General features: G+C 38.3%; 4 protein-coding genes across 4 annotated transcripts; 1 reads left to right on the top strand and 3 right to left on the bottom strand.

Moving 5' to 3' along the window:
• Window positions 1-6916: 6916 nt before the first annotated feature.
• drd2l (dopamine receptor D2 like) lies at window positions 6917-15488 on the bottom strand. Its single transcript, XM_053326696.1, has 7 exons — window positions 15108-15488; window positions 14345-14454; window positions 13184-13320; window positions 9900-10117; window positions 8580-8663; window positions 7954-8308; window positions 6917-7113 (listed from the first exon to the last, which is right to left on the bottom strand). The coding sequence occupies exons 1-7, from the start codon at window positions 15486-15488 to the stop codon at window positions 6917-6919; spliced, it is 1482 nt and encodes a 493-aa protein (XP_053182671.1).
• Window positions 15489-28801: 13313 nt separating this feature from the next.
• On the bottom strand, window positions 28802-49435 carry xrcc1 (X-ray repair complementing defective repair in Chinese hamster cells 1). The gene is made up of 17 exons (XM_053326691.1): window positions 48982-49435; window positions 48105-48197; window positions 46284-46391; window positions 46016-46174; window positions 45585-45662; window positions 44350-44473; window positions 43983-44086; window positions 42478-42640; window positions 42131-42374; window positions 41157-41273; window positions 37120-37201; window positions 36855-36954; window positions 33696-33744; window positions 31550-31689; window positions 31144-31234; window positions 30931-31006; window positions 28802-29875 (listed from the first exon to the last, which is right to left on the bottom strand). The coding sequence occupies exons 1-17, from the start codon at window positions 49030-49032 to the stop codon at window positions 29768-29770; spliced, it is 1887 nt and encodes a 628-aa protein (XP_053182666.1). The 5' UTR covers window positions 49033-49435; the 3' UTR covers window positions 28802-29767.
• Window positions 49436-51206: 1771 nt separating this feature from the next.
• On the bottom strand, window positions 51207-52485 carry LOC128366058 (uncharacterized). Its single transcript, XM_053326709.1, has 4 exons — window positions 52347-52485; window positions 51852-51954; window positions 51592-51754; window positions 51207-51467 (listed from the first exon to the last, which is right to left on the bottom strand). Exons 1-4 carry the CDS (start codon window positions 52453-52455, stop codon window positions 51297-51299), a joined length of 546 nt encoding a protein of 181 aa, XP_053182684.1. The 5' UTR covers window positions 52456-52485; the 3' UTR covers window positions 51207-51296.
• Window positions 52486-66455: 13970 nt separating this feature from the next.
• Window positions 66456-68958, top strand: LOC128366206 (uncharacterized). Its single transcript, XM_053326889.1, has 4 exons — window positions 66456-66609; window positions 67780-67870; window positions 68397-68475; window positions 68560-68958. Exons 1-4 carry the CDS (start codon window positions 66456-66458, stop codon window positions 68956-68958), a joined length of 723 nt encoding a protein of 240 aa, XP_053182864.1.
• The last annotated feature ends 3131 nt before the right edge of the window (window positions 68959-72089 follow it).

Below are 72089 nucleotides of genomic sequence, written 5' to 3' on the forward strand. Positions count from 1 at the left end.
TTTATAAATCATGAGTAGATCAACAGATCAGATTAGGGCAGAGTCTTAATCTATAGAAGAAAAGAGGAGAACAGCTGCTCAATATTTTGCATGATACTTTGTTTTACTAAATGGTGTGGGCCAGTTTCATTTTAAAAGTGAAACTCATCTACCTAAATCATTAGTTATCATTAGATAGATCAAACTGACCACATGGCTGCTATTGGTAAAAAGGATGACAGAAGTGACAGATGATGTACCTGAGGGGGATAGTTCATACATCAGGTCCAAGAAGAGATCTCTAGGCAATGATGAAACACTTTCACTGGTAGAAAATTTGCCCTTCTATTTGTTAGATGTGATGCAATCCAATCTAAGGTGGTGCAAGAAATCCATGACCACAGCCTGAGCCCTTTAAAACATACTATGACTAATAATATAAAAGGACACAAAGTTGGATTACAATAAGATAGATTGCACAGCAGCACTATCCCACATGATGTCATTACTATGGCTGTAAACAGCTACTTCAGTACTCTGTGTTTTAGGGAAAAGTACGAAATGTTATTCTGTTCATCACGTCCACGAGCTGATAGGAAATCATTCTGTGCAGGACATTGGATGTAAAAGTGAAAGCTGGAGTCAGGAACATGTGGATGACTTATTATTTTGTGAAATAAAGCTGAAAAAATTGCATGCATTAAGAAATCACAGACACCTCTGAAAGTGTGTGATGGATATCATCCTTTAGGGAAGATACCAATGACTTCTCTTTAATGAAAATGTCTGACAAGATGCCTAGTTTGTGAAATGAAGCTTGTATATCCATGGGACACACTATCAATACAATGTTGCAGAAGTGTCTCTTACACCTCAAGAAGAGCTTGACAGACAAATAATCACTCCATTGGTGAAATCTTGGACCTAATCTTTTTTCATTATAGTGACTATAAAAGAAAAAAACAACACATATGCCATTTCTTGGAAAGAGAAGAATAGCCAGGGGAACAGGATGTACAGGACTGTCTGTGCAGGAGAAGAACCTGTGATTGTGCGTAGTGGAATTGTTACCTCATATATTTTAGTTTCTGATTTAAAAAAAATATTTACTCTTACAGCCTGTTGGTTATGTGATTTTATGTCAAGATACAGACTGAATAATTCAACCACAGGGATGAATTATCTGCAGGCACTGATCAAACTTTCAGTGGTGCAGGACAAATTAGCTCATTAATGTAGCTGCTGCCTGTAAACTCTGCAAAGACGACTGTACCAGCTGAATGAGTATTAGAGATGTACATCATAATTTTACTTTAAAAGAAACATTAAAACTGATAATCAGATGTGTTATGCTTCAAAAATAAAGCTTTGTGTCGAGCATAAATAAGGTCTACCTGAAACTTGTGTTTTCTTATTTCAGTTTGAGGCAAACATGGAATAAACCATTTTTTGGATTAGAATTACAGCTTTGATTCTCAGTCTGGAATCAATAATGTTAATTTTCTCTGCCTTGATCCAAAAGCAAGGCTCAATTAACTTTCATTAACTTTTGTAATGAGAGCACGTGGAACGATGCATTGTGTTCATAAGTGCACATCAGCTCTGATAGCACGTCCTGTGACATTTAGCAGCCTGTCAGCTTGCCTTAGATTATGAATATTAATGCAGCAAATACATTATAATAACTGACATTATTGTCAGCAGTGTTAATATTCTGTGTCTTTTGTTGATGTTAATACAGCAAAAATGTGCTTATGTTTGAGTCTGTATGAGCATGCACTGTATGTCTAAGTATGTGGGCACACCTTTCTGTGCTTTTGGTTGTCATGGTTTGAGCTGGGCCCGTTATTTACTATTAAACTTATATTTAAAAAAAACAACAACTGTGAAAACTGTTTCTACATGACAATACTCTTATTTAAAAAGCCAAGTCAATAAAGACAGGCTTCTCTGAGTTGGGAGCAGGAAATGTTGACTGGCCTTCACAAAGCCCTGATGTCAACTCTATCCAACAACTTGGGGATGAACTGGAAGATCAGCTGTTAACAAGGTCTTATGTCTCAATATCAGTGGCCAACCTCACTAAAGCACTAGTAGCTGAAGCGAAGGTTTCAAGGGATTTGGGATGAGATTTAAGAGTAATGGGTGGGTTATTGGGTCCACACAAACCTTTGGTCTCATAGTGGTGTCACTCAAATGTTAAGTGTGTTTTGATCACGTTTGGGTTGAATGATGCAGTTGTTTGGGCCAAAGCTGGTTTAACCATGTTCGGCCTGATTTTTTTCGGGCTACATCAAAATTCCACATTGAACCAAAACCGTTATCTATTTCCATACCTGGCTCCTGTTCAGGGAGGTCTTTGGGCAACATGAGACCTACTGATCCCTCTTCTAGTGGGCCTCCATCTGATGGCTTCCTCTGCTGAACATCTTGAGTATTATCACCAAAAGGAAGAGGTGAAGTCAGAGCTTTTTGATCTTGCGCCTCTGAAGAACCAGAGGGAGGAGCTGAAGTTTCTGGGAGTTGAGGCTGAGATGTTACTTGAGAAAAAGATTGGAGCTCTGGGTAAAAGTTTCCATTAGCAGCAGGTTGATAGAGTGGCATGAGTGTGATGACTGTAGAAGGGACAAGAGAGGATATGCTCAGTACTTCATGACTGATTGGACTTTGAAAAGATGTAGATGTCCAGTGCTCAAGGGACGGATAGATGGAAGCAACGACTGGTAACTGTGCATCATAAGTGCTGGTCCTGCCGGTCTGGACATGCAAATCCATGCTTGCAAAGTCGCTGGTAGCTGCCATGAAATGCAGAGTATGTTTACAGCTTGGGTTGATGGTGTGTAACTTGTGGATTGTGACTAGCAATATACATGTGTTGTTCTGGAGCAGATGTGCTGGATTTCAGACATGGCTGAGCTGAAAGGAAGGACGGAGAGATGGAAAGAAATTCCGAGACCTGCGAAAGAAACAAAGGCAACAAAACATGAGCTTGGAAAAAGCCTCTGTGAGTAACCTTGAAATAGTGCTTTATGAGTGCTGATACCTTCAAATACAATAGGTCAAAGTTAATATGGCTCATTTCAACCACAATTTATCATCTAGCATTGCTCAAAGAAGTGTTTTTTGAATACTTTCTTTTTAAGTGATTAAGCAATTAAGTGGTTTGAATTATAAGAAGGAATTAAACAGATTTTCCCAAGAGAAATTAAAAGATGACTTTAATAATATCCAAATTCAAGTTTGCTCTGAGGAAAGCTAAACTAAAATTAAGGAAACCATCATTACTCGCATAATAGTTATGAATTATTATTTTATCACTTAGTGTAATTAAGTTATTTGAGCCTTTATTGATAACTAATAACACTGTGGAAAAGGCCTGTTATTAAACTCTCTTTTTGTTCAGCATACAGCATCATATACTTTTCCAATAAATATTTTTCAAGATCCCTCACCTGAACGTCAGCCGAACAGATTTTCATGTGTTGGCGTCATTTGTATGCGCAGGATTATTCATCTGGAGCACATCTCATCTACTCATTAAAGCAGCTTGAACCACAGCGAGGAAAATAAATGCATCACTGTTGCTCCATCAGTGACACGACTCAGAAGACGCCTGCTTGCTCTGGTGCATCTTTAATCCAAAGATATCTGCTCCGTTACTGTGAATCCATCATGTTCACCTTCCACAGGTTTTAGCAGTTTGTCACCTCTTCTCATGCAATTTTGCCGCTCTCCTCCTCTCCTCAGTTACTACTTAATCCTATCATTGTGTCATCCCCTTCATTACCCTCCTTTTCCTTCCAGTCTACTCTTCTTCTGGTCAGAGCAGGTGAGCCTCAGGCAGTCAGGTCAGTAACGGATATGTGCACTCTTGTCATTGGGCGTCTATGAAATATGCATGGGGATAATTGTGAGCTTGGGTCAGAATTTAACAACAGAGGGTAATGTATACCACACCACTGAGTCGCTCCCACTCACAGATACTCATGGGCTACATAATGGCAGCACAGACAGACACACATACACAGAGTGAAAGAGTTGAATTTCAGATAGATGAAAGAAATGTATCCAATAATCAAACTATTATTAAGGATTTGAAGAGACATAATTGTGCAAATGACTCTGTGGGTGTGTGTCCAGTCTTCACAGGAGTATTTTGTTCATCCTATCACTTTACTGTAACAGAGTGAGGGGCCGGCAGCGACGAGGAACCTCAGAGGTGGTATTACTCAGCAACTTCTAGGTTACACTGCTGAGTTCACTTCAAAGATCAAACAGAGTGAGACATGACTGCCTCACTTGCAGGTGGATTAGTCAGTAAGTCTAAAATACGATAAATGTGGTAGCTGTGAAATGCAAAAAACACATCAGGTGAAATAAAAATACACATTTTTACAACATAGTTTGCATAAAATAATATTTAAAAAATGAAATTAGATAAAATACAAACACAATATTTTATAAAACAAAGGAATAAAGAGAAACACCACACATACAAATACATTTTACACAAAAACATAAACAGAAGAAAAACAGAAACTATTTACTTCCCAAAAACAACAAAACAATGTGACATGTAAAAAATTACTTCAAAAACATGAGACAGAAAAGACAAGTGATGCTTCATAAAACAAAAAGAGAAAATGAAACAAAGATTTGAGTCTACAGGCCTGCTGATACTCTTTGATGCTTTTGTCAATAAACATGACGTTCAGCTGAGGCTGATGGAAGGTTTTGCAGGTATTTGGTCTTAAACAGTAGTACTGCTGCAACACTAACTTTTTGACCTGATTAAGGCACTAGGTGAAAAGTTAAGGGACCACCAATTTTATAACAATTCATTCTATGAGGGAAAATCAATGTCTGAACCAAACTTAATGGCAAGCCATCTAATAGAAAATGTTAGAAGGATTCATTCTCAGGGAAGCATAAATGTCTGTCCCACTATTTATGTCATTACATCTTTTAGTTGTTGAGATATTTCAGTTTGGACATGCATGGTGGACCGACCAACCAAGCAGGAGACATTTCACTACCTGAAAAAAGGCTTCCACAAACTACCACCTTCTGTTCTTTCATATCTGTTTTTCGAAATGATTTTGATTTTATTTACTTATGTAAAATTCACTGTTTCTAATTCACTGTTGCTAAAAAAATGACTGAGCTGCTACTGAATTGATTTTGTTTACTTTGCCAGACATTTGTTTTGTGCACTTAAGTGTGACCTCAGATAAATGATCTAATCTAAACGATCTAATAAAACTACACAAATATCCATGCTGAGGTTGTGCAAATGTCTGAGTGTTGCTTGCTTGTTGTTTATAACATGAGAACATAGTTGCTTCTTCCCTACCCGCTCATGACATTGACTGAATGAATGAATAAATAAAGCACCCAGGCTTCATTTGCTCTGGTATTGGTGTTCGAGTTCTTGTTTACTCCAATCATGCTGACTGACAGCTTGCACCAGTCTGAACTCCATAGATACACTAAGCTCTGTGAGTTTCTCCTCCCTGTGGCATCAGTCACGGGAGGAGAGAGGGACCTTGGGTTCAGCCTCTCCACAGCATCCCTCAAGGAGAAGCTGCATTTGCAACTTAATAACATTTGTTTTATCCTGCACAGTGAAGCACATTGGTGTAGTTTACTGACAGAACAGCAGAGTTACTGTCAAAAAGCTACCAGTCCCAGACAGTAAACCAAGCTTTTTTATCCTTTTGTGTGATAGTCAAACTTTCAGGCACTTGAGAGCTTGAATCAAATGCAGTAATTCAGGTTATAGGTTTCCCTCTCTACTTTCCAAATCAGGTACCCAGAAATAGATCTACATTTAAAGTCTGTAGACTGCGTTTTGACAGTTTAAAATCTATTAATGATATTGAATATTTTATTTTAATTTTATTTCCCCTCTAACAACACACTGATTAGTTGAAGATTATGTAGGATTTCAACTGACCCAGGTTTTCTTTGGTTGACTATAACATCAGTTATATGTACTTTGTAGATATGTTTTTCTCAATCATACTTTTTCCTTTTTCCTAAAAATACTACATATCTTTGAAACTTTGAAATGAATAAAGTTGTATCTTATCTCATATTTTAATTATGATGGTTATTATTTAAAAACAAAACAAGTAATGACAGAAAATGTTTATTATTATCATTATCCATTGACCACTAAGATTATTATTTACAACACCAAATTTTACATGTATTCACACTATTTAAAGCAAAACAAGTAATTAAAATAAAATACACATTTCATTGGATGAAAGCTCTCTTCAGTGTCTACTGATTTTGAATAGGCCATCAATCACCAAATCAATAACTACCTTGATGTAACTGGTTGTCAAAAAGTTTGAAAAATGATCGGAGCCTTGGGCGTGAGAATAAAAGTTTTGCGCTGGATCCTCATGTCAACTTATTCCATTCCTCTGAAAATGATGAGCACAAACAAAGAAATGACAAGATCATTCTTGTCTAGATTACAAGAAAACACAACAGCCAGAGTCCAACACAAAACAAGTCTTCAAATAAATTGGAAAAGCAGTCGTGTCTCGATGAGTCTCCCAAACATGCAGCAGTTATATTCCCCTTTTCAGGCTGTATGTAGACAACACAGTGCATGTCTACTTTTTCATAAATATCTCCAGCTTGTTTGTGTTTCTTGTTGCTATCTTTAGCCTCTCTTACATTCAGGACTCCTTTCTTTGTTATCATCTACTTATCTGTTTTCATTCCTCATGTATTGCATGTTTTGTCTTTCTTCAGCCCTATCTGAGCTTCTGGTAACATTTCACTTACTGTATCTCTAATTTTCACCCAGCTGGCTCGAATCACTTTGACTCAAATATTTCATGTGTAGTGTCTCCTCTTCTTCTTTCTGTTTATCAAAACAGTTTTTCTTAACAGTTGACGCTTCTCATCACTCCAATTCTCAGCAGTGCAGGATCTTGATGAAGGCTTTGCGAAACTCAATGTTGAAAGTGGTGTAGATGACAGGGTTGACGGCACTGTTAAGGTATCCCAGCCATGTGACCGCGCTGTACAGAGAGGGTGAGATACAGCAGCTCCTGCAGTGAGCTTTCAGCACGTGGGTCAGGAAGAAGGGCAGCCAGCAGATGATAAATACACCTTGGAAACAGGGACAGAATGTGGATTAACACAAAGCTGCTCTGAGAAGACATTCACCACCAGAGTTTAATGCAAGAAATAGACAGGTTAACTGGTAATAGAAGGTAGATCATGCAGCAGTCCCTCAAAGTAAGAACAAAAAAACAAACAATGAAGCATAAAGGTTCAACCAAGTGTTTTGCACTAAAAGGGTATTTTACAATCCTAATTTACTCTTTTTTCAAAAGGAGATATTTGCACATCCAATTATCTCATAATCAGGTGCATTGGAAAGTATCACTTCAGTTTTGAGAAAAGAAGATCTGGCACTCTGCTCTTTCTCAGCTTCATATTATTGATCATACTATCATCCCATAGGTTATGATTAATAAACTTCTTTTCTCAAGACAATCCTACTTTATCAAAGACTTTTGTGTTATTGAGTTATGAATATATAAATTCCTGGTTTTATGAAAAATAAACATCTAAATAATTAATTGTACATCTAGATGAGAAAGAAATGACTTATTTGAAGAGAATATGGAAAGTTCTTTGAGGTGGAATTTCACAAATTAAATGATGTCACATTTGCATGGGGTTATTCATCATAGCCGCTGCAACATAATTGCACCGAATAATGTGTGTCTTGTGTGACTAAAGTGCATAAAAGTTCAATGTCTCTGTCTCATTTGAAGATATATGGAACTATTTTAGTATGCTTACTTAATCATGAGTTTGTTTGTACACACTCACACACACACACACACACACACACAGTGATAGGCTAGAAGTGTACTGAGTATGTCTACATGTTACAATGATGAACACCTCATAAATGAGTCTGCACTTCCATCCACTCACCAAGCACAATAGCGAGCATCTGCGTAGCCTTTCTCTCCTTCTGCTGTGACAGCCTCCCTCTCACCCTCTCCTTGGTGATCCCCCATTTATCTCTACCTCCGCTGTGCTCCCTCCATCCTTCACGTCCCCTCATGCCGTCATCGAGGGTCGGGGGGCGAGGCATCAAGGCAGATCGTGTCACAGTTGAGGGAAGAACCGGGGCGGGTCCGACAGAGATGGACAGAGAAATCTTGGCACGTCCAGAGTGGGAAGAGGTTTGGGGAACAGGTGGAGGGGCAAGGCTTTGCTCGGTCTGCGGCAGGAACTGACCCGGCTCCACCTCGAGCGGGTGAACTACTGCCTCCTTCACCAGCGTCTGACACACAGAAAGAGAGGAAGATGGGTGAGGGAGGTAGGAATGAGGGGCCAAACATAGTTGTGGATGCTTGGTTGTAAATGTGAAATGAGAAGGAGGAAATGTAACTCAGAGTGACATTTATGGATGTAAGAGGGAGAATAAATAACAAGAAGCAAGCAGAGCATCAGTGCAGATGCAGCAGATTGTATATAAAAAAGACAGAGAAGTGACAGTAAAGAAAAGAGGACCCCTTTGTGTGCTGCTGAATCGATTTGATTAAAAGACTCACAACTTTCTTGCGCTGGGGTGCAGCGGTGGGGGGTCTCAGGATCAGGGCGCACAACTTCACATCCTCTGGTTGTGTACACTTATTCTGAGAGCAAAGGAGGCAGTACATAGAAAAAAGATAAATTATATTGGCAAATATCCCAACTATTTGAGGCTGATGCTTTTAGCGTAAGTATTTTTGATTAGGAACATATACATTTAGTTTGATTTTCTGTTACATATTAGCAAAAATATACTAAGATGCAGATTTATGATATATATGTATGTATATGACCACACCAGTGTATAGATTGGGCTCAGTTTTTAAGTACATACTTTAAATAGCACATACTGTATACTGCAGAGAAAGACAGCAGTTAAAATACAGCAGTTAAAAAAAGTCAAGAAATCCCAGTGAAGTACTCTTCCTGCTTTTACTGGCCAAATGAACAGTGGCCTTGGTTTGCCCTCTAGTCAGAACTGAACAATCATTTCTGATTTTCTTTTGTAATTTAATTTCAGCTTCTTTAAATATAAAATTGAAAAATGTCTCTTGCCATAGGAAAAAATGACCTGATACTGTTGTTTTAGCCTTCAACCTGACTTACTCAATACAAACTACAAACAGGCTCTGCAGACCGGTTATTACAAACTCAATTTGTGCAGCCAGACATTGTTTAAAACAACAAGATCTTTATTTAAATTTATAGTGTAAATCCCAAAGTTTCCAAAGATACCAAGTATGTCAGACTGAGATAGAGGAAAATGTTTTCAAAATTGTATGCATGAGTTTTAAGTATATTTCTATTTAATGGACTGGTGAATGGATGGATGGATGGATGGATGGATGGATGGATGGATGGATGGATGGATGGATGGATGGATGGATGACTGGATGGATGGATGGATGGATGGATGGATGGATGGATGGATTGGTTTGGTTTGGTTTATTTCTTTGAGTGTAAACATCATGCAGTTTCAATGAAGAGCTGGAACCGGCTGATACAGAGTATTTGATTCAGTGTGTCAGAGGTAGCCAAATTCAACATAGATTTTTAAAATATTATATTACAGCAAAGCAACCATTAACTTAAAAACAGATTTAGAAACATCAGAACTGATATAAGAAATTATTTAGCTCCCTTTTTTTCAAACTCCCTTCATGTCAACTTTTCTAATGGCACAATCAGAGTTGATGGAGGCCAGTAGAATCATGTATTAAAATGATTACTGGACAAAAGAAGGGAGAACGCATGCAGTCTGAAAAGGTTTGTGGAGTGAAGGGCTTAAAAATAATTCAAACAGAGTTGTTCTCAATTGACATCCTGATTTACCACTCTACCTTCCTGTGTCGATGACCTTCTCCCGCTTCAACTCCGCCTTGAGCATGGAGGCCATGTCTGCGCGGTGGTGCGGTGCGCCTGCCTCGTTTGCGCAGCACCACGCAGATCTGCGCATACACCAGCAATGTTACAATGAAGGGAACGTAGAAGGAGGCCACAGATGAGTACACGACGAAGGCTGGGTCTGCAAAGGAGCACGTGGTGCCTTCCCGGTTAGCTGGAGGAGAGAAAGAAAAGAGAAAAATGAAGAAAAAATGCACAGAAATAATATTAGACTGAGGATTTCACAGAATCTTACAAGAATTCAGTGTTTTTTATTGCCCAAGATCATGTTTTATTCAGAAACTTGTCAAATTATAAAAGCAAAACAACAGAAATGCTGAAGTTTAAAGTCCATTATTGACCTTGGAAACATCAGCTGGTAAACTAATTCACCACATGGTCCATTTAGTAGCTGTTCTAGAGCTTTTGATCCATTTGATCATATCACATGATCTTCTGCAACAGATGCCCAGTTATCATGTAATTGTAGACGTTCATGTTCCCATTTTTTGGTGGCACATGTGGCTGTAGGCAGAAATTGCAGGTATGTTTTTGGATCTCGCTTCCCAGAGATACGAACAGTGTCGCCTGTATGACATCAGTCAGTTGGCAGGTGGCAACGCTAGTAGAGACCATAAAAAAACAGTATGCCATTGCATTATGCACGCGTTAGCCAAACCTACCGAGGAATGTCACCAACACTTTCATACTGTTTACATACTGTTCAAGTCCTATTTAACCCAGAATATACAATAATCCAAATATCTTAAATTTTGTTTTAATTTGTTTGTACAATTTTGTACATAGAGTGTCTTCCAGGTTAAATTTGAGTGACACTTATTAAAAAATGTAAAAATCTCAATTCAAAAACTTCTGCATTTTTCACATTCAATAAATATCCACTGAAATCATGATGGCTGTTCTGTTGTCCTGTTTTAGGTAACTTAGGACCATAATATTGTGTTTTTCTCCATACACAGATCTCTCTCTGTTCTCTGAAAGCCTCATTAAAGATTAGTAACACATTTATTAATGACTGATATGGTAATTATGAATGAAAAAAGTATCCACACACAATGCCACAATGGGAACAGTATGTTCAGGTTAAGTACACTGACACAGGAATTAGTTACAAATGTACACAAGCACATGTGTGTTCTAATTTATGAGAAACACAATATTTTTCACTTGGAGAAACAGTTTGATCTGACATCATACAGTATGTTGCTGTGTTTGGACCCATAAGTGAGACTACCGGATGTCAACTCTCACATTCGCTCTTGTTTCTAACTCAAGTGGTTTCCTTTGAGTTTAATCTGAGCACATTCCAAGCTTAAGTCCCTGCTCAAAGCAGCCTTCATTAAAGCAGAGGTTAGCTGAGCATCTTCACTCTTGCTCCTCTTGTGAAGCAACACACAAATTGAGGATTATGTGTGCCCACTTGTTTGCCAGGCAGACGCTGGCTGTCACTGCCTCAAGGAGTACAACATATGGAAATGTTACTGATTGGTCTGTGTGTCTGTGCTAGTGGATATTTTTAGTAAAAAGCGTGCTAATTTGCTGCATGATGAGGTTTGTTGGCTGAGCAAACATATGGGGTTTCTTTACACTCTCATTAAGGACTGACGATCAAATTCAGGGACAGATGAACCAGCATATTGCAGAGGTTTTGTGTGCGCATGATGCTCTATTAGTGACTTGAGTCTTTCCTTTTTCTAAATGACACCTCACAGGAAAACCCCTTAGCAGCTGTGGACTAAACTAACTATGAATGACCCCATTTTCACTTTCTATATGAGCCTAAATTAAAAGAGGAGACATTTGTTAACCTGCACTGGTATACAACAGGCCATGTATGACTAAGCAGCAATCACTTCATCTGCATTTATTCCAGTTGCCTCTACAGTAGATGCTGGACTTGCAACCAGTAATACAGACAATCTCCCACCCCCTGAAGAAGTTAGTTGAAATCACTTTTCTTGATGTGTAGCTCAGTGGCAACCATGAGCAGTGTTGGTCCTTAAAAAGATATTAAGCCTTAATGGTTGTGATTATGTACCTTGATCACAGATGTAGCATGTTTTTCTACAGCAGTCTGAGAACTTGTCTTGTCCACCTACTCTTCTCTGTTAAATGTGAGTGTTTTTTTAAATCACCATGTACTGTGACAAACAGAAAAACAGTTACGGTCTTGACAGTGAAGCTGTATTTTCACATATAGACTTGAAGGTTCAGTGTTGAATTTTAGGAGATTTCATTCCCATCTTGCAACCCTCTGTAGTAGATGGATTTTGTCATGGAGTCATCACTCAAGTATGACATTTATATAACGATCAAACTGGAAAGGTGTCAAACTTGTTAACCAGGACAAAAACAAGATGTGGCTAAAAGCTCTGGAGTATTGGACCTTGTCCTAAAAAAATGTTTCCAATCCACATTTTATTCCTGTCACAGACCTCCAGACTAACAAATCCTCTCTCTGACATTTTCCTGAACAATTTGTTGCTAGCAAACACTCATTTGTTCCACTACTTAAAGGATAGGCTCACAAGTTTTATCAACTTAAAACAACAGTCAGGTGCCCATATGAACACTGACAGAGTTTTTAGAAGATCCCCTTCAAATGTGATTTCAATGTAAATGATGGGGACTAAAATCCAAACCAAAAATGCATTTATTAGTGAAGCTTCAGGAGAGTTAGTCATATGAAGTGGATATCTGCCACATTTACAATCTTTTTAGCATCAAATTTCCTCTTCGTGTTTCCTTGGACAGTGTTTCCCTTTTGAGCTGCAGTGGAAGTAAATCGTGACTTTAGCACTAAAAAGACTGTAATACTGAAAGATATCTACTCGATTTGACTCAGTTGGATGAATATTCATATTAGCTTCAGATTCATTTTAAATACATTTTTGCACAGGACTGTGGATTTTGGCTGTTTAGTGTTAGTTGTAGTGTAGTGAAACATTTGAGAGTGCTATAACCACATATATAACATGAACTAGGGGTCCTAGCTTCGAGGGCCCTGCTCTCACACAACAGGCATTCGCAACAGGCATTCACACACAAAAAATTTGGAGGGTAACCACCGCTATGCTTCCAGTAGCACTTATTTTGTAGAAATGCATGACTGAATTTCACTGTATCACTTTCTTGACTGTACTGACCTGGATTTTTCTGACAACACCTAAACTGGTAAGTGTGGAGTAACTTGAGAAGAGGGATCAGGTGATGCTCTTACCAGTGTTGTTGAGTCCAAACAGTAATGGGCAGGAGATGGTAAAAGACAGGAACCACACCACAGCAATCATCACTGCCACCCTCCTCCTGGAACTGTATCTAGTGTTGTAGAGCATCGGCATGGCCACTGCTGTGTATCTGCAATAGTACACACACAGACATATAAACAGATAAGACATTGATATATCTCTCACACACTCATGCAGTTGGACACCTTCCTCAATACAAAGTAAACACATATTATTGCATCTTCTGACCATTGTCATTTTCACTCATACTGTACTTTAAAGTAAACTCAGGCTCTTGATACAGAGAACAGACAACCAAACTCCCAGTTTCCCCTGAAACAGACAGACTGTCATTGTCTATTTCATAGCCACAAGGACACAAAACACAACTGCCAACATGTCAAAACCAATTAACTGTCATCTGCTGTAAGCGCAGGTGTGAGCAGTCATCTTCAACAAGCTGCTGTAATCCAGACCGTGGGCGGAGGGTCACGGACACAAACACAGAGCTAAAGTTACTAAAGACTGTACACATGAAACTCAGTTTTCAGTAGAGTCCATTTCATAATGTCTTTGTTGTTTTAGGTGTTAAAATCTGCAATATATGGGTATATGCTAATTTTGTAATGATTTGATATCTACCAATATTGCAGTACTATGCATACATGGCTACGTTTCCTTGATTCTTTATGTGAAACAGATATAAGCACCTTCAGATTACACTTGTCAGAATTGTATCCTTCAGCTCACTGTTGCATAAAGTCCAGACAGCTTTCTGCCTGCAGTATATATTTAATCGTCTACAGCTTTGACAAAGCAATTACACTCTATCCTTAGATATTGAAACAAATTTAACAAGTCTAAACTGCTGCAGCCTCAATGTGTCACTTTGTCAGAGGAATTAGGACGCAGCTGCAGACGACCTGCCCGCTGGGTGTCTGGTCCTGTGAAGAGGGCATTAAGTGGGACACCAAATCATTGAACAAAGTCCCCTTGATTCAAGATAAAACAGAACACTAACTGCAGAGGACATTGTTAAAGTTACAGTGCATTCCTGTCATCACCTGCTGGAAGAAAAACTGATGACTACACTACACAGGTCCTGATCTGTCCTGCTTGATGAAAATCAGAGGGAAGTTAAGGGAAGAATGCACCTGTCTATGCTGATGGCACAGAGGTTGAGGATACTGGCAGTGCACATCATGACGTCCAGGGTGAGCAGGATGTCACAGTGGATGAGACTGAAGCGCCACTCCCCCACCACCTTCAAGCAAGACAAATAAACTGGATCATTTTAAAAGTTCTGCACGTTTCATGATTTGAATTTCTTCACTCATTTTGTACATTTTGTTCAGTGTTCAATAAAATATGTTGGAGCATTTGCACTTCTGAAACATAAAAGCTTAACTCTAATCTAGAGCTCAAGGTTTTGCTGGTAAAAAATGATTTAGAGTGAGTTAAACCTATATTGGCTGATTTGTTGGCAGCAGAAAACACAACATTGACATTTTATTTCATTAATTTGTCTTTTTCTGTGCACTTGGTGAATATAAGTCCATTATTCACTCTCTTTTACCTCTGTTGTTTATCTTTACTAACTCCTAAGGGGAAACATTTTTATCCACTTTTTGCATCAAACAGAAACAATAAGTACAGAAAAAAATAAATGTACAATCAATTCATATATAATCTGACTGACTACTATGAATTATTACCAATTTTGTATTTTAATCATATAAAGTCTGTGTATATTGTACTTGTGGTTTAAATTTCTATAGTGTTATAGTTAATTCTCAAGTGTTTGGTTATCTTTAATGGCTGGGGGGGAACACAAACTGTTTTCTGTGCACAGGGCCATAAAGATCTGATTTGATTTGAAAAACACACTACAACGTACAAAAACAAGCACTAACACACCTCCATGTAGACGCCCCAGGGCATGACCAGCGTGGCGAGCAGCAGGTCTGACACAGCCAGGGAAACAATGAGGTAGTTAGTGGTGGTCTGCAGAGCACGCTCCCGTGAAACCGCCACACACACCAGCACATTACCGAACACCACGCAGAAGATGAGAAGCACCAGCAGCACTGCGTAGAAGTTGTACGGAGGAGAGGAGGCTGAAGGCGAACTTGTGCAGTTTGTGGAAGTCAGTGAGGAGGAGGGGGAAGAGGAGGAGGTGGGGAAGGATATGGATGAGTAGAAAGGGTCATGGGTGACAAGCATGGAGAAATTGTGCTCAAGGGACAAGAGAGGGAAGGAGGGAGGGGAGGTCGCATCTGACTCGTTGAGTAAAGTCATGATCTTGCTCCAGTGGACATGGCCAGTCTGAAAAATTGATAGGAAGAAAGAGGAAGAAAAGAATAATGATAGTAGCACTCTTCATGGATCACTGTGCACTCAACTACACGATAGATCCAACAGAGACTGGCTTCCAAATCTGGCAACAGAGGAAAAATAAAATAAAAGGTCAATGTGGCACCAGGGTATAGGAAGTTTGTCTTTGGAGTCACCCTCAGAGAGACAATTTAGCAGGACACCAAACAAGACATGCACACAAACATCACAACACTGTCACCTGATTAAGTCTAAACCACTGAGTGACTGAGACAAAGATCTTTCCCGACAGATTGATTTTCACCTTTGGTGCTCTAAAAGGTTGATTGAACGGAAGTAACTCGACTTCTTGCAGAGGGGAACTACTGACACATAAATTCTGTTTTACTTGTAAAACTTAACTTCAGTTAAAGTTCTGCAGTACTTTAAACAGTCAAAGGACTCAGTGGGCTGGTTACACAAAGTGACTTCTTCTTTTATCATCTTTATCACCTGGCTTATTCTTATTGCCTTCTCCTGACACTGACATTAAAGGTGCCCTGTGTCATTTTATTGTAAACAAATGTTATCAGTACATAAACTGTTTATCACCAAAATGCATTGTGTGTTACTCGAGTACTAACAAAGGTGTAGAATGGATTTAGCTCCTCATAAAACATTTGCAACACCAATTTTTATAAATATTTTAAATTGTGAACGTTTCTTACTGCCACAAACTGTGTTCCATCAGTGGAACAGCACGAACCTCAGTGCAGGATGAAAATGGCACTACTAATGATCAAAAGGTACCTATAATCTGTGTTCTTCTTTGTTTCTATTACAGTTTTATAGTTCATCATTATGTTGTTTTTTTTGCATGTATCATTAACTGACTGTAACCCAAATTGCACCCCTGAAACATAAAAGCTTAAATCTAATCTAGAGCTCAAAGTTTTGCTGGTAAAACATTTATTTAGAGTGAGTTAAGCCTACTGTATATTAGCTGATTTGTTGGCCACTTGGGACAGCAGAAAACACAAGATTGACATTTAATTTAATTAATATCTGGATCTTTAGTGGCTAATTACTCAACTATTTTCACCAGCTAGTCCATTGTGCCCTTTGGTGCTGAACAGGTAATGTACAGTGAGTTTTTAGAGCTTTGATAACACCTACTGCAACCAAAAACAACAATATCAAGGTGGGGAGTGAGGCAAAACAATACATTTGCACCTGAACAGCTAAACCATGAGCTGAAAGCCACTATTAACCTTAGTAAAGTTGAGAGCTGCAGGCTCTTTCATTTCTCAGTATCAGTATTTTATTCCATGTCAAATCCAAGCTGACCACAGCCTCTGATCTGCATGATAGAGCAGACAGTTTTACACCACCAGTTGAAGCCTGCAGGGGAGTATTGGTTAATACCCAAAAGACTCACTTTAAATATATCCAGAAACTGATTTCTGTGTATAATTCAGAAGGAATTTGATGTCAATGTGTTATTCTGAGTTTAAAAATCAAAAGGCTAAAACAATTGAATAAAAAAGGCACTATTTTGTGGGCTGGCTTTGCAATGCAACATTTGCACTGCTGATACTTTGCATGTTTCTGCAGAGGAGATGGGATATCATACCTTTTCTTCCACCCTGACTTTTCCCTCTTTCCTTCTGTTCTGATACACTCAAAGAATAATGGCATGCAACAAGCTCAATAAACTATTTCTCAGTAACAGGAAGTTGATAGATAACTACAGATAACTACACCACCACCTATACCCCATCAAGTCTCACAGAATATGTCACTTATCTGTATTTGTCCTTTGACCCTTGATTTGCATTTCTAATCAATAGATGGATGGAGCCTAACAAATCAATAAGCTATAACTCCTGTTGACCACCACTGGCCGCAGCACAAGAATAAATTATTCTTTGTGGCACATGTATTGATTTCACACTGTTAGGTATCGATCTGACTCAATGGATAACTTGTTGTGCAGTAGTAAAGAGGTCAGTCCAAAGTATAGAGGTCAGTCCAATCGTTACAGGGAGTGGCAGTGTGCAGTGGGCTTGGTAGCTAATGTCAACTGGTTAAAGGCATAAATACACATTTAAACAACTAGAAAGCACTTTGCCAGACGCTGTATTTTAAAAGACAAAATATTGAGACAACTTAGATTTGTTCTTGATCACATTACACTGGAGACATTTTTTTTTTGTAGTCATTCATGGGGGGGTGAATTCAAAAGTTCCCTATCTTGCCATGCCAAAAAAATACATAACAAGAAGTCAGTACCAAAACTGATTCAGAGCTGTTACGATCTGTTAATTAATGCTCAACTGTTTTGGAGGTCCTATTTGTTTCACATGGAAGTTAAAGTCCTCCTCGTGTTTTGCTTATCGTTAGTTCAGTTGGATGTTTAAGCTTAGAGTTTATGTGTACCTGTCATTTTATGAATTTTAACAGGGTTATTTAATTTATATGAGTACGTACTATATCAGACACAAAGTACATCATTTGTACTTTTTTTTTTGGGGGGGGGGGGTGCTCATTTCACTGAATCAATTGGTCCTTGGTTGAAAGCACAACATTTAGCTAGAGCTACAACAAATCATTATTATTTTCACTTTTAAACCGCTGATTATTTTCTCAATTAATAGATTATTTTGTCTATAAAATATCAAAAAATGGTGAAATATGACCTTCACAGCTTACTTAGAGCCCAATATGATGTTATCACATGGCTTGTTTTGTCTGACCAATAAATCAAAACTCAAACATATTCAATTTACTATCACATAAGAGAAAGAACATGAGCTAATCTTGTTTGGCAAGTTTGACATTTTTGGTTGAAAATTTCAAACTTGCCAAACAGTAAGCTAATTAATTAATCTAACTGATGAATCAATTCACTCTGGCACATCCAACAACTACCAGTGTTTCACTTTATTGCACAAGGTCAGTGAATGCAAACAAGAGAGCCATGAGAGATCATTCCAGATACAGATGAACGTTTGCTTCTGGTCATGTTTGTGGACTTGAGGTACACTAATCTAATCTCATCTCAGTTAACTTCATAAATGAATTCAAATATGTCAAAGAGAAGGATGCCCCAAAGAAAAAGCTTTTTGCCAACAGACTGCAGTATTGTAATTCAATAAAGTCAGAGTAATCAGCAGTGGAGAAAATGAAGTCTTCAAACTGTTGTGACTTGCCCAAAGCAATTTATTGTCTTTTGTTTTTTGAAAAAAAGATCTGACTTGGAGAACATAATATAGTGATTAATGTGATTGCAACATAAAAACTCTCTTAAACAAAACTATCTTCACATTCTCTTTATAAGCCAAATGAACAAAGTAATCTCAACTATCCTCCTCTTGTTTCAGGTAACTTCCCTTCCCCTTGTGTGTTTCCCACTGTCTGATTGTCTGATTGTCTGATTGTCTGCCCCGCCCTGATTGTTTCCACCTGTTTCCCATCACCTTGTGTGTGTGTGTGTGTGTATATATAGTCTGTGTTTCCCTTTGTCCTGTGCCAGTTCGTCTTGTCTTATCACCAGAGAACCACGCCAGCCACATTGATCCAAGTCAGGTTTTTTTTTGTATTCTGTGTTATATTTTTTTTGCTATTGCCTTTCTTAATTTTAATACTTTGTCTTTGTACTATATCCTAGCTAGTTTTCCTCTCTGCGAGTGATTTTGATTTGTGTACTTTGATTATATATTCCTCTGTAAGAGTGACTTTATTTTGCTACTTTGTAATTATTTCGTTTTTCACTTGTACTTTGTCTCCGAGTCTTGCGATTGGGTTCAAGGCCTTGTTCAGTTCTGACAACGTATATTTCTGACAAGAAATATATTTCTTCTATCAAGACTAAAGTCAAACACTGTTAGCAAGCTGGAAAGTCCAAAGACTGAGAGAGCATCAGTTGTGTTTAGTTTAGTTTGACATTGAGTGAAGTAAATATGATATCAAAAACATGATTCAAGTTTGAAATGTCTCACTGATGTGCAGACAGGAACAATAATGAACTAAGGACAAAACTTAGCAGAGAAAAGTGATTGTGAGTGTTGGTAGTTAAAATGATTAAAAATGCTACCAATGCCATATGTCCAAACAAAACAGACAGTAAATCATTTAACAGCCTTTGAAAAGGGTTGACCTGACAACTCTTAAACCTTATAAAGTTTTTTAACCTTTTACATGTCCTGACTAATCTTCTAGATCTGCTTACTTTGCTACTCTAATTTAAAACAAATCAGTCCAGCCCAAGAATGTTGTTCAGCAGTGTCACTAATCAGGCCCGATGCTATATATTGGAAATATGGCTGCATGGGTTACTTGGCTTTAACTCTTACAGTGACATGTTTCCATTTTCCTGACAAGAGACATTTGGGATCATGCAAATTATGACTGTCCTCTCCAGTTCTGCTAACATTTTGTGGAGGATGTTGGAGTGGATGGTTATGTGTTGGTGTCTTTGAACCATCATCGTGATATTTCCCATAGACTGTATATAAGAAATGGACGTAACATCCGTGACGTCACCCATTGGTTTGTGGACTGTTGCTCGGAAGCCAATAGTATCGAATCTAGGCAGCGCCATCTTGAAAATTTCAGGTGCATGCTGGGAAAAAAAGAACACGGATTCTACTTATATGGGTATGAGGCGGAGTCATGGACAGACGTATAGGCGGGACCAACGGCGGAACGGGACGCTGCGATTGGTTGCGAGGGCTGGATCACAAAGACATTGGTCAATCAACCTGTCAATCAGGACGTAGCCATGCCCCAATGCTTACCCTGCTTTATCATCAAATATAAAATCAGGGTCCCCAAATTTCACAAATGAACATCATACTGCATTGAAGAAGGTTTTAAACTAGCGATCGAGACCATAAACACATTTTGACAACATTTACTGAGGTTAGAAATCAAGTGAGAAATTGGTGAATTCTCCATTGACTTGACAGAGCCGGACGTCTTTCTGAACACAAAATGATCGTCCCCTGGTGGCCTTTTGATAGAATGCAGCTCTAAGTTACTTCCGCATTGGCTTCTTTTCAGAGGACAGGAACTCCCCGCCTGATATTTCCCTATAACGTGCCTTATGGTTGCCTAAACCTAATCAAACATTAATAAGGGACAGCTGGATAAGAAAACGCTCTTATGAATGATTTTTGTAAGTTACATGGGTTGTTTTCTGCACCAACAAAACAACCTCTTTTGTTGTTAAGGTATGTAGACATGTTGGTCAGGGATCCTTCTACAGCATCTTCATTCACTAAAATAGATTAGATACAATAAAAGTGCGCTGTATCTGATTAACGACACTTCTCTCAAAGTTTCTTGAATCAACATGGCAACCGATCAACACAAACCTACAGCCGCTACAGCAGACATACAGTATAGGCTATCATATAACAAAGAATTTATTGTTCATAATTATTGGCAATATGTATAATTTCTACTGAAAGAAATACCCAAGCAGAAAGTAAAGTGTGTGTGATTAATTAATAAATAGGTCATCCTGTTTGGCTTTGTTTAGTTTATTGGTTTCCTTTCAAAACAGGGTGAAATGATCCCTGATCTGAGAAGTCAATTCAATTTCACACGTGGTCACCAAAGCAAAGCTGAGTAATTGTGTTTACACATCTGATGCCGTACGTACACATGTGCAGCATCGGTAGCCCTGAGGTCATGGCTACAGATGTCAGTCAATTTTCTTTGGTGTAATTCTTAAGGTCAGATTTTATGAGATCATATGGCTATGTGGACATGCTTGGCCTGAGAATAGCACTTGAGGGGAGATCTTCACTACATATGCATTACTTTTCCCCTTTCAATGCTTGAACACTTCCATGTCATGCTAGTGGCTCTATGGATGGCTACACACCTTCATAATTTGGTTCTGAGACAATATGACCTTTTCTCTGTCGCTACCTGTTCACATTTTAGTTTTTTATTTTCAGGTCTTAAAAATTATCATAAAAATTGGTTTGTGATTCCTTAACTTTTCATCTAGTAGCATCATCATTTCAAAAATTCTAATTTCTCCAGTATTTTGATTTATATTCAAATACCTGCAACAATGTATAATTTTAACAAGCGTAACTTTGTCTTTTGGTGTTTCTTGAAGTGAAAACAGAAATCATTCATATCCTATTTGCTTCTTGTGCTACTTTTTTCCCTGATTGCCCTTCACACTTTCAGCCACCATGACTGTTGCCTCTCGTTATTATTCATGCATTGTTAGGGACATAATATTACCTGAATTATGTGGATGGGCAATGAGCTCAGAGCTGTGTCCCCTAAACTTTTGTGGAGCTTGATATGTTAAAATGCAAATGTAACTTTCTCTGTGGGGAAATAAAATCACAGTCAGGCTGGAAAACTGCAAATGTTTATGTTTTGTTATTTATGAAGCGTTAACCTTTGAAAGACCAGTCCAAGTTTCCTAACCCACAATCTTCACCAAAGTTGTTCATTAGATCTGATTTGTTATCATTTAATCTTCAATGCTTTACAACACTGTGTTACAACACAACACTGCATAATGAAATCAGCTACACATACAGAGTCACATTTAACATAACATCACTGAAGAATTAATGGAGGCAGATATAAAAAAGGTGTGATGATACAAATGTTAAGCTATAATGATACAGATATGTTTCTGCTTATTTTTAATAGAAACAATCAGTAAAATAATGAAATATCTCAGTTTATATTGATGTGGTGTTACATTAGTTTGATGTTGTGTAGGGAACATGACTCAATACACGCTTTAATAAATTGTTGCCATTTCATTAAGACCTTTACCTTCAAAGAACTCAGACCAAGTCAATTTACCTTATTCACTTCATTTGACCCCATTACTGCCTCAGGCCGATCCCTCGACTCCATCATTTGTTTTTCTGGCCGCACATTTAAAAATGCATGAAGGAAAATTCATAATAATACAAGGATTGTCTTTGCTGGTAAACTGTTTTGCAATATTGTGTTGGAGTGAAGAAGCTGGAGTTGATATCAAACCCCTGCTTTGTGCTTTTTAAATGTGAAAAAAGTAACAATTTATTATTTTCACTTCAAAACTGTAATTTCTTTTTGCACTGTGTAATTACTCTATAGTTTGTTGTTTTGATTTCATTTTCCTCTACCAATGTCTCCACGCTTCTCCAGCCTTGTGTCGTCTGATGCCCTTTTTTCAAGTGTCATCCACAGATTCTGTTCTTAATCTCCCTTCAATAACCTCCACTGGCTGATGTCCCTCTATCCTCTCTTCTTATCTCCTTCTCCTGTTTAATCTCCTGTTTCTCCTCCTCTGTAGCTCCTCTCTGGAGACACTTGACAGGTCTATTACATTGTTGGCCTTGTCTGCCCCCAACACCAGAGAACACACCCCCCTCCCCCCCAAAAAAAAAGAAACAGAGAAGACTCCTTCAGTGTTTTACCCCAGTTCTGTTAAGGCTATGAGCTGGCCTGCAATAAATCTTTCATTCCTTTTACTGAGAGGCAGGAATGAGTTGCAGCCACTGGGAATGATGTGGATGTTCGGCTGCAGCATAATAAGCATTCTGCTGAGTTCAGGGCAGAAAATATTCACAGTTGTCTCACACTTCTCAACATCATTTCTTCACTCAATCTCTCCCAGAACTCCTCATGATCCATTTCTTTACTGTTTTTTTAACAAGCACAATCCACTTTTGGTAACAGAACTTCAAGGCGACGTATTTAGTTATACTATATCAATGCAATATATCAATATATCAATATATCAGTGGCGTAATCTTTGTTTTTCTTTGAGGAATCAATCAAGCAATGAAAGACATCATTGTTTCCTTTCAACTGTTATTTCGAGCAACTACAGATATTCAGAGGTACACCTGAGATACGCTGCTCTAAAACTGCACATTCCCCATATGGTAATGTACACTCGATTAGCAACCTGTGCAGAGCAATGGCACCAATTATGATGAAATGACATCTTATACTACACCCACGGTGCATGTCTTCTAGTGTTAGTGAAAAAGAAGGATAAAAACACAAGTCAAATGATCTCATCACAGAACTGAGTGAAGAAAAGGTGTTACAACTATAAAGGAAAAGTGCAGGCAAGCTATTGAGACAAACAGTTATCAATAGAAGAGGAGCTTAATCACTCCTGTAATAAGTAACCTGACAAAAAATGATCAGAGAGATTAAATGAGGGAGTGAGGATCCAATATCTCATTGATTGATTAACAAAATAGAGACAGAATCACGTCAAACATTCACTCACATGAGGAGATCTCAACCCTTGGGGTTGGTGCTCCAAAACCAAGCACACACACACACACACACACTGCACACATTTTATTCAAGAAGCAATTTTGCATCTTATCCATCTTTTATTTAAAATGAGAGACTGTAGCTTTTGGGAGTTAGCTTCAAATGATGTGTGCCTGATGTGTGCAGCTTTGACATTAAAGTCAAGTTGAACCAACACACTATCACACACTAGCTGTTGAGGTGAAAGTGTTCCAATGTTGCTTCAAAAGACAGTTTGATTCATCATATTTGGCACTGGACGAATATCAAGAATTATTAGTTTCAGTAAGAATGTTGGTCAGGATACAGATGGTATAAACGTTAAAAAGCCAGGCTGACTGCTTCTACAAAGTAAAACATGAGTATCAGTGCCAAATATGTTTACCTTGTCCTTTTAGATTCTATATTTCAGACATTTTTCCTTTAACTTGAGAGAAAGCGTCCAAACTGGTGATGGCAATTCAGAGCCTTTTGGCCACCAGAGGGTAAAAGGTAATATATCTGTGTACTCAGTCCAAACTGATGCAAGGTGGTTTTATCATTTTATCAAGGCATCATTACTCTGAATCTTCAGTGGACAACTATGCAATGCACACCATCTCAAAATAAAAACATAATATGGAAAATTGTTAAAATAGTATAATATGAATGTTTGTGCAAAGGGGGTTTCTGGACTATCTCCACACAAACATAACCAGACAAAGGTGAAATGTATACTTTATAGGACCCCTATGTGAAAGAGGTAATGACAGTTACCACTTTGATTCATGGGTCCTAATCATATTCAGTGAACATATTTGGGCAGACAAATAAAGCACACTACTCACATTGGACAATATTGTACTAAAGTCTATTACATATTTTTGTAAAATGTAGTTTTTTGGTCCACACTACCATTTAAAGAGTCCTGTAGTTCAAATGCATTTATTTCTGTTAACCAGCATTAGGATGGGATGGACACTGTGTTTATACATGAATACATTGAGCCTTAGACCCACTATGTCTGTTTTACACTGTATGTTTGGATCTGCTGTTTCTTGTTTTGTTTGTTTTATTAAGAGCGCCTTAAGAATTTCATTTTGAGGTTCCTGTTGTCACAATAAACCTGTAACTGAACCTGTTGTTCAGTGCTCAGTATTAGAGCTGCAACATTTAGTCAATTAATCCATTAGTGACAGAAACTTAAACGCCAGCCGTTTTAGCAATTAAATAATCATTAATGGCTTTTTTTTAAAGCAACAATGTCAAACCTTTGCTAGTTGGTTCCAACATAATGTGATGATTAAATTATTTTCTTTTTCATATGTGACAGTAAATTGAATAGTCTATTTTTTGGTTTCTGGGCTGCAGATCGGACAAGGCATTTGAGGAGGTCAACTTTATGTCTGGAAAATGATAACATTTTGACTATTTTCTCACATTTGATTAATCCCTATAATCGACAGATTAATCGTTAATAAAAGTAATCACAGTTGCAGTATTTAAGACTTGTATCCATTACAATTACATTCGCGAAAAACACATGTTTCAAGTTGTCACTTAAGAATCACATTTATAGAGTCTCTTTTTTTTTTTGTTTAGGACTGAAAGTTGTCAACCCATGCATCACAAAGTCACAGTAATAAGAATTTATCTAAACCCTTCTTAGCAGTAAAAATCTGTTTTTCAGCCACTTTAAAGCTTTTAAATCACTTACCCTCTCCTGGCAGAGCTGCTCACATCCAGGTCCGCTCCTCTCTCAGAAACACCGGGGAGAGATTGGCGTTGAGGCTGCAGCATCTCATCCAACAATTTATAGCCGAGCCACCCACCTTGACCTCAGCGAGTGTCAGTCCACACGCCGCTCCTCAGTCATATAGTTCCCCTCCTCCGGTGCGTCGCTGCTCGGCTGCAGAGGCCGAGTCAGCGCGGCGGGAGTCTGACAGATGAAGCGCGGAGGACGACGATGGGAATAGTTAGAAGAGAGGAGAGGAGGAGGAGGAAGAGGAGGAGGAAGAGGGGGTTTCACGTGCAGTTTCAGTACACTGTAGGAAAAATAATCAGAGCTGTCGAGACAGCCTCGTAGCCAGAACAACAGATATTCAGTTTTCACGGACTTGGTTGGAAATCACACAGGAGAAACATGCCAAGTCCACTATATGACAAAGGAACCCTTCATAGTAGGATAATACTAAAAAACCAACCCGTGCTTAAATACAACATTACATTACAAATGTGCTCATTTAAAAAAAGGTTTGACTCGATGTTTGCGTCAGAGAGCATCACAGCCAGTTTTTATAGACAGGACTTAATTAACAAAAACAATAATTTCACCAAAATTGCACAATTTAACAAGCTTGAGCATTGTTGTTAATTTATTCCACAGCTGAACTGTCCACAGCTAAACGCACTCTGCAACACCACCTAGAGCTACAGTTTGTTTTAAATCACTGCTCACCTTTTAAACAGCTGCAGGCGACGCCTCTCAGTGTGGGATCCCATCAGGCCTGAAGACCTTCTTCCATTCATTCATGCATTTGCATGTGAGGTCTGCGGGGGGCAGCTGCACCTGCTGCGCCTTGAGTGCATGGCGCATGGACCAACATGGTCAGTGAAGACATTCCTCATGAATATTCACACATCACAGTAAATTAACCAAATGTCAATCCATGTCTCACAGCAGTCATTGCACTTGGCATGGCTTCCGGCGTTCTGTGTTGTCCATCTCTCTTTTGACTCCTTTTCGAAACTGCTTACAAACCAATAACAGTGGCGGGGCTCCTGCTGCAAGGCTAATGTAGGAGGGGACCTGTTGCGCTTTTCTTTGTTCAGTCATATAGCCTATAATGTCAGATGTTCATATTAAACATAGCAAAAGTGTCAAATAGGTAAATATGTGTAGAAGTCTACCTGTGAGCAAGAAGCACATGCTACAGGGGATCTGAATGCTTGGTTTTCAAACGTTTCTTTCAGCTTGAGCTGGAGTCAGCAGGTGACACATTTCTCTATCTGCTCCAGCATCAAGCTGGCACTGTGAGTGTTCTTGCTTTGCACCCATACAGTCTATGTTTGCACCGCAGGCAGAGTAAAATAAGTTGTTTGTCTGCATCAAGCATCATCATCATCACTGTGGTTGTTTTCACTTGTGCCAATCCTTCCTTCAGTTTTTCTAACTTATCAGTATATTGTTAGCTCTGCTAATTCACTAAGGAACACATTTAATGTCCTGTAAATTCTTCAAAATAAAAGTCTTCCACTATTTCATCAAGCATTTAAGATGAAGCAGTGAAGCAGGAAATGTTGAGTTTGCATTGGCAGTAACTTCACACAACTCTGATACTGCTGTCCCTCTCTGAAAAGCTGGCCAATCAGAGCAGAGTGGGTTCATCAGGCTGAAGGCCTTAAAGAGACTGAGCTAAGACTGCCTGTTAAGAGACAGAGGCTGAACTGAAAGGCTGCAAAAAGGGCCAGTAGGAGATAAATAACTTTAGTATAAAAACATAATAATATAAAGCTGGCATGATTTAATCTCCTCATGCTCCAGCAGCAACCTTCCAAACCTTCATCGTATCATCTATTATTGCTACACATACTTTTCCATGTCAATGCTAGCTCCCAAAATTCTTTGAGCAGCAAACTTAACCTTTAACCTTGCTGGTCACCCTTAAAACTTGCAGTTTGCACTTTGAACTGCCTGATTGCACTTTTGAACCACATTTATACTGTCAATTGCTTATTGTTACTATCTGAGTTATATCTATATTTATTAATTTATCAAGGCTGCTATTGTCCATCTACTAATGACACTGCACATTGAGCTTTTTTTGCTGGTCACATAGACAAGGGTAATATATAATCTCATTAAATCGACATGGTTCCATTGTGTTCAGTCTATAAATCCAGTTCACTGCCTCTCAGCATACTGATGAAGAACAGTTTTAGGGAAAATAAAGTTAGATTAATTTCCTAACAGAGGTTACTCTCATATTCAGCAATGAGTATATTTTTAAAATGTAAACATCTTGTCTGATATTAATGCTCTGATACAGTTTGGTAATGCTTTATAAATATACCAAAATATGTTCATTGCAAATAGCATTTCATTTTGTTGTTTGCGGGTTGTTGGTTTTTTTACATTTTCAAAGAGCCAAACTTCTTCCATTCAAACATAAAACAAAAAAGTATTGACATCGTCCAAATCAGTGCTGTGGGATGGCCAAGAATATATGACTGAAATCTTGGAATAATTAAAGAGACATATTCAGACACACTGACTGTGTTCCAGTGAGGATTAAACCTCACCAAACACTGTTTGGCTATGTTAGCAAGAAGGTCACTGTCAGGCAAGGTCACTGTCAAGATTCACTGAAGACATAAAAATGCTAAAAGCAAAGAATAAATCTGACTGCAAGAGATCGAGGTGACAAGACTTAAGTGGAAACTCTGCTGTTTGAACAAAACCAGGGTTTCAAATGAGACAATTTAAGATGTAGCCCATCTTGAGGACAGATATGCATTGAAATGAAATATGACATTGTATCAGGATGATAGCGTTATCTGCTGTAAATTTTCCTGCCTTCAGAGCTAAATGCATTTAACCTTGCTCTCTCGTTTACAAAAAGCAAATCAGTATCTGATACTAGGTTGCAGGAAGCATGACTAACATGACTTGTAACAGAAAATACAATGACTCCATCCAATGCTTGGCTACTAATGCATCCTTGCTGAGAATCCAAACCTTTTCATCTTTCCTGCCCCTATAACCCCCCCGCCCCCCTCCCTGTCTAACATCCACATTCCATCTTCCTAATCCCCTTGACTGAAGAGCAGAGGACTCAGTGGCTCCAGGGTGCAAAGCAGAAGTAAATAAGACAGAGAGAGGGCTAGAGATGAAGAAGGAATGAAAAGGATGAGTGCCTCTCAGGCTGCAAACACAGAGAGGTATAGGAAGGGATGAGGGCAGCAGTGTACACAGAGAGCTTTATGAATAAAAATGAAAAAAACATTAAAAATCTCTTTTTTTTATTTGGACAAAATAATTAAGTACTGTAAGAAAAAAAGTTTAAGAAATAGACTTAAACAAGCTGCTTTTCACAAGCGAACGTACAAAACAGACGAAAAGCCTGACAGCTCTTCTTCATGACTTAAATAGGTGACAAAAAGCACTGTTGTCTGTTTTACATCCTCTTATTTGTCGAGCCAGTTCATCTCTCGCAATATTTATTCCACAGACATGAATAAAATGAAATATCAAACTCAGATTTATCAAACTTTAACAACACACATAAATCTATTACTTTATCACTCACAGCAGTTAATAAAATAAAAAGAAGAAAAAAAAAAGCTGTTTTTGCTTTCATTCCTAGAATTAAGCTGTCCTGATTTTTCAAATTGGTGGTGGCTGCAGCCATAAAATAACTGGCACTTTTTCACCTGATTTTTGGGCTGGTCTCATAAAAATTTGCCTGCTTACACAAGTCAGAGTCTTATCAGCGCCACTGGCAGTCAGGACATGGTGATAAGTCATTTCCAGACAGAGCCTGAGGTAGCTGAGGTGAGCGGCAGCAAACTGCAGCGTAGAAACCGAGAAATTCAAATGAAGTCTTGAATCAGAGAGAGTGTGTTCTTCATTCAGAAGGCCAAAGTGGCTGAACGGCACACTGATGAAGATGTTTCTTTGAGGCCAAGCTAGGACTAAGAACCTTCTGGTAAAAAGCTAATCATAAATCCAAACCTAATCCTAACTTTAACAGACACCATTTAAATTGTTTCTCTAGCTTGGCCAAAAGGAGAGAACATCTGTAGTGAAAATAAGAAGGACTGAAGACATTTCATGAATAGCAAGTCTAAAGTCAACATAATATAACTGAGTTATTGCTTCTTGTTAGTGAAGTGGTGAATCTGAAAAAAACATGTCTATGGCTTTACCTATTGTTTCTTTGTAAGAATGTCAAGTTTGTGTCAATGCGGTCTATTGTTCAGGGGACGACAGTATAGGGTTGATAGGGCAGCATCTTCTGTCGCTCATTGATGGCGTAAATCCAGGAGGGTTTAACAAAGTTCAGATTGCTGTTCTCCATCAGCGCCTGTGATGAAAATGAGAGTGACAGTGAGGCAGAAGTAATCAAGATGTGCTGAGTCACATAAAACTGAAACCAAAACTACTAATTCAGATGCTAAAAATATTTGAAAACTAATTCTGACCCACAATTTAAAATACTCGAAAGCCACTTGGTCCCAAAACTGTTGCATTTCCATTGGAAGTGCTCAGGTTTCCAATTTGCTTCATTGCTTTTATTCAATTAAACTTTGCAAAATGATATCATAGCTTACTAATAAAAAGAAAATGTCTAAGTCATCCAACTGCTGGTAGTGTTTGGATTGACCTGTACACTTGCTATAAGTGAGAAACACAAACTGTCCCGAAGCCATAACCTTTCACATGCGCAAAAAAACCAAAACCTCACTCTTTTAAAGGATAATTACCGTTTTTTACAACCTGGACCTTATTTCTAGCATAAAATACGATCATTTACTCATCCAGACAACTTTGGTGTCATTTGGAGTCGTTCGGACGAAATTAGCACCAGTGGAGCACCGCGTATATCCGTATAATGCGAGTACATGCGAGCCCGTGGTGGCATGTTATCAACATCCGGGGTCTGTATGTTGACCTACTAACCTCTGATCTGGATGATGTCATTTCCTAACGTCTCTACCACAGCCTGGTTTATCATTGAACGGAAATCCTCCATAAACGTCTGTTGTGATACAGACGTTTATTGACGCGTATCTCCTGGCCTCACATGCCACCATGTGCTCGGAGGGGAATAGCACTAACGTATCATAACTAAATATTGGTGAAATGAACTAGTTTCACGGCAGATAATGTGTTATATAGAGGCTGCGCTTCGGTGCCCCATGTATTCCCATTATACAGATATACGCGGCGCTCCACTGGAGCTAATTTCGTCTGAACGACTCCAAATGACACCAAAGTTGTCTGGGTGAGTAAATGATCATATTTTATGCTAGAACGGTAAATTAAAATGGGAATTATCCTTTAAAGCTTGTTGTTAGACATCATTATTTGTCTTTGGCTGCCTGAGTAATGTTGATGAAACAAGAGATGCCAACTTACGTCTTCAAATGAGTCATGCCACCCTTCGCTGGTCACCACAAACTGCACCTTCTCTGTCATGTACTCCTCCATCACTCTGAAGTAGAGACAACAGTGTATTTTACAGTTTGAATTGCACAGATTCACTTTTCATGCTTTTTTTTTTTTCACAATAGATTCTCGTGACCAGTTGAAGCTGTAGTGTTATTTCTAGGACTGTTAAGTTGGTCTTACCCATTAAAGGCAATAATGTACCGCAACAGTAGGCGCCTCTCATTGTTAGGGAATTTACCATACAGGAAAAAGTGCTTTCCGTTCAGGAAGTCTGGAAGAAATGAGAAAACGGGAAGAGAAAGAAGACAAGTGCAATTGATGATTACACAATTTGTAGTGGTAGCAATTATAGGCACTCTGTGATAGAAGAGAAATACATCAAAGCAGACAGAGAAACACAGCACACACTTTGAGCTTTGCATGAGTGTGTGTGTGGCATTCCTGAAAGGCAGAATACAATCCAATTACTTTTTTTCAGTGTGTGCGATGTCCGACATGGAGGGGAGCTACCTGTTCCTGTGACGGCGACAGAAACAGAAGGAAGAGACAGGAGGACACACAGATAAGAACAAAGAGACAGACGTACTTGGTAGCTCAGGGATGGGATGATCCTCTTCAGCCTCAGCGTCTGTGTTTTCATCTGTTGACCCCCCATATGGATCCTCCTCCTTTTTCACCACCTTCCTCTGTACTGCTGTTTTCTTCTGTCTGCTCTCATTCTCCACCCTATCACAAGTTCAGAGAAGGTGTCTTGAAGGAATTCATTATATCTTTTATGGTACAGAGATCTTCATGCCTGCCTCTTAAAAGAAGAAACCTCCCTGCTTGACTCCTTTTAATGGTGATCAGAAATAAACTTACAGATCTCCTTTCTGTGGAAATAATGAATCTTTGTCAAAGGAAGACTTGCCTATTGTTGCACTATGGGAAAGCACTATGCATGGCATCAGCTACAAGTATTAAGTGCAAACAATGACTATGTAGTTGTTGTTACATGAAGATCGTAAACCAACAAAACAAATCATACATCAGAGGCTTGTGTCAATACTCATTAGGAGTATGTTATTAAATCATCTATGCATCCGTGTGAATGACTCATTTTGCCACTGAAAAAAATCAACAGGGAATCGTTTTGCTAAAGCATCAAAATAACCTAATTATTTTTATTTATTTATAGAACTTGTGACTTAATAAATTAATAAAATATGAACTTTTGCAAAATATTCCCAAATGCCTCACAGTGTGTGATCATCTACTTCTACAGTTTATATTACAAACTACTTAAACCTGCATTAATGTATTAACTTCACTTGGAGACGGCAAAACAAACTGTAAACACATCATTGATTATTAATGATCCCCTCATACAGCTGAGTGTGTTGGGAAACTGTTTCTATTCACACAACCAGCAGACACAGAAGAACATTAGGACTCATTTCCAGTCATGTTTGTGTCCAACTGATGAATCTTAGTCCAATATTGACTCTCCTTCTTCTTCTCTTTGCTCTCCACAAACACTTGAGGCAAATATTTGTCTCTTTAGCTGCTAAATGCTGCACTATGTTCATAAGCTAGTCGATAACTTCAGTCAGTCTGGTGCTTTTTTTTTAAAGATTTTTTTGAAAAAGTATGAAAGCTGTGAATGAACATAATTAAGAGCTGTTTAACCAAACCAATGAGATGAAAAATGCTAACACGCTCTGTAGAGCTGAAAGGAACTGCAGAGTCTGGTAATTATTAGGTTTAGACACCTCCCACAGTACAGAAGAGTCATCTGTTGTTAATATAAAAACATTGATGAGTGAAAGCACAAAAGTAGCATGTATCACTAGCCGGGTATATCTTATTCCTCTGTGCCGTAGCCCTCCCCGTTTTTCTTTCGTCATAAGAGGATGGGCACGTTAGGTTGTTTAGAAACGGCCTCAAAGACTAATAACAGCAATCATGACTTCAATCTCCAGAGAGTGGTTCCTTGTATGACGCATGTTGTGCTACATATATCACAACCTCTTGACTTTGTATTCCATTTTTAATTTCTCAAAGGACTTCAGCACAAAGTCAAGAGGTTGTGATATGAAGCACAACAAGCTAGCAAAGCTCTGTTAACATGAATGCACAGTGGCGTCTTCCATGAAACTACCTCTCTGAGACTGAAAGCAGGATCGCTGTTACTAGCCTTTGGAGCCGTTTTTAAACAAACCACAAACATGTCGCCCAGTAGAGAGGTGTGGCTCATTGACGTGTTTTTAATAGTTCTTGGAGAACAATGGACGTTTTTCGGTACAGAAGAATAAGATATATGAGGCTTTGTATACACACAATAGTTAAGTGGAATGATACTCTGCACATGAGATTTGTTAACAATAAGAAAAATATAGAAAATAGCCATATCCTTAACACAATTGTCAGTTCTTAGTTCCATATTTCTATATGAATAAAACTTTCTTACAGACAAATATGGCTGCAATTCAGAGATGATTTCCAAAGTAGTCTCTTTTATCAGAGAGCGTTCTCAGGGATGACCTTATTAGGAAAAACTGGTTCAGGACAGACTAGTAAAGGTAGAGTGTTCTCAATCATCAAACGTCATTTTGAGGCAAAGTAGGAATTCTAATTTAAGGATTGATTCGTTCTCATTGTACGACAGGAATGACAAGAGAAAGGAGATGTAGTGAATGACCACAACAACCAATATTACCGACAGCGCCAGTGACATCATTTGTTCTGTTTACCTCTGCAGCTCATCTTCTGTGTCTAAAGCAGATTCATCATCGTCACCTCCTGTGAAATGAAGTGTTTATTCATCAATACAGAATGTACCAGTGAAAACAAACAGGTGCAGCTTATTTCAACAATTACAAAAAAAAGAAAAGAAAAAGCCTTGCAGGAAGTGTATGTCGTGTATGAATTGTGGAGCGTTATTCTGACATTGACAGACGAACAAGGAAATTATAAAAATATTTAGTGAGGAAAATATCAGTTCACTAATGACACACACTTTAGCTCTCATCTTAAAACTAATTAAGTGACTGGAATTTCTGGTTTAAGAGTTTAATCTTGCTTGTTTGATCATATTCTCTCCAAAAAAACACCTTGAATCTTCACTTTCATCATGCATGCTGGGCTGACAGAAATACCAGGTGAACCCACATCTCTATGAAACATATGAGCAGTTCAAAGGATGTAACCTTGTTGCTGACACTTTCTATTATCATGCAATCCTGAGCTGTTGAGAAGGTGAGAAGAGAAGTAGCAATAATTAAGATGCCGTCTCCCAGTATATGTTTGGTAGGTCAGTGTCTGTTGTGTCACCTCACTAATGCACCCCGGCACTTTACTCCTGGCCTCACATTAACATAGAAATGAGAATCATGCACAAGTCCCTTCACAATGATTATATCTTGCCTCCATTCTTCCTTCTCCCTCATACAGCAGCTACAGTACGCTGTTCCCTTGTCCTTTTCTCGCTGGCGTTGAAAACTCATCCATTTCCAAGTGCTTCATAAAAGGTGATTCCTTTTGTCTAATCCCTGGGCTCTCACATCATCCACTTGCCCCTCTCAATTCATTCAGTCCTCTTCAGCTCCAGTGCTACCCTCACTCCCTATCCTGTCATTTGAGCCAATTGCAATGAATCACTTTCTATGAGTCATGGCCTTTTCGATGTTTATAACACACACAATATATCTCTACATAAATATATATAGATATATAGCCAACATATTTACTCGATTTTAATGATCAGATATTCTTTACTCAATTTAAAGCCATTTGGTTAGAGGAATGAGAAATGGTGTTCTCTTGTCTCTTCTAATTTACTCTCATTGCATTTTGTGGGTAGGTAACTCTGAGGCAGTGAAGAGGTAAAGTGTTTCAATATGTAAATTGAGTCAACAGAGAAAGAAAAATGTGAAGCCTTGATTCCCACACTCATATAAAAGAGGAACCATCAAAAGAAATAAGTTGTCTCTATGATGTTTTTGTAAGAATTTGTCTAGTTGTTTGATGTATTACAGTTGGCAACGTTAAATTGATCTTTCTTACGATGATATGATCATATGCCTAAGTTGATGATTTGAAGAAAACCTGCACTGTAAAAGAGCTTACAGCCACACTAGTAACTGTATGAGGCTGCACTTAGTACATCAGTGATTTGAGATAAAAGCTAAAATGAGAATATTATATTGCTAATGTTTAGCAGGTATAATATTTGTTATATTTGCCATCATCATCTTGGCTTAGTGTGCTAGTAATTACCAATTAGCACTTAATACAAAGTACAGCTGAGGCCTACCAATGGACCTAGATGAAAAGTGAGCAGATCAACTAAATCTTTACTCTTTGGGGAGTGATGAGTAGGGGCAGCATTATTAATAGAGATGATTCTGTGGAAATTTACAAATTTTATGTATAAATTGTATATTTATTGCCAGTGTTCCTCACTGCAGGCTCAGTACTTTTCTGTCCTCCCCCTTTCTACTCGTCTTCCCTGGAACTGGCTTTTGTTTGTAGAGACCGTATCCTACCTTTGGCTATTATTTCTATACCAGCCTTTGCCGTACATAACCCAAAGTGTTACTTTTAAGTTCGAGCTCACTTTAATGTGAAAATGCACAGAAATAAACAAGATTCCCAACACAACTTAGACCAGTTGTTTGTAACCTTTGACATGTTGCACTTTATCCTCTCTCTAACTCAAAGTGCATCTTTGATATTAGCTGTCATCCCTCCATTTTATATACTCGACTGCCCATTTCTTCCCCTATCATTTCACCATGTTTGCTGCCTGTCTCAGGTGGACTTGGGCTATAACTCAATTGAAAGACACACCTGTGTACACCTGACCACCTGCTGGTTAATGTAAACCTCTAATCTGCCAATCAAGTATCAGCTACTGAATACATTAAAGCATGCAGAGATGCTCAAGAGGTGTTGTTGTTGTTCAGATCAAGCATCACAACAGGGAAGACAAATCTGATCTAAGTGAATTTGACCGTGGAATGATTCTTGGTGCCAGACACGGAGAATCTGCCAGGATTTTCACGCACAACAGTCTCCAGAGTTTACAGAGAATGGTGAAAAAAAAAACAACAACAACCAAAAAACACCCAGTGATCAGCAGGTCTGTGACTGAAATGCCCTGTTAAAGAGATATTTCAGAGGCAAAAGACAACACTGGTTCAAGCTGACAGCTCAAGACCTCTGTCAGCTACAAACAGGAAACTGAGGTGACAGTAAAAGATTCGACAAAACTGTGTTTGGTCTGACAAATCTCAATCTGCTGCAATATGCAGATGGTTGAGTCATGAAATAACATAAATCCATGGAGCTATGAGTCAACAGTTCAGGTGGTGGTGGGGTAATGTCTTTGGGAATATTTAATTGGAGCCCATTAGGCCCCTTATTACCAATTGAGCATTTTTTAAATGTCACAGCCTGCGTGAGTATTGTTGCTGATAATGTGCACTCCTTTAAATTTACAGTCTACCCATCTTTCAAAGGCTACTTCCAAAGGGATAATGTGCTATGTCACAAAGTGCACGTTAACTTGAGTTTGTTCCACAAGCCTGCAGACTTCAGTGGTGTCCAGTCACCAGCTCTTAATCTAAAACAGCACTTTTGAGATGTGGTGGAGAAGGAGATCTGCAGCGTGAATGTGCAGCTGACAAATAAGCAGCAACTTATCACATCAACATGGACCAGAATCTCTAAGAAATGATTCCAGCACCTTGTTGAATCCATGCTACGATGAATTTGTCCAATCCAGTTTGTTTAGTACACTAATAAATAAGAGAACTATGGTGTCATGGAGTGTTGATTTAATATTGTTGGCTGTATCTTAAACCAAACTTCAGTTAATTGTTTTCTATTAAACTATATTTAATACAAACCTGGTTCATCAACATCAGTAGAGCCGCCATACTCATCATCTTCATTCCTCTTTTCTGGTGTCTTTTTGGGGGTGACTTGTCTCTCCTGCTTCTGTGGAGTCTACAAGAAGAGCAATCATAGCATGAACAGAGCGATCAAAGCTGACAGGCTGCAAACTGGAAAAATGATTTTCCTCTCAATTATCTCTCTGCCACCTTTGAATGTTGTGTTTACGAACACCAACTAACATATACTGAATAGTATGCCTTTAGAAAACAAATGTACCTTGGTGTTCGTTTCCTCTTCGCTCTGGTCGTCCACCTCCATTTCGCTCTCTGAGCTCGACTCTGCTCCATCCATCAAATACCTGGAGGAAGACAGAAAAGGTGTGAACAAAATGTTTCACTGTAATGCAAAAAGATGCTGAGAAAATAACCTTTAAGTGATAAAATCTACCGTTCTACTATTTACAACTCAAGCAGACATTTTATGGCATTTTTTCCATGTGGGACAACACAACATTATGTATGCTGACTACTCTAGGCCACGACTAATTAGCGGTTTTCTTTATTGATCAATGTATTGATTCCTTTTTTGGATTAATCTTGGAAATTACAACAAAAAAAAAAAAAACTGAAAACCATCCATCACACACTGTGACATCTTTAAATTGCTTTTTATCTTGTCTGACCTTTATGCACAAAATTATTCAATGTGTGATTAAATACTGTAAAACAGTGATCTCATATCAGCTCTTATCTTCACTGTGACAGATTAGTGTAAATATTGACCTGGAAATGTGCAGGATTTGGGTTAGGTGATTACTTAGAAGATAAAAAAACACTAAAAAATCTTTGAAAAATAGATAAATAAATGATAGCAGTAGTAGTACATAAAACATTAAGTTATAAGAACCTATAAGACCTTTTTAATTGTTTATTAATATATTAAAATGATTCATTATTTCACCACTAGCCTCCCACTTCAGGAGTTATACAGAAGTTGTTGTCTAATAAATGAATATCCTTATATCTGCCAAAAACGACATTATAATGTGTTATAAACCATATTTTAAATGTTGTTATTCTGCAAAATAGGAAGCAAAGTGAGTAACTAACCACCAATCATTGCTCATTAATGATGATTGATGTTTTGTTTACTACTTTAGACACAACACATATAGAAAGCAGAACATTTAGATGTTGGCTTGTATGTGATTCAGTTTTGTGTGCAACAGATTCATTACTGTGTGATTGTGCTGATATTTTGGCTCCAACACTGAGACTCTTTCCCCAAGTCCGCTCAGAATGCTGCGACAGAGACCAGCTTTTAATTAGAAATGTGTTTACTTATTCTGTTCTATTGTGATTGGACGTTGTAGAGCAGCTCGAGTGGTTTCTGCTCTCCTCTCTTTCTGCCTGCCTCTCTCTGGATCCTCACTGATTGGATAATAGTTATGAAGAAAGCAATTCTGGGGCGCTTGTCTGATGTCACAATCTCATGAATATATACACTACACACAGTATGCTTGAATGGCAGGACGTTAGTGAAGCTGTACATTTGTCTCCAAATGATCGGCTGGCAAAGTGTTTGTGTGCATGATGGAGAACAGTTTGAGAGTGTGAGTGTGTGTATTTGTTTGGGTACTTGTCATCATCAAAGTAAGTGGTCCCTTTAATTACCCATAGCAGATGCAGCTTTTAAATAAAGGGTACATCATCAAAGCTGTACACTCCGTGGAGCTGCACAATAGCAGTGCTGGACAGGGGAATGGATTATTGTGACATCAAGAGGAGGGGGCGGCGGGGGGGTGATAAGGATGAGGGATCATCTGCACAATCGGATATTGGCTGAGAAAGGCGAGCGTGAGCGTGAATGACGACACAGGCTGTAGTGAACTTCTCAATTCAATGAACTCCTTGAGAAAGGATCTGATCTTATAAAGATCAGAGTCTCTCTCTCTCTCTCTCTCTCTCTCTCTCTCTCTCTCTCTCTCTCTCTCCCTCTCCCCCTCTCCCTCTCTCCCTCTCCCTCTCCCTCTCTCTCTCTCTCTCTCTCTCTCTCCCTCTCTCCCTCTCTCTCTCCCTCTCTCTCTCCCTCTCTCTCTCCCTCTCTCTCTCCCCCTCTCCCTCTCCCTCTCTCTCCCCCTCCCCCTCTCCCTCTCTCTCCCTCTCTCTCATGCACACTGTGGCTGTCCACAATAATCCCATCAAAACATAAATCTGACTGCGTTCATTTCTGGCTTTGAAGACTAATTGACCAAAAATGGATTTCTGTGCGCTCTGTCTCATCACCAGATGTGTCCTGTTGGAACTGTATGACAATGATCTGACAGTCACATCCAAATAACTCATTTTAGCTGAAGGAAGACTAATGACATCCCTGTCTATACATGTAACTCAAACAGGGCTGTGACCTAAGGATTATTGTCATAATCAGTACAGATTATATCTTGATTGTTAACATCAGCAGAGACTTTCAGTTTTTTGTACTGCTTATTTTTGCCTACAAGAGTTGTGCTGGTGATGTCATTGATTTGGGCCAATTAATAAGAAGTCAGAATTTTGGTAAATGGTAAATGGACTGTACTTATATAGCGCCTTTCTAGTCTGTGCGACCACTCAAAGCGCTTTACATGACATGTCATTTACCCTTTCACACACATTCATACACTGATGGCAGGGGCTACCACGCAGGGTGCCAACCTGCCATCAGGGGGATCTAACCATTCATACACATCCACGCGCCGTTGGCACAGCAACGGGAGCAATTTTGGGGTTAAGTGTCTTGCCCAAGGACACATCGACATGTGGACTGGAGGAGCCGGGAATCGAACCAGGAATCTTCCAATTGGAGGACGACCGCTCTACCTCCTGCCCACAGCCGGAATTGAACCTAATCACATTTCTCATTTAATATAATTTAAGAACAAGAAGGGAATAAAATCAGTTTAACTTCTAGTGGAGCCCAAATACTTTACGTTACATATGCAACTAACAATTATTATAATTGATTAATCTGTTGATTAACTGATTAATTGTTTGGTTTACAAAATGTTAGAAAATGCAGCTGCAGCTCAGTACATTATATATGTAGTATTTAGTACAGTATTATGAGACCAGCAAGTATATTTCAACTACACACTGGACTTGTTGGACTGTATAAAAATAGGCAGCAGGGTGAAAAGGAGGAAGATGATGAGAAATTTAATTGAAGGTATCTGCAGGGTTTGACATTACAGAGGCGGGGCGACCGTCAATCATCCATGCAGACACACACTCATCTGACTACAAGGTATGTTTTTAAATCCATCACTGAAGTCTCCTGTGACAGAACTGTGTGGACTGTTCTCCTCTTCCTTGATGTCATTACTCTTACAGCAGTGAGAAAGAAAGAAAAAAACCCCTAACCCATTACGTAACATTTTTGCAATATTTGTCTGAAAAACAATACCGCCTTTACTTTCTGACAATTGAGGCCAGCTATTTTTCTGATTCTTTGTTTGCTAAAAAAAACAATATAAATTGATTTGTTTTATTACAATCCAAACTTTTACAGTTGGTGCCAAATCTACCACAAAACCAGTTCTCCATACTGACTCTATTTGAATTGCCTGAATCCAACAGAAGCCTGAAATTAACAAGTTCAGTAACCTCGGATAACCCAGCAGTATGGGAGCCTGGTCCAAAATTGATTCATCTTCATGCCAGACACAGTCATTACGGAAGCAACACATACGAAGGAATTCCTTATATGATAAAGTAAAGCCTCATACAGTATGAGACAAGTACAATATTACTCCAATTAATTTCCTTTGCCTGAGATCAGCGTCCTGCTCTACATTATTCAATAGACACAGATCTATGTGGAGCAATGACAGAAAACCTTGATGTTGCCAAAGCTCCCTGTGTAATGAGGCATATAATGAGACAGCTGCTGGCGCTGGCTGGGTAGAATTTGTGATCACAGCAGGCATCAGTTGCTCAAGGTTACAATGTTCTCCGTGGCAAGGGGGCATGGCTGGCTGTGAGGAGTGTATTTTTGGACGCTTCAATCAGTGCGAGTGCTGCTGTGCACAGATTGAAACTATGGACGGACATGGCTTAAGAGAAACTATTAAACAGATGTGGATTCACACACTGGACACACTAAAAACCAGGCTGTCACCCTGCGGAAGTGCCCTTTAACAAGACAATGAATGCCAAGCAAGCAAGGAGTGCAGTCCTTTCTACAGGTGTGAATTCCACACAAGCATCTAACACAGTTTCACTTTTCCATTACTGCTATAAAATAATCTCTTTTTTTTTTATTTTCTCTCTTACCGCTTGTAGGAGATCTTCTGCTTCCTCTTATGGCAGTCCATAACCCATTCCTTCCGTACGATGATGCCCCCTGCTGATTTCACCTGGCTGTACTTGGGGGTGTTAGCGAAGGCACAGCTGGAGATTAATGAGCCAAAAGAGACAGAGAGACACACACACACACACAGACACACACACACACACACACACAGACACACACAGACACACACATGGTTACATCACTAAAGAGAATAGTAATAGTCTTCTCCCATAGCTGAGATCAAGATGCAATCAAACTAAATGACTGTGAGTGCTAACAGGGCTGTTACACAATCCTGTAATCAACTACAAATAAAAATCTCTTTTGGACGGACATCTCTGGAACAATTAGAGTAATCATTTCAAAAGCAGCATTCGTTGCACTTCATGTTGATGTAAGTGATTTGGTTATTTATCAAAATTATTTCCTGCACTCACTGTGATATTTATTTTGAGTAACGCACAGCTGTCATAACTGAAATATTTAATAAAAGTGTCAGAGGTCCTGCAACGTTAAATAACACTACACCTCACTTTGCAAATGTAATATCCTAACTTGATGACAGCAACAAAGTACAACAGGATTATATCTTTATTTTTTACTTCTACTGAAAATGATTCTCCCTGAACAAACCTGTAAAGATCTGCCTTTCCCCTGATCTCTGTTTACTCATATAGTCTGCCAACAAGCTGCAGTTTCACCATGTATTACCCTTTTGGTTTATATGTAAACTCTTTTGTATTTGCTTTCCATTTCTCTCCCAACTCTCTTTGTGGAATGATATTTCTGAGCTGCCTTTCCACCAGAGAACTATTATAAACTTAAGTAAACAGTGTCTCCTTGCAGCACCGATCATGTGATTTGGTTGGAATGTAAAATCTGATCTTGTTGAAGTTGATTTATAAAAAATTGTTCAAATCCTAAATGAAAGCGTTAACGAAAGGAAGGGGCTTACATAAGGTGTGTAGAGTCAGGTGTCCAGTCAGGTCGATATTTGCCCCCCATATCCAGAGCTTTTTCCCTCAGCTCCCCTCTGAAGGGATTTTGGAAGCCGCTGAGGACAAACACCACCCCCTCCAACAACCGGTTGAATGGGACCTGCTGTGCGCTCTGGGGTTTGGCTTTCTGCTGTTTGGGTTTGGGTTCAGGTTTGGACTGACTGTCCCTCTTCTTGTCAGCAGTCCTCTGTGCTGGTGAGGCTGTTGAGATCAATCACAAAGTCAAAGACGTTTTCAGCTAAGAAATCACCTGTGAGGCAAGACGCTGACACTCTGAAGTTAAGAGTGATTTTGTGGGTGTCACCTTTTGAGGTGCTGGGGCTGGGCGTGCTCGCTGGGCTGGGTTTGTGTTTGGGGGTCACAGCTTTGCCCTCAGGTGAAACAGCTGGGCTTGTTTTCTTCGAGGGAGGAGGGCCGGGGGCAGACTGCCGCTCTTTGCTGAACTCAAATTTCCTCTTTGCTGGTGGCTATAAGGACATAATTAGAGTAAGCAAGTAAAAAATATGCACCATTTCATGCTTAAGCCAAGATGAACAGTTAATATGTTCCTGTATATGTAGCATAGGTGTGTTGGGGGAGATAAAGTTGGATGACTAGTGGAATAAACAATCAACACTTAAATAATTCTGCACTTTATATATTTTTTATGGTCTTCTGAAAGCTTCTTAAAATCAATGACAATACAAAATTGGAAACTTATCACTGGAACCAGGCTGATATCTTTGTTTCTTGTGCATAGACACACATGGGTGGAGCTCAACCAAATAGATATTAGTGTCAAGTCAAAGTGACATGCAGCTGATAATGCCAGAGTGCCAATTGCCTGTGTGAGCAGTCCCTCCTGCTTTCCTACTCATACTGAGCTCAAGCAGAGTCACAGCAATGCCGTTTCATCTGTGCCGAGCAATGTAATGTTTCAAGCTGTTGATCAAGTTTAGCCACTGCATGTTTAATAATACCATTCAATAAAAAAAGAGACTAAGAAACTTCAGACCTTCTCATACAAAATGTACAAAAATCATGAACATAAGATTTTCTATGAATTCAGGAATTTCTTTTATTTTGGTACAAATAATTCATAAATTAATATTTTCCGCACCTCTCACACCAAACATTTTCAATCCAAGGAAGACATTGTAAGACATCCCTTATTTATTATTACAATGCCGACAGTTTTAATGATGTTGAAGACAACTTTTAGTTTTCCTAAGCTGGAGTTATTATTCCTGTGATTATGAGAAAGTGTGTAATAGCTTAAAAAGGAATAGTGCTTTGTTTTGGGAAACCTGTTTATTCTCTTTCCTGTGGAGAGTTAGATGATCGATATCTGTTAAATGTAAGGCAGGAAATCTGAACCACTAAGGCTCACTTATTACCATATAATATAACTTATTTGTTTAGTTCTAAAGCTGAATTATGTGCAAAGAAAAAAAATTCAAACTATGATTATTTCACATCTATGTGGCACCACAAAGCTTTATTTCAACCCTAAAAACAACTATTTGAGGGTTTTAAGAGGGTATGTGCCGGACTATTTCTTGGTCAGGGCAAAATCTTGATTATTTGGCTCTAAATCAATAATTTAAATTGTTTCTTAATCTTCTGCCAGAAATGTTCATAGGATTTTGCAGACTATTAAAACTTCTCAATAACTATAAATCACATCCGGCAACAAGCTCTCTGCCAGTGTGTCATCTTCTACATGTTTCTCTCAGCCTTCCTGTTCTCTTGATAAAGCAAAATACAACAAAGGAACCACTGCTGGCTGTCTGTCTGATAAGTGAGGAAGATGACGGTGATGTTTAGTACCTGTGGTGAGGCAGAGTTGGAGGAAGCTTGGCCTGATGGATGCGAGCTGCCACCAGCCTGCAGGGCAGCAGCAGCGTAACTCAACTTCTCATTCTGAGGAGACACTAAAGAAAGAAAAAGTGCAGAGGCTTGATTAGTGAACAAAGGAGAATTATTCCCACAAAACAGTTTAATAATGAAGAATGTCCTTGAAATCACCTCTTGTAATGTCTCCTGGGACACTTAAGAAGCTTTAAATAAAAACCTAATTAGTGCTCTGGTGTTTTTAAAAAATATATTATTCAGTGATTACCACTTTATTATTACGAGGGCCTCAAAGACTTTAATTGGGCTTCAGCAGCTGATACATTTAAATAAATGGATTTACCTTTGAGCGAAGCGCTGGCTTTTGTTGCATTGTCTCGATTGAAGAAAAGACTGCCAGGTTGTAGACTGGGCCCGGATGATGGAGACTCCTCTTTTAACCGGAACTGTCCCAGCTTTGTCAGTTTCTGACAAGAGAGAAGAAAGACAAGTTTAGTGCTGAAAGAAAATAAACATCAAAGTGCTCCGTCTCTTTATTACTTCAGATTGCATCAGATTAGATTAGATTAGCCTTTATTGTCTCCCTTGGGAGAAATTTGTCTTGGATATTTGAGAGATCATAGCAGCACACAGCCTCTCCACATGCACACAATACATCCAACCAAACTACAGTTGACATACAGTGCCACATACAGATCCGAATACACCAGAACACACCCACCAAGAATATTACATGATGCCAAGATATTGCACAAATGCACTGCACTCTGATATTGCACATTCCCCCCCAATAAAAGCCATGACATTTCACCCCTCTCCACATACCAAATTTATTGCACAGATGCCCCATAAAGATTTTTCACAGAGGATATTGCACAGGTGCCATGTATCAAGATACTGCACATTCTTCCCAGTAAAACCAAAAGCAGTAGAACCATAAAATAACCCAAATAATAAAGTAGAACGATATTTTTACAGATAAGATAAAGACATAATGGATGATGTCATAAAATGATAAAAATGGGCAGAGTTTAAAAGTAGATTAAGTTGTCAAACACTCTGTAGTGACATGATGTGCCAGGTCTCAGCACTGGATTTTAACTGAAGCATTACTGAAAGTAAAAAGGAAATCTTCTATTATTACACTCACACTTTTTATTATGCTTACTGGTGGTCTGTCAGGTTTTTCCAACTGGTTTGTTATGTACTAGAAGTAATAGATGCATCTATATTTGATCAAATCAACAACAGAGCTGGGCATCGAACCTAAAAAGTGTCAAGTTGGCACCAAATGTCTGGTCAGATCCGTAGTCTGATTTATTTCATTTTTGATCAGTCAGTGTTTAAATTAAATCATAACTCAGTGATTAAATCAAATCATAACTCTACAAGTTTTAGACAATTTAGGCCGAATTCTTGTATGGTTCAGACAATATTAAACATTTGAGGATTTTAGCTTATTTTATTATTATTCTTCTCAAAGTAAAGTATTATGTCAGTGTTAACAACATCCTCATGGTCTTGAATGAATAAAAAAGAGGGACAAAAAAGACAGTCAGACAAGAGTGCGCTACTTACTGGGGAAGATGTTGGAGGAGGATCATTTTTGTCAGGCGGTGAATGGAATTTGACAAAGGCCAGTCCGTACGCTATATTCTATGAAGCACACAAACAAATTCATCTTATATTTCATTTTACAAACAGTAATGGAGATGTGCTCATATTCTTTTCACAGAGTTTATCATTAGTTTAGTAGTTAACAGGAGCTCCAAACCAAAAACAATACTTACTCAACAGGTTCAACCATGAAACTTGAACACACAGTTTGTATAGAAACCCTCTGAACTGAATGCCATGTAATTTGCAGTGGTGAAAAATCTCAATTTCAAATACTTGCTGGTAATTTTGGATCATGTTGATTAAGAGTTAGATGGATGCGTGACTTGCACAAAGCTGTAATATTTTTTTATTATATTGGACACAGTTTTTTACTTGCAGGCAGCCCTTACCTTGCTGTATGGCTGGCTGCATACAATTTTCACTCTGTCCCACTTCTCCTGTGCTGTGCTCTTCTGCAGCTGGTTGGGCCCAAAGAATCGCACCCGGTTCATGTTGGTGCCGTTTCGGCTCTCCGTGGGAGACATGAAGGAAGACGTAACCAACAAAACCTAAAACAAACAGGGAGAGATTGAAGAGTTAAGTCAAAAATATGGAGTAATAACAAATAAAGATGGCTAGGAAGTGAGATATTTCTATTGGTTTGGTTTGCAAAATTACCTCATAGTCCTGGTCTCTGACAGCTGAGGAATTCCCCACTAACACCTCAATGAAAGCTGATCCTTCATTTCCGATATCGATGCTGTGCACCTGCTCCTCCTTCTCGAACTGAGAAAAAAGATTAGAGCAATGTTGAAGAGTTGAGTTCCTAAATGACACAAAACATTGTAATACACTCTCCTACACAAAATAATGCAGATTTAAAGCTTAACAGCCAGCAAACAACTTACAGCACTCTACAGTTTTCTGAATAAGCTGCAGGCAGAAAAATGGATTCCATCTGATCCCCAAATAATGAAGAAAAATACAACTGTACTGAAATTTAGCTGTGGTCAAAAAGAGGAAATAAAATCTCAACCAAAACCAAATCAAAGTTGAGGAAGGTCTGCTCAGACAAGGGGGATCCCAAAAGGACAAAAATATATTTACAAAGCAGAAGTGGGAAGCATCTTACGTAAATGCCAACATTTTGTAATTATACTACAATAAAACACAAATATACTATGAGTACAACTTACTTATATCTTTTTTATATACATCAATTTTATTCTTGAGTTAATTAAAAGAAATAAATAAACAAAATCTATTGGATTATGTTCACCATGCCTGTAAAATGTTGACCAACAATATTACATCTTGCCTTCTTTTGAATTTTCAAAGTTTAAGATTACACAAAAATGTGGGTAAATACAAAAAATACAAAAATACAAAAGTGGACTAAAAAATCCTGTTAAGAGTGCAAGCAAAAACAACTCTGGCAACAAAGATGAATGAACACATTATGTTGTAAGCATCTAAAATCTGAGACACTAGCATTCCCCATACATAGGCCAGGTAGATAAAATCCAAATTCAAAACAACCCAGATTTGTCCTGTTGTCTTTGTATTCACTACTGTGTTAGTTGGATGTAATTAATGAATGAATGAAAATAAAAAATGCAGAGGAGGAAAAGGAAACTAATAGTATCTGTCTTCACAGTAAATCATCTGTTAAGTGTTTGATGGTTGTTTATTTGTGCTTTAGAACATAACTGCTATGACACAATCATAAAACGTTACATTTCTGTCACTCACTGGCTGGCATTGTTCTCACTGCCACTGCTCACTATCTTCACTTGTACAGTGCCACACTGTCTCTCACGCTCTCAGCTTGCTCTCTCTTTTTCTTTTTAAACTAGTCAGAAAGCCGCCAACAAAGTCTAACTTTATATTTAGTGTTATCAAATGAAGAGAAAGTCCTCACCTTGTCCTAAACTGGTCCTAATTCAATATTACAGAATGTCCTTATTTTATGAATGAAGTGTTTGACCAATGAGCTACAGTCATCCCTGAAAATCCCACCACCCAAGTTCCTATATCTCTGGAAAGTAACTTCCCATGCAGGGCCTTTTTGGGAGGTAAAACAATCTCCCTGGAGTTTAACTTAGACCCTGGTCCCACTGATGGAAACGCAAGTCATGTTTGAGTTTCTTAATAGGAACGTATTATGCCTGAGGAAAGTTCCTACATTCAGAATGTGGCTACATTTGGCTGTAACTCCATTGATGATTGTAAAAGATGTGGATGAAAGCTCTAAAAATGTTACCAGTAAGAGAAGCTTGACTGTTTTTTAAATGTTTGTATTTTCCTCTAAAGAACTATGTAACTTTGTTAATCATAAACATTTGTGTGACTAGTTCACCACCACAAGTAAATTCTTAATCTATGGGAAACACTGGATCACATGCAACCAAATAAACTAAATCACGTCAAAACAACACTTTGTGTAACCACTGAAACATATGATTTGTGTGATTAGGAGGGTGAAAAAACAAAACATACCTGCAGAATGACTGATGTCTGCTTCTCCCCAGATCTTGCTGCTTTCCATTTTCTGTAGGTGTCCGAGCTCAACAGGTTGTCTGCTTTGTGAGTCTGTTTTGACATTACAACACAAAATAAAATAAAAATCATTGGGTTAAAGTCTTATCCAGTTTGGGTCAATATAGCACCAATACTGGGTTAATGTTACCCAGAAAGTCACTCAACACAACAGGTTGTATTGACCCGGTTATAATGTTATGTTTTGATTTACTGTTGTGTTATTTACCCAGAATAAATCTTGTTATAATCGACTCTACTCTTTGTACACTTGCATGTTACGGGTTGTTACTGATTGGATATATTTTGAAAAGCATATGCACACGAAAAACCACATTTGTGACAGTTGTGAGCTAAAGTTTGTTGTGTGTAACACTAAGTCATAAAATAACAGATTGCTCAGGAGCACAGACCCATCCAGCCATGTGCCTCAAAGTGCTTGGGAGGCTCTTTCATACCATCAGCCATCAGACTGTACAACACCACAGCTCCCAGTACCTCCCACTACAACTAAAAAAAAAACTGATGCTGTCCTTACTATGTAAATCCCATTGCACACATGTATATAATCTCAAGAGATTTCTTACTGTACATAGTATTTTATTTTATCACTTTCATCCCTATGCTACTTTTCCCCACTATACTACTTGTGTCAATCAAAGGGGATCAATAAAGACAAATATGTACTGGTCCTAGTGATTTTTAATGTGTGGAAGGAAGGAAGGAAATGAAGGAAGGCTGACATTTGGCTAAATAGCTGGAAAGAGTCCAAAAGGAGAAACGGATAGAACAGATGTCTGCATATTACTAAGTCAATATAAGTGACAAATGAACTTACAGTGTCCTCGGTGCTGCAAGACACAACGTGCTTGAGTTTGATTTCTGGCATGTTGTTGTGGACTCCTGACAGCTTTAACACCAGAGTATCAGCCTGTGTGAGGTCAAATAAAACAACCAGGCGCCTTGCCTTGTGCTAAACGGTATACTAACGAGCTAATAAGTCATAAAAATGTTTAAAAATATATATTTATATACTTTAAATGGATGTGACTGTCGCGACAAAAAAACAACAAACCCCTTGGCTAACGTGATAGCACGCTAGCAAACAATAGACACAGTGGATAAAGCGCTGTTATGCACAAATCTTCCACACAGTTATGAACGTCACACACATACGCTTACTTTGGCATTATAGCAAATACCAGAAAATGAGTATTATTGCTTTTAATTTTAAGTTAAATGTACGTGTACGATAACTCACTTTCCCACCAAAAAGCCGACGTGACTGTAGCCCTGCAACGCAACTTCCGGCTTACGTCACTTCCCATCCAATCAGAGCGGCTCTTCTTCTTCTGTGGTGTTAATCTGAGCGTCACCGGGGTAACGTCGCCACCAGCTGGTCAAAATATGCACCTGTAAGAAATCCTGTAATGAGGCCAGTTTGGAGCAGATATTTGAGGATATTATTAACTAAATTGTTAAGGAAATTTCCTCTGGACTCATTCATAAAGTTTACCCAGATAAATATCATCTTAAAAAGAGATTCAAAAGAGACGTTGATGTTAGTTGTAGTTTTTGTTATGCATGTCCAGAGACTATTGCACATTTATTTTGGCATTTCCCATTTCTGATATTCTGGCAAAACCTTTCTGATTTTATTGTTGAAAATATTTAAAGTTTTATTATAAAGTTTTATATTACTTTTGAAGAATGTATCGTTTGGTCTCGTGGAAAATAACACACAGAAAAATAACCCTAATCCTAACCCTACCCAGAATGTATACGGTTTTGTATGTTGTGCATTTACAGTTACTTTGACTTAAAAAACAATTGAAATCATCAGAACAACATTTTTTCACAACTGAAATATTGATCCTCTTTTTTTTGTTACCATTTGCAAATGTTGTATAGTCTTTTTGCACATGAGTTGTTTTGAGAAATCTTTAAAGAGAACTGAGAGAACTTTAAAACAGTTTGAAGATAAGTTTCAAAGCAATTGAGAAAAGCTGTAAGAACTCAGATCCTTTACAAAAGTACAAATAGAATTATATGTAAAGGTACAGAAGTATTACCAGGTTAATTTCAGGGATGTATTACAGTAATAATGAGAGTATCTGCCCATGGACGGATCTGAAAAATGGACAGATGTTGCTAATCCTCAAATCCAGGGATTAAGCTGAAAATTGAGCTCTGGCTGTATTATGTAAATATGTTTAATAAAGTAGTTTATTGTTAGTGTTATTTGTTGATATGATTATAGGAGTCACACCATAGATAGATAGATAGATAGATAGATAGATAGATAGATAGATAGATAGATAGATAGATAGATAGATAGATAGATAGATAGATAGATAGACGTCTGAAACGTCAGATCCATCATTAGTATAATTATTATATTATAATTACATTATATAACATGTGTGCCATGAAAAAGGTGTACGCTAGTTTTGATACACTTCACTTATCAATTTAAAACCTTGTGTTAGATATACTTCAGCTAGTGTTACAAAAGCAGCGAGAGCAGCCAACAGGTCTATGCTTGTGTGTGTTGTAGAATAGACGCAAGATGAAACTTATTTTATCAAACATTTCATCTTTTATTTTATTTTTTAAAGTACAGAGGTAGGTTGCAGGCCAACACTCACAAAAGACACAAACTGTTTAATATGGAGATTATGAGAAAGAAAGATTACTACTATCTCTTGAAAAGATTACATAGTACATTGCTGCAAAACGCTGGTGACTAAATGTATAATATAGAAAGTCTGAAAACCAAGGCACATAAATGTAGAACTATAAGGCTGAAACTAATGATCATTTTCATTATCAATTAATCTATTGGTTGTTTTCTTGATTAATCTATGAGTTGTTTGGTCCATAAATTATTGTTTCCTAAAAGCCAACGTGACATCTTCAAATGCCTTGTTTTGTCCACAATGCAAAGATATTCAGTTGACTGTCATAGAAAATTAAATCCACATTTCACATTTTATCAGATAATTTGGGCTTTTTTTTCTTTAAAGAATGACTGTGAAAAGATTGCAGCTACGTGGTTAATTATGAGTCATATCAAAATAGGAAGTAATTGATTAAATCGTTGCAGCTCTAATAAACATGTATAAGAATGAATCATATAAAAGTGAATCTTCTTCAGAGGATCTCCACATAGATGGCTGTCTCAGCATCAGCCACAGCAGTACCTTGCACCTCCCTTGTGCTTCTGACTCCCAAACCGCCTCGTCTGTCTATACCTCCACCCTCTCCTGCTCTTCTTCTCTCCCCGACCCGCCTCTCTCCGCCTCTTCTGCCCATTGGACGGATCTGAAAAAGGCACAGACGTTGCTAATCTTCGAATCTAGGAATGAAGAGATTTTTGTCCACAGTATGCAATGCCCTCTCTTGCCAAGGATATTACCAACACTCAAAAATCATTTTACACAAATACCTGCTTAGTACGGACGAAAAGAGGAGTGCAGTTCTGGTATACAAGTTGGTAGCTGCCGTTGGCATAGATATGGGTTACTTCTGTGCAATTAATGTAGAGGGGCATCCGGTCCTGATAAATTCCCATCCCCTCTGGGTACACAGCTGGACGTCTCAGGCCATGTCTGAAAGGAGCAGAATAGAGACCGCATGTAAATCACATGGCAAACATTTGTGACAGTACCAAATGTTAAATTAAAAGTGCTGATTTGCTTCACATACTTTCCAGCTCTTTTTCGGCAACAGTAGACAATAAGAGAGAGAAGGAATATGACCAGGCAAATGGCCACAGCAGGTACCACAAACCACAACAGAGTTGCTGTCTCTGTATATGGACAAAAGAGCAGCAGTGGGTCAGCATGTAATGTGAAATTATAAGGCTTATCACTCAAGGTCTTCACTTACTGTGAAGTAGATATTTCAAAATAATCTTATACAAAAAGTAACATCTTAAACAATACAATATACAGAAATATAAAATGGACTTAAGCAAGACAAAAAGCTACACTCAGCGTTCAAGAAAGGCAAAACATGAGGTTTTCTTTACAGTGTTTCCTAATTCACTCTTCAATGTATTCTTCTCTACTAAATGTTTCAAGCTGCAGGCATGTTGCATAGAGGTTTCAGCACCATCTCTACATCACAGTGAATAAATAAGAGGCAACACCTCTGTATTGTTTGTTACTGTGGGAAAAAAAATAGGCACTTTGAACACACCGTCTCCTCCCTGCACCAAAATCAGGGAGTCATTTCCAAGCGCGTTGAAAGCGAAGCAGACCACTGTCTGAGGTTTGTCCATGTGGCCCCTCAGAGTAGCTGTTAGCATCTCAGAATTTGATGTTACTGACACATTGTAATCAGGAGGTGGAGCAGTTCCATTAACACTCCAGGTGACTGCAGCTCTCGGGTTGGAGTCAACCAAACAGCGACAAAGCAGCTCCGAGTCCTCTACAACACAGGTGGAAGTTAGCCGAAGGATGAGTGGCTTATCTGGAGGAGAGAAGAAAGACTTTTAACTTATTTATTTAAAAGTATACTTAATAATTCACTGAATATTTCACTATATAATGTTTACTCTGTTATATTGGATCACTCCTCTGTTATTGGGATATTGTTTGAGTGGTGAGATTTTGTTATCCAGAGATGAAGTTCAAAGGAAGTGTCATATATTGGACAACGACTTGACTTGACAAGGATAATGGGGATTAAGAATAATAAGGAAAACATTATTATGACACATTAAAGGGCATAGTTTGACATTGTGGGACATTTTCTTATTCGCTTGCTGAGGGTTAGATGAGAAGATTGATACTACCCTGATTACTACTACTACTATGATTGTATGATTAATACAAGTCAGAGTGGAAAAATAGAAATAAAGAAGTCCCTCTATGAAACTCTTATAACCCCTCAAAAGCCTTGAAAATCAATCATAAGCAGGCTGTCAGTCCAAACGTGTGGTCATTGGAGGAAAGTCTACAGGAAGTAGGATTACATTGTATGTTCAATGGCGTTGGTCGAGATTCTCCTCGCCCAATCAGGTTCTGAGCTGAGCAGCGGACCTTCATGTCTCGGGTCACATTGTACACCCGGATTGTGTGTGTGCGCCTGTGGAGGTGCACTGTACGGCCGTGTTGGCTGTAGGACCAGTGGTAATCTGAAGCTGGCGGGTCCGCTTTACAAGAACAGACCAGTAAAGCATTGCCCCCCTCCTGCACTGTCAAGGACTGCACCTGAACCTTCACATCTTTCGGTGGAACTACAGAGCAAAAAAAAAAAGGGTGAAAAACTGTAAGTGTAAGTGTAAACTGAGCCAAGAAGCACAAAGAGAAACGTCAAAACTATGCTTACATGTGACATGCAGATCCTTTGAAATGGCCATTGATTTGGCTCCTGGGTAGCTGACCTCACATCTGAGTCTGGGTTTCACCCGGTGTGACACTGTAAAGGACAATGAGGCCAGTAACATCGGTCTATGGGCCTCGGGGTAGAGAGTCTTTACTTCTTCCCCAGGCTCACTGCTGTTCAGCTGCGCTCCTCTCTCCCAGTGCCACTGGAGAGCAGGAGGTCTTGAGGGGCAGTGGTAGTTGACGGTGCAGTTCAGGGTGACCAGCTGTCCTTCTGTGGCTGACAACATGCCGCTGATGACAGGAGCCTCAGGAGTGTCTGTCAGTGAGGAAAATCATAAATGTGTATTTCAGAACAGACAGTGGACAGTGGATTTGTCCCATATTATGTTACAGAAACTAATCAGCCTATATGTGATTGTATTTTTTTTTGTCTACTTTACTACTTTTTATGACTATTTCTTAAATTTTCTTTATTTAATTTGGACAAATTGCAAAATGTACTTGTTGACTATTATTGCATTTAGTATAAATGTATAGTGTATATTTTTATTTATTTATTGGCAGATCACATCTGTACTTCATGCACTTCTGCACATCGACAAACAATAAATCTTAGTGGCTAGAACCATCATCTAAGCTTTAACCTGGATACTCATGCATTATATAGTTGTTAAACATTCAAAATAACTACTTTTATATGAGTAGAAAAAGAGGCATTACAAGTGACTCCCCCACTTACCCACAACATCCAGATTGAAGCTTCTTGGCCTTCCCCAAAGTAAGTCATCACCTTTCTTTAGAGAGATCTCATAGACCCGCGAGTCATCCAGGCTGATCCTTTCAATCTTCAAAGAGCAGTCCCCATCTGCAACTTTCCCAAAGAGGGATGTACGGCCTAGGAAATCTCTGCTCACTTGATCTCTGTCCTCACTGTTAAAAGCAGTGCTGCGGAGAGCGAAGATGTGACCACCACCTCTGAACCTCAGCCGGACCTCCACCCTCTCCCTCCTGCCCTTGAGAGAACGAGAAGCTGCAGGAGTGAAGGAGCAGGGAATCATTACACAGGAGCCAACTAGGGCACGGACACGGTCAGGGACTGAGGGATCAGGAGATGAAGCCTGGACGCCCCTCCACAAGGCTGCTGTTGTGATGGAGAACAGGAAATGATCAATTACAGTATCGGATATCGGCACATTGTTAATGTCAGAAAAAGACTTTGTTATTGAGCCATCATGCCATATACAGCCTCATAACTGTGCTATTAGTTTTCTTAGCACTTTTTCAATTCTAATTTGACCATCTTGAAGCCAAATGCATGGACAACTAAAAAGTTTTTATTTTAAGCTATAGGACGCTCACTTGCAGTCATAGAGATCATGAAGAAAGAAATAATCAAAAAGAATACATTTGAATTAACATTAGACATTACACATCAAAGTGTGCATGACATGTTGCATTTGAATGCACTGCCTTGCAAGTATTTCGCAATATAAATATTTTTAGAAAAGGGAAGAAGGCAACTGCACTTTTGGCTCTGGAAGTATTCCACTACTACCAGTTTTTTTCTCAGTATGTTATGTGGTTAAAAAATAAAGAAAAACAGATATTTATTGGTATTTTAGGCACATTTGTGTGCATATATATTTACAACATTGTAAATGGAGAAAATAAATTAGTGTCCAGTAAAAATCAAAGGCAACAAAATAGGTAAAACTGTCTCAGATAACATTAATACAAGAAAAAAAACAACCCTCTCTGCCAGTAATAATTAAGGTAATAATGGTGGTATCGGTGGTAACTAGTCATAACTTACATTGGTCAATGCTGAATGTCCTTAACACATTTAAAAAACAAACACAAAAATAATACATAATTATGTTACTCACCAAAAATCAGAGGACACACTAGAAAGACAGTGTCCACATGCATGACTGCAACCCTGCTCTGCCAACACAGACAGAGGGGAGATGAACAGTGGAAAGAAGAGGGGGAAGTTGGGTTGTTTCATTTTGCTCCTGGTGCAATGACTTCACTTTGATGCCCCCGCTTAACCATCCAATATCCAATATATATATAGTGACTGAAGTATCCCAGTGCCTCATGAAATGCAGTTTCACAATTAATAACCTTTTACTTATTAATTTTTTTTTAAAAGACACAAATTATTTCTTATACGGACAAACTATAAATTGTTGGCTAGGGAAAGAAAGACCTCAGCAAGTATCTATGAGACAACACATGACAGTGTGTGAGTCACCCTCATGCTGTTAGCCATTTCCTCAAAGGCTCCCTGATTCCTTTTGTCTGGACGCACTGACCTCACCAAACCACTGTAGTGTGATAAAAATGACAGCGATTAAAGTTTAATGGAAAGCTGACTAAAACAGATTAATGATTAACTTTTCTGCCTGAAAATGATTACTATCCTGTCAATAAATGCCCCTCAACATGAGGACTATATGTCATCAGAGCTGTAAACATTATGAAAATACAAGGAACATGTCTCATGTTAAAACTTTTGTATTTCAACAAGAGATTGCACAGAATAGTTCACTGGCCAAACAATCTATTTCAAATCACAAAACTACATAAAAATGTATAATTGTTATTTGACAATTAATATAATTTTTCAGCACCATATGTCATGAACATGTGTAATATTTTCCCTTATATTGTAGCGTGCCACCTAGGGATTAGCATGTTTCTGCAAGATCAAATAAAACCATCTAATCAGAGAAAGTAACAAAAGACTTGTTTTCTTTGAACTATGGACCCTTTGAATAAGTCATGCCACTCCACCTCCCTGCACCTTAAGGCAGAACACACCCAGCTTTCCTGCAAACACTCACGACTGCAATGGCAGAACATGACTAGAGGAAAAGCAACACAGAATGTAGAGATAACATAATTTATCAAGGTAAGTATTAAAATATATTGTTAAAGTAAGCATTAAAAATCAAATTGCAGTTTGTTTAGTTTTCTGTGAGAATTGTAAAGTCAGCAGTATTCAAAGTTAGTCTTCTCTTGAGATACAGTGTAGTATTTCATAATTAAAGTCTCTGAATCAAAGACTCTGATCATTATTAAAATAACGTCTTGTCTTTATTTTATTCTTCTGAACAGCCTAGCAGCATTTTCTGAAGCCATGAACTCAGCTCAGCAGCTGCTCCGGTCTCAGAGAGACTTGCTGCTGGAATGGACTCATGACCACCCAGCACCCTTGCTGCGGTGGCTGCGTGATGCTGAGGTACTTTCCCCAGCACACTACCTGTCTCTGCTGGACAGGCCACCTTTCAATGCTGTGGCCCAAGTACTAGAGACAGTGGGCGCAACTGAGGAGAGCAGCCGAAAGTTCCTGCAGGTGCTGAGGGAAGTGCAGGATTATTACTGCAGGGATCTGCAGGACTGGGTGGAGAAACACTGTGTGAGCAATGCTGTCAGGAAGCCAGAACCTGCACCTGTTAAAGTTGAAGGTGAGGCTGTTTTGATATGCTGGTGAAGACTGTGTTTGATTAGTTTAATTTTTCACATGAACAGGTGCATTTGCTGTTGAAGTGGATTATATTTCAAACCCTGCATGTTGGCACTGTACCACAGATAACAAGACTTTACTGCCTGAATAACAGGATCATTAACAGGGTGCCATTAAATTACACTGTGATACCAGGTCATTTTTACTGACTATGGCTATGCTATGAAGCAGCATTAACCCTTGAGGAATATTTAGCCTTTTTGTTTGTTTTGTATCTAATAAGTTATATTACAAATACTCAGGCAACCTGTGAATAATCTTAATTAATTTTAATCTTAATTAAATGCAGGGTATCTTAATTTGTGTCTAAACAAAACTACATTGTCTATAATCACATATATCATATAATATGCTATTTACCTTACAAATCCTATGATGTCCACAGAGAAGAAGTCTAAAAGCCCCTTGGCTAAACTGTTCAAAGGAAAGACCAAGGGATTCACAGTGACAGCAGAGGCCACAGGTATGAATTATAAACTTCATTTTCTAGTAAAAATACTTAAAATTCATCAAGGCAACAGTATATCTACTTAACTCATGTAATCATCATTACCCAGCTAAAGAAGAACATAGACCTCACAGGAGTATAAAGTTTCCCAACACTCGAGGTATGTAAATATCTTATATATGGACAACAAAACTGAATAGTGATTAAATTTCATTTTTCTGACATTTTACTGTATGTCATCTTCCTGTCTTCCATTGCAGCTCCCATTTCTGCCCATAAAACCACCTTGCTAAAACGCACAGAGCAGTTAAAGTGTTACTCAGAGGGTGAGGGAGTGGTTTCAAACTCAGCCTCCCACATCGAGATCCGCTACACTGACCTTTTTGTGACAGAAGATACTGACTTAATTGACAGCAGCCAACATGAGTACTTTGATCTAGCAAGCAGACGAGCTCGCATCTATGTTCACCAGGCTTGCCAACGCATCCGTCCATGCCAACTACTGAGCCCCCAAGGAACATCGGGACGGCGACTGAAAAGAGTCAAAGTGAAGGGTATTGCTGGTATCGGAAAGAGTGTCGCAGTACAGAGGCTGGTCTACGAGTGGGCAATTGGAAAGGACATGCGTGAATTCACATGTGTTTTTGACCTTCGCTTCAGAGAGTTCAATCTGATTGAAGCACCACTGAGCTTACTGGAGCTTCTTGGAGACCGGTTTGTGTACCTGAAAGAAGTTTTACCTGACCTTTTGAAATTACCAAGCTCTTTGCTCTTCATCTTAGACGGATTGGATGAATTCAAATTCTCCTTGAACTGGGACAGTCCTGACAAAGACATTGATGTACGTTCGAAGGTGCCAGTGTCAGAGCTGATGGTGGCTTTGATAAAGGGAAGCCTTCTTCCAGAGTCCTCGCTTATTCTCACGACAAGACCATCGACTCGAGCTCCCAAGCGTTTTTTCCAGAGATGCTGCGTGGTGCTGGGATTTGAGGAGAACCAAGTGCAGGAATATACCACCAAGTTCTACAAAGACAGTAACATTGCAGGAAAAGTCTACGATTACATCTTGAACAATGACAACCTCTTTGTACTGTCCTTCATCCCTCTTTATTGCTACATCATCTGTACCGCTATGGCTGAGTTCTTCTCATCAGGGCCTCAAGATGTTGGTGACTCAAAATCTCTGGAGCTCAATCCACCCAAAACAGTCAGCGAGGTTTACTTCTGCTACCTGTTTACAGCGGTCAAGCACCATGCACTGAAGGGGAGTGCAGAGAGAAGCACCCCTAGATCTGAGGTTCTCTCACTAGCTAAGCAGCAACTGACAAACCTGGGAAAACTGGCTTATGAAAACCTTCTACAGAAAAAGATCTTGTTCAACAGAGCTGATCTGGAGAAGTACGGCGTCAAACCAGCTGATATTCAGAGCACCTTTCTCTGCCAAATCCTCCAATCTCTCAAAGAGGAGACAGTGGAGATGTTTTCTTTCTTCCACTTGACTGTTCAAGAACATCTAGCTGCCCTCTACTGTGCAATCAACCTCTTCAGCCACAAGGACATAATCCAGGCCCTGGATTGCTGGTGTTTTGGGGTGAATCCACCATCCTCCACAACTGTACCCCTGCAAAATATGGACCTCAACATGGACAAGATGGAGAGCCTCCAGATGTTCACACGCTTCTTCATGGGAATGCTTCGAGTACTACTGGCAGGTCATCTGGACGGTCTTGTTGTTCAGCCTATGGAGCAAGAGGATGGCATCCCTACCCAGCTGGGTTTGTGGTTCAAAGACCAGTTTAAGCACAGGGAGCTAGAAAACCTGACAGCCCTGAATCTTCTTCACTGCTTGATGGAGTTCCACATGGATGAAGCCACCAGCATTGTAGCACCAGAGATCAAGAAACTCAATCTGTTTAAAATGAAGCTGAGTGTTGTGGACTGTGCAGCGATGCACTACGTACTGAAGTTCTCTACACACAAGTTGCAGGATCTCAACTTAGGATACTCAAACATTGGCAACAGAGGACTCAACACGCTGGGGCCAATCCTACATCGCTGTGAATCTCTCTAGTAAGTAATTTATTTGATCATGAACTGTCAAGATAAGGTAAACAGGTAAGGATTGCTACCTGACTACTGATGAAGTTAAAAATCAACTTGGCCTTTCTTTGTGGGATTAGCATCTTCTCCCCCATCTACATGTTTGTCTGTCAAAACTGGTCCTTCATAAACCTGAGCATGAACATTTATTAATAGACTGCCATAAACAAAGTCAAATTAACCTTCCATCTATTCTCTTTCAGTCTGAGATACAACTGCCTGGATAGACAAGCAGCTATTTTAGAATCAGCAGTTCTAAAATCAAATGAGTGCCAAGTGAAGAAGCTCTTGTAAGTTACCACAAGTATTTATCAAGATGATCAAATTACCATATCAAAACTATGAGAGAATATTTGCCATAAAATGCAGATATTAGCACATAAAAGTTTGTCATCTCACACTTTCACACCCACCACTGTTTGTATTTTACTGCAACAAAATTTCTCTAATCATTTATGCAGTATGTGTGGCAATAACCTGGGTCCAGGGGGGGTTTCGGAACTATGGAGCGCTCTGGAGCAAAACAACACTTTGGAGGAGCTCTATCTGGACATTACCGGCATCACAGAGGGAGGAACAGAAAATATTGTCAACAGCCTCAGCAAAAACACCTCTCTAAAAACTCTGACGTAAGATTTAAACAGGCATCCTCAGATTTATAATGTATGAAAACACTGCCATCTAGTGTGAGTTACTGTATCATCCTTGTAAAAAATAATAACTCCTAACTGGTTATTTTCTCCTTTCTCAGTATTGTTGGAAATGACATCGGAGAGGTGGGAAGGAAGAGGCTGAGGGAGCTAGAGAAGTCTCGACAGGAACTCCGGATTATAATGAACTTTGTGGATGACCTTGGGTTACTTCAGGCCTACCTGGACTGGGTGGAGGAGATCCGAGCAGATCGGGACCAGATGGAGTCTGTGAAGAACGCTGATGCCCTGCAATCAGTGCTAAAGGGGCTCCAGGTGGCAGGAAATGTGAAGGAGGAAAAAAATGCAGAGAAAGCCAAGGAGCTTCAGACAAAGATTGTAGAGTTGCTGCAGTCTTCCACAGATCTGGTTGGAGGAAGATGACCACGAGTGTGTCAGAGTGGGGCACCATCTGAAGTGCTTTCACAGCATCCACCATGAGTTGACTAACATTCTGACTTCAATCTATGATAGTGGGATTCACATTAACTCTAATGTTCAGTTTGGAATCCTGACGAGAGCCCTCTTTCACAACTCAAAAACCATACTTAAAATGGTTTTATTGCCTTGATCTTTCATGACTTCAACTAATCTCATGTGAACTCTATATGTTTTCATAATTCATGATCTCTATGTATTTGATTGGTGTTGACAGTACTTTTTATGTAGCAGTATCACTCCCAAATAATAAAATACGTCTATTTAGATTTTTTTCATAAGAGGTCTATAGGAGTTCTCCAATTTAAACTTAATTAATGTTACCAATAGCACACTGTACATTTTTTGTGTGTGAATGAACAGCTTAAGTCTGTGGAGCCCTATTGGAGAGACGGACACCATTTCTCCACAAGATACTATTTATCTGAACAACTGTTGTTTAATCAGGTAATCTCATTAAGATCAAGATCTTTTTTGCAAACGAGACCTGGGGTCCATTCCATAAAGCAAGCTCAGAAAAAATGTATTGTCGAATTCCTACCTGAATGAGCCTAACAAATGAGATCAGGCTAAAGCGGTTCCATAAAGGCTGATCCACATTCTCACAATCAAACTAATTCAAGACAGGCTCAAGTATTCAGACAAATTGCGTGTGCATGCCATTCATGTGCAGCCCAAGACGTCGAACACAGATCATGCCCTGCGTATGTGTACTATGGCAGTTCGACATGCCATGACTAACAGGGAAACAGTGTATGGGTTGTGGTCGTTATAATTAATTAAAAGAAAAAGGGAAATGCCTAGACATGCATCCAACAAAACAACAAGTTTACTTTTTAGACATTATTTTAAATGTACTAATAAATAACCAATACCTTTAAAACAGCACTTCCTACCAGGAATACAGCAGTTAAAAGCATATGAATTTAAATATGACATCTCTTGTCCAAATATTTTTGCATACACACATGTTAAGTTGACTATGGACTGTATGAATGTATATATATGATTATTAAGTTGACTATATATATGTATAAGTATGTGTATGTGTGTATATATATGTATATGTGTGTTTATATATCTATATCTATGTATGGTTAGATAGATATATGATTATTATTAAGCCTACTTCATGTGAACTGATTTTCTTTTTAAATGATGGTGATTAATGAGGCCATATAATATATTAAATCATCTCTTTCCTTTCAGGCTAAGCAGCAACTCAGGCCTAAGTCTGATCATACATATTCCTGATCACACACAAAATGTGAAATATTTCCTTACTTGGTTTTATAACAATATTCATGGTATTTTTTTTTCTTTTGCAAGCCTAGTTTGTGGCCATTACAATATTTACAAGAAGAAAAAAAGTGCCTGTCATTGTAACACACCTACTTGTGCTTGTGTAACTTCCTATTTATCAAAATAATTCCTGTGAGCTATGTGCAACCTCACTTCAAATGAGCTTCACTTCTCTTTGCACATTTCATCTATAAGCTCAACGGACCTGATGAAAATGTAAGTTGCTGTAATTTCAATATTGATAGCATTCATCTATTTAAAAAGACAACTAAATATTGGTTGATATTGATACTTTAAAAATTATACTGTAAAATTGCACAAAAAAAAAAGTACTTTGTAGATTGTGCTTTGAAAATGTAACTCCTGAATACTAAATAAAACAGTTTTTGTTACCTAAAACAATTATAGATTTCTGATGCAACAGTAAATAAAGCGAATATACTATAATACTTGTTAAACTTTGTTTAAACTTTCATTTCACTTCCTCTTCTCAAGAAAACAGGAAGTGACAAGTCTGTTAAATAATTGAGAATGTTTTCAAAATTAGCACTCACTTATTTAATTATTACTTTTCCTCCTTGACAAAGTTTTATATGTGAGTTCAACAAAAGGATTGTCCACCCGAGACCTGAAATGTCACATTAGCCTTCAGATCAACTCTAGTCTGAAAATCATTACTTGAAGGATGAAATGTACCACACACACATCACATGTACCACATCTGTTATCTCCAGACTGCTTTCAGCTTGAGTTTCTGCCTCTCCTGAACAACAAAGATGACCAGAGCTCTGAATCTACTTCTGATTGGGTGTCTGCTGCAAGGTGAGCTGCTGTTCATTTACTCATTGATTCATTAAAACAACAAAACAACAACATTATTGCACAAGCATGCAAACCACGGTACAAAATAATTCTGTGATAAGATAAGATAATACTCTGTTGTTAGACAGGTCTGAACATTTTCTTGTGTCCATCAGCAGCTCCATTGCAAACAGTGGCGTGCACAGACTTCTTGAAGGGCAGGGGCGAAAAGAAAAAAAAGGGTACATACAGCACGTTCTCACCACTGAAGAGGGCACTTTAGTACGTGTTTTTGCCACCCAAGAGGGCAGTTTAGTGTGTTTTGCCAACCAGGAGGGCAGCTTAGCATGCGTTCTGGCTCAAAAGAGGGCACCTTAGCACACGTTTTGGCTCCGAAGAGGGCACCTTAGCACACGTTTTGGCTCTCAAGAGGGCACCTTAGCACACGTTTTGGCTCTCAAGAGGGCACCGTAGAACGCGTTTTGGCTCCGAAGAGGGCACCTTAGCACGTGTTTTGACTCTCAAGAGGGCACCTTAGCACGTGTTTTGGCTCTCAAGAGGGCACTTTAGCACGTGTTTTGGCTCTCAAGAGGGCATCTTAGCACACGTTTTGGCTCCCAAGAGGGCACCTTAGCACGGGTTTTGGCTCCGAAGAGGGCACCTTAGCATGCATTTTGGCTCTAAGAGGGCACTTTAGTGCACGTTTTTCAACAATTGAAACTAGCAATGAAAAAATAATTTAGTTAACTGAAATTAAAATAAAAACTACAATTAAAACTAAAACTAAACTGAATTGCAGATAAATTCAGCTTCGTTTTAGTTGTTGTTTCGTTTTCTCCTTCGGTTACTTCCTGTCCTGCAGCAGCCGTGATTAAAGAATGAAATTAAAAGGACTTATATATGATATGATAAACCATATTTGGTGTCACTCATTCTTTCATCCTTTTCAGCTTCTACAAGTCAAGGCTTGCTCTTAATACCTGAAAAACTAAAACTAAAACTAAATAAAAACTAAACTAAAACTACTAAATCACCCGATGAACTAACTAAACTGAAATAAAAAAGCAAACTGAAAAACTAAATAAAAATTAAAAATTAAAGAACATTTCAAAACTAGAATAACCTTGGTTATGACTGAGGTGAAAAAAGGAGAAAAATGTGTCTGCTCGCCCCAACACAGCAAATTAATTAACACATCTAAAAACCACTGAGACCATAATAATTACATTCATCACTTTCTTTGATGTTATAGATATTTTATTGGGCTAAGATTTTAGAAAAGTTTTGAAGCAGTAAAATTGTCTCACTACTGTTAAGTTGTATGTACTCTTCTTCATCAAGATTTGTTTTTTTTGTTTCAGGTGCCCTGTGTCAGGAATATCAGGCCACTGTTCCAACGTCAATAGAGGTCCTGAGTGGATCCTGTGTGACTATTCCCTGCTCCTTTGACATAGAGACCAGATTTGAAGACAATTTAGATAGCAGTTGTAAAGCAAAATGGAGAGATCTAAACAATGATAAAATTGTGTTTGATAGAAGTGAACAAACGAGTGATGGAGAATTGCATGGAATACTGACAAAAAAAAACTGCACCTCAACCCTGAATAACATTGTTACTGGCAGTTATTTCTTCAGACTGGAATGTAGTGGAAGGTTAAAATACAACTTTGACAAATTTCCCATAAATATTGTGGTCAAAGGTATGTTTTGATATCCAGTTCATGTTTTATGTTTTTAATCCTGTTTTTGAAATTACTGAATTTTTCAAGTCAAATAACAAAGCATAAACTAATTACTGTTTATTTAATTGTGCCCTCGCCAGATGATGCCCCCAAACCGAATCTGACACCGTCTACACTGAAGGTGAAGGAGGGAACCTCAGTGAGTTTGAGGTGCTCTGCTCCAGCTCCCTGTCTGTCTCATCGTCCAACTCTGACGTGGACCCCCGGCCTTGGTGACAGTGAGGAGACGCTGCAGGAGAATCAGGACAAAACTAAAGTACAGACCTCTGTTCTGAACTTCACTGCTTCTCACCTCCATCATGGAAAGGAAATCTCCTGTACTGCTGCATACAGGAAACAAGATGGCAGCACTAGAACATCTGTTAGCAGTATAACAGCTGATATTTCATGTGAGTCCCTCTGGTCGAGTAAGAGAGAACAGTGATGAAACTTTAACATGCAGCATTCAAATAAATGTTCAATGACACATCTAGCTTAATGCAGTGAACTATTATATGGTCAATTTTAAGATTTTGTCAATATCGGTTGTCTTGCACTGAGAACCAATTTAAAGTCTAGACATAGTTTTTTATTCATTGTTCATGTTACAGATTTGCCCAAAAACATCAAAGTGTCAGTCAGTCCCTCTGGTCCAGTAAGAGAGAACAGTGATGTAACTCTAACATGCAGCAGTGATGCCAACCCAGCTGTACGAACCTTCACCTGGTACAGAACTGATGGAGGCCGGGTAACCACCGTGGGGTCTGGACATACGTTAACCATTAAAGCAACTCAAGACAACAACCGTTTTGTCTGCAAGGCTGAAAATAATCTTGGAGATGGACGATACAACACCATTCAAATAGATGTTCAATGTAAGTATCACATTTAAAGCTTTTGGTCTACATACTACTACATACAGGAAACAAGATGACAGCATTATGTCAACCAACAGTGGAAGTTTAACCCTCAGTATTTCATGTGAGTTAATGTGTCATCTGTGGCAATTTGTGATATAGGGTTGACATTTTTTTATTAGTCAATTTGGGAAACAGCTACCTCCATGTTAATATGCCCACAAAAATATGAAAAGTTAAATCACTCATTGTGAAGAATGGTTGTCTAAGCAGTATTTTAAAGCTGCAGACAATCTTTAAGTGATGTCATTTAAACTTTATTAACATTTATAATAGCAGAAAATATTCATGTATTACATGGTTAAAGAATATTAATATTTCTGATTCACATGTCAACACCACAACATGGTCAGACTTTTCAGGTCTGTTATACAACAATAATAATAATAATAATGATAATGATAATGATAATAATGCATTTTATTTAAAGGCACCTTTCAGAGCAGTCAAGGACACCTTACAAGACACACATAAAATTACAATACTACATCAAACATAATAAAATCAGCAAAGTGGAAGTTAGTACAATTCCAGAAAAGATAATAAATAAATATGAATGTGACTACATAGTCAGTGCGAGGCAGAGTATGCCACTCGGAAAAACTGGAGACAGACAATACTCGCAAGCCAATATGCATTTTTTTAAAAATTACTATTCATGCACTAATTTTTTGGTCATTCACGTAATATTTAAATTAAAATGTTGACTCGATTAGAAAACTCTAGTTAGTTTAGTAGATCTCTAGAAGTTAAGAGATCAATAAACAGATTATAATTCATCCTGAGTGGATGATGTTACAACATTGCTTTGAAATCCTTTTAATTGTAGTTGTTAAGACTACATGACTAATAACTTTACATTTCTTACAGATGCTCCACAGATTCTGCCATCCTCCGGTTGCACACAAACAAAAACAGCAACCCAGGTTAACTGTTCCTGTGAGACTGTGGGAAACCCTTCTCCCAAATTAGAGTGGGATTTGGATGGGTCACCTGTCAATGGCTCTGTCATACAGCATGAGACTCGAATGAATGCTACTGTCATGGGTTTCATTTCTGTGAATCTACCACAGGGACGGGATCTTCCCACCTTTGTCTGTCGTAGCTCCAACTCTCTGGGATCTGACAGGCAGCGATTTTATTTCTATGGATTTGAGCAAAAAGGATCTACACAATCTAAAGGTTTGTCTTTATGCTGAATTGAAGTTTTATTATTTGGAAACCCAACCTCTAAAAAATTGTTTGAATATGTTTGTTTACTGACCGTCTTGTAATTTTCTAGAAGTGGCACATTTGCACATTTTTGGTGAGATGTAGGCTAGATGTAACACTCTTAATTTCAGCATGTATAAGTTAGTGACTTAAAAAAAAAAAAAGAATTACAAAAACTTATACAATCTAGTACATTGCAAATATTTACAACCAAATCAATGTTACAATTATGACTTACACTATACTACTACACTGCTAAGACTACAACATGACTTCTTTTTCTAGAAGTGGTAAAGGAAATACTTTTTCACTTCTGCAATCTTCTGGCAGCAGTGTTCATTTCCACCAAATTTGTGGTGGTTTTAATTTGTGTTCTCACAGTGTGATGGTTTGATTGATTTCCATCTGAAACCTGACCTGCAAACAAAGCTGTTATCAAAATACACTACAATAAGCCGTTAGCATATATTGCATATTTGAAACAGGCTCTGTGTATTATCAATTTAAAACAAAAAGCTTTCTTAAAGGGAGTTAGATGGAGTTAAAGGGATACATGGTGTTGGAATAGGTTGTTAGACATAGAGTTCAGAGTTAAACATCGCCAGTTACAATAGGACTATTTTAAAATATATTGATTTTTAAAATGACATTTCATAAAGGAATTAAGAATATGTTCAAATATATTCAAAGTTTAGGGTTAACCCACCCAAATTACACCATTTTTTGGCACCAATATTGCTGCCGTGTTCTGAAAAACCTTTTTGTGCTGTCAATGACATTTAATACTTTTAATGTCAACTTTGACAACATTACAATATTCACATCATGAAACATAAATGTGAAAAAAAGTTTAATATTTTATTCTGTTTAAAAATATTCTTTTCAAATCAAACATTTTGAACATATCATAAAACTGTGTCTGTGAATGAATGTCCAGTATGATGGAAGGATTCATTCATCAAGTAATCCCTTAACAATGATAATTTAACTTACCTCAAATAAACAGCTGTTATGTTTTGGGTTTAACAACATGCATAAGCCACCAAGTTATTTGTATACGCCAACTTAAAACCCTAAATACTAAATTTCGGATATTTATGATTCTGATTAACCTTCATTATCTTTTGTTCTCCTGTACAGGGTGTTCAGGTCCAGTGACGTTGCCACCCTTCATCATCGCAGTCTGTTTTCTGACAGCAGCTCTAGTGTGCGCTCTGCTGTTTGCTATCCGGTATGATAACAGCTTGGGACACCACACATGTTCATATTACACATACACAGCAAAACTATAGCTGCTAATTTAACTGTGTGTAGCGTTTGTCAGAATTAATTATGTTGTGAACTACACCAGCTGTATCAGTGGACCAACATTTAATATAAACACTTCACGAAAAAGAAACATTATTGGGTCCATAACTAACTAACTGATTAATGCACTGAATCTGTGTTTGACATTGCTATTTATCTTGACAAGTTTACCCTGACATTTCAAATATTTTAACTTTGATCACAAATGATCACACCACTTTAGAGGTATTTCAGATGTCTCTTATGTTTTTCATATAACTAGAAATCCACCTAACATAACCACATGTAGACTTTTACATGTGTTGATTAAAGTTTTACTACCTTCAGTTTTACCTCCCTCACTGATCACACTAGTTTATTCTGTCAACTACATAAACAGACTGAAAACCAAAGCTGAAATGAATATATTTGTGTAAGCTGAACAGAGTTTCCTGCTGTATTTTTCTCAGGACTCAGAGGACCTGCTGCACAGGTGACACCAGGATTGCTGTGGAAAAACAACACCTGACAAGCCAAAAGGAAAATGAGGTACAGACAGATTCTTAAAAAATGTAATCGTATTAAACATGAATAATATAGCAGAATATATGTGACACTTTTCTTCCATTTCAGGTTTCTGACCAACCAGAAGAGGACATTTATGTCAACACCAATGAGCTGAAAAAGGAAGATGAACCAAATACTCATCAAGATCTACAGGTTGCCAATGAAGGCTCCAAGAAGAAGGAGGAGAAGAAGAATGAGGATGAGGGCAATGACTTGACTTACTCTAGTGTGATTTGGAAGAGCAAGAAGAAGGGACTACGCTCTGGGAGCAGGAAGACCTCTGCTAGCTCCTTTCTGCAGGAGGAGAAGCACATGGAGGAAAGCACCAACAGATATGATGTACACAACGCACTGGAGATGGCAAACATATATGGCAATGTGGGGCCGAAACAAGATGTAGTGAAGGTGGAAGATACTGAATATTCCCAGGTTTTATTTAGAGACCAAAATCCTCCACAACAATAGGTCACAGTTCTGTATTCTAATATTGCACTTTCTTTGTTTTTGCATGCTTTAATCATTTCTCCTATTCATACTAAACATTAGGAGATCCCCTCCAGATGTGCTTACAATGTACGTGATGGGTGGCAAAAGTATTTGAGCAAACATGTCTATGAACGTTTATTGGAGGATCATATGATACTTCAGCAGTATGAGCTACTCCTGTAAAGTTATCTTCCAGCGTTAGAGTCAAAGGAAATTGCATTTAAGCTCCCCTACAGTCATTGTCACATTGACAGTATGTTCTTGTTCAGCTGCAGTGGAGGGATTTCAACAGAAACAGTGAATTTGGCTAGAACAAGGCTACTGTATGTCAAAGCCAAGTAAATGCCTGAACCATGTATGAAACATTAGGGAGCTTTTAAGTCAATACAGTGAATACAGGAAGTTGCGACAATTGATGTCACAAGTTTTTTGGCCAAGCAATGGTGTAACTTCAATACACAATAACTGCAGTTACACCATTGCTGCTCTTTCTGTTGATACAGTTGCCCCGCTACAGTCCAGCCAAACAAATAATAACTTTGTTCATGCAGTTTCACCTTACTCTAAATTCTTAAACGTTGCTTAATTTGAAGCTATTTGAAAGAAACAATTTCCTATTATCTTAAAATAATCATTTACATAGACTTAAAAAATGTTGTTTTATAATAAATTATTTAGGATAATTACAACTGAATCAACTTAAAAAGTACATGTGAATCATTCTGTTTTTCAATATTCATTTCAATTGGCTTACAATGCTTGTCTTTGGACTGTGGGAGGACTAAAACAAACAGCTACTATTCCCTCTCACTCAGGCATTGGAAAACTAGCTGCACGTTTGTTCCGTTATAAAACAATAATGGAAATGAGTGCTCTCAGTCTGAATGTCGTGTTTAACCTCTCAGAATAGCTGCTTTAGAATTGTGTTCACTGTATTACTGCAGCACACTTATTAATTAGAAAATATAATAAAAATCATAAATACAACTTTAGTGTGAAATACTTACTAGCAGGGTCTTGAAGTGTGATTTTTACATGTAAACTTCCAGAATTAGACTTCCTCAAAGATTCTCCAGAAACTTCATGAGTAAGAAACAGCTTTTTTAAATATCTTTTCTTTCTTTCTTTTTCTAACCCTACCCCTAACCTTTTAAAAGTTCCGTTATCGTTATTTTATTTGTTAACATTAAGTCTCACATTTCCATGTACATTATTTTTATTTTTGAAGCAAACACTGCTGAAGATTTGAGTCAGATTCAACTTTATTCAGCATTAAGTGCAGGTTACTACAAGCCATTCAAAGCCTGAAATAGTTTAACTCAGTCTGATCCGGGATCTTTAACTGCCCAAGGGAGGGGCCAACAGGGGCCAGTACCCCCATAACTCTGAGTCCGGACACCCCTGTGCACTCCTCCCGCATGACATTGTGTGTTTCTCTGTAATCTCTCATTACAGATTCTATTAGTCAGAATAAGATAAAATATGTTTGCAATAAACCAAAAAGTGAAAAAAAATCTTATGTAATCACATTTGCATTCCCTGTTGCAGCATGTTAGTTTTTAACAAGACTTTGGGTCACGATGTCTGAACAAGTTTCTTATTTTATTTTATTTATACAGTAGGCCCTATTATCCCTTTGACTGTTATATCTACCTATGTACTCTTCAGACATTATAATAAATGTCTTTCTTAATCATGTGGCTGTTTGTATTCTTCTGAATGAGTAGTACAGAGGGTCTCTGACTGGAACAAGAGCAAATAGTTATTAGAGGGATCCATTAATTAAATTGTACAAGGATTAGTGCTTCCTCCTAGCAGTAATAAATGCTAACTAAGAAGGAGGTGGTGCTCCCAATAATGAGGTAATTAAATATTAAAGTACTATTACTCTAACTAGAGGGACAGAAAACATTGTCAACTGTATTTACCTGTACACAACTCTGACATAAGTCATATTTATAATGTATGAAAACACTGCCACTACTGACCTGTCCTTATAAAAAAGTCTGAGACTAAACCTGTAAAACATGGTGAAATACAGTACAATTGATTTTCATAATCTCTATCTCTGTAATTGGTGTTGACAGCAATTTTTTACACTGCAGCATCCCTCCCAAATCCCCAAAAGTCTATTTAGATTCATGTTATTAGAGGTTTACAGGGAGTTCTCTGAGATCTAATTGAGCCCAAATGTAACTAACATTACTAACTGTGTGTGAATGACTTAGCATGACTTTTATATTGTGCATACTGTATACAACATAGAATATGTAAAATAATACATTGTTCAATATTAATGCTTTATGGTGTTTTTCTTAATAAATGGCAAATGGACTGTACTTATATAAACCTAGTGTTTTTGACCACTCGAAGCACTTTTACACTACAAATCACATTCACACACACGCTGACAGAGGCTACCAGGCAGGGTACCAACCTGCTCATCAGATGGAGACTTACATTCACACACATTCATATGCCTTTGCTGCAGCCATTGGTAGCAATTCAGGGTTCAAATATTTTGCCCAAAGACACATCAACATGTGGAGTGGAGGAGCTGGGAATTGAACTGAAAAAATATGGATAGGGAGGACGACTGCTGTACCTTCTGGCTGTTATGTTACCAGGTTTTCATGGTAACATATTTGCGCAAATGAGGAAATTGCATAATTACGATGAAAAGATTATACTATTGATTCCTGTGAGCTATGTGCAACCTCACTTCTAAGGAACTTCACTTCTCTTTGCACCTTTCATCTATGAGCTTGACAGACCTGATTAAAATGTGAGTAATTGTAATTTCAATATTGATAGCATTCATTTATTAGAACATGACAACAAAACATTGAATCAATATACTTTAAAAATGATGCTGTATATTTGCAAAAAAACTTTTAAGGTGGTTTTTAAAATTAACTCTTAAATAGTAAATAAAATAGTTTTTTGTTACTTAAAACAATCACAGATTTCTGATGCAACAGTAAATAAGGTGAATATACAGTCATTCTTGTACCTTTTTAAAAAAAAAATCATTTCACTTCCTCTTCTCAAGAACACAGGGAGTGACAAGTCTGTTAAATAATTGAGAATGTTTTAAAAATTAGCACTCA

This window comes from Scomber japonicus, chromosome 10, assembly GCF_027409825.1.
Source record: "Scomber japonicus isolate fScoJap1 chromosome 10, fScoJap1.pri, whole genome shotgun sequence".
NCBI lineage: Eukaryota > Metazoa > Chordata > Actinopteri > Scombriformes > Scombridae > Scomber > Scomber japonicus.

Excerpts from the sequence above, each read along its gene's own strand:
- LOC128366206 (XM_053326889.1), top strand. The coding sequence starts at position 66,456 with ATGAATGCTACTGTCATGGGTTTCATTTCTGTGAATCTACCACAGGGA. Across the intron at positions 67,871-68,396 it reads GCTCTGCTGTTTGCTATCCG|GACTCAGAGGACCTGCTGCA; the intron begins GTATGATAACAG and ends TATTTTTCTCAG. Across the intron at positions 68,476-68,559 it reads CAAGCCAAAAGGAAAATGAG|GTTTCTGACCAACCAGAAGA; the intron begins GTACAGACAGAT and ends CTTCCATTTCAG.
- xrcc1 (XM_053326691.1), bottom strand. The coding sequence starts at position 49,032 with ATGCCAGAAATCAAACTCAAGCACGTTGTGTCTTGCAGCACCGAGGAC. Across the intron at positions 42,641-43,982 it reads CCAACTCTGCCTCACCACAG|CCACCAGCAAAGAGGAAATT; the intron begins GTACTAAACATC and ends ATGTCCTTATAG. Across the intron at positions 31,690-33,695 it reads ACAGAAGATGAGCTGCAGAG|GGTGGAGAATGAGAGCAGAC; the intron begins GTAAACAGAACA and ends AACTTGTGATAG.
- drd2l (XM_053326696.1), bottom strand. The coding sequence starts at position 15,488 with ATGACTTTACTCAACGAGTCAGATGCGACCTCCCCTCCCTCCTTCCCT. Across the intron at positions 10,118-13,183 it reads GTTTGGACTCAACAACACTG|CTAACCGGGAAGGCACCACG; the intron begins GTAAGAGCATCA and ends TCTCTCCTCCAG. Across the intron at positions 8,309-8,579 it reads CACCCCAGCGCAAGAAAGTT|ACGCTGGTGAAGGAGGCAGT; the intron begins GTGAGTCTTTTA and ends TCTGTGTGTCAG.
- LOC128366058 (XM_053326709.1), bottom strand. The coding sequence starts at position 52,455 with ATGCTAACAGCTACTCTGAGGGGCCACATGGACAAACCTCAGACAGTG. Across the intron at positions 51,755-51,851 it reads TGCCGAAAAAGAGCTGGAAA|ACATGGCCTGAGACGTCCAG; the intron begins GTATGTGAAGCA and ends TGCTCCTTTCAG. Across the intron at positions 51,468-51,591 it reads TTTTCGTCCGTACTAAGCAG|ATCCGTCCAATGGGCAGAAG; the intron begins GTATTTGTGTAA and ends TGCCTTTTTCAG.